Source organism: Coenobita brevimanus, chromosome 103 (assembly GCF_032717465.1).
Source record: "Coenobita brevimanus isolate Jiangsu-jjx chromosome 103, ASM3271746v2, whole genome shotgun sequence".
In the NCBI taxonomy this organism is placed as follows: Eukaryota; Metazoa; Arthropoda; class Malacostraca; order Decapoda; family Coenobitidae; genus Coenobita; species Coenobita brevimanus.
The window spans coordinates 1,347,116-1,413,253 of record NC_137056.1 but is presented as its reverse complement, the minus strand read 5'-3'; the positions used below and the strand labels follow the sequence as shown (position 1 = coordinate 1,413,253).

Sequence of the window (66,138 nt, the reverse complement as noted above, 5' to 3'; positions counted from 1 at the left end):
GAAAGAGAAGAGGGAGAAAAGGAGAGGGGAAACGAAGAATGTTTGTAGAAGAGGGGAAATGTATTGAATATGAAAAGGGAAGGTTTTTTAAAAGGAGGGTGGGAAGGGAAGGAAGCAGGAAGGAAAAGGAAGAAGGGAGGGGAAAGAGGGAGGAAAGGGTAGGAAATATGGATGGAAAAGAGATAGGGAAGAGGGAGGATGGAGGGGAGGGGGAGGGCGAAGTGGGGAGGTGAAAGGGGGAAAGGAGGAGGGGAGGGGAGAGGAGAGAAGGGGAGAAAAAGGGGAGTGGAAGGTCTAACGATTAAGGTTAGGGGAGGGGAAGGAAATAGGGGAGGGGAAGTGTATGAAATTGGTGGGGAACAGGAAGAGGGGAGAGGAAAAGGCGAAGGGGGAGAAAATTGAGAGGGAGAGGAGAAGGTGGGGAGAGGAAACAGGGGAGGTGAGTGAGGGGAGGGAGTAGAGGTGTTGAGGGGAAGGGAGGGATAGAGGTAAGAGAATATGGGGAAGGGGGAGAGGAAGGAGGAGGGGGAATAGATGGGGAAGGGAAGAGGAGGAAGAATGAAGAGGGGGAGGAAGAAACGAGAGGAGGAGAAGGAGGAGAGGTGAAATGAGGATGAAGGAGAGGAGGGGGAGGGAAAATGAAGGGAAGGGGGAGTGCAATGAATGTGGTGAGGGAAAAGAAAGTTTGGGGAGGAGAGAGAGGGGGAGGGAAAGAGTAAAGGGTTGGGGAGGGGAGAAAAGATGGAGGGGGGAAGGGGAGAAAGAGGGGAGAAGGGGGATATAGAACAGTAGCAGCCTCGTAGTGAATGACGTCGGTAGGGGTGAATGAATGTCTGCGCATGCGTATTGGCGCACCTCCACCCTCAATGAACTCTCCTCCATTCTCTTCCTTCCCTCCCATTTCTCTCCCTTTTTCCCTCTCTCCGTCCCTCCCATTCCTTCTTTCCGCTTCTGTCTACCTCCACTCGTGTTTTGGAGGTATTGGTGGAGGTAAGGAGGGACTTGGAGAGACAGAGAGTAGGTAGGAAAGGGAATTATGAATGGAGATGTGTGTGTATGTGTATGTGCGTGCGTATGTTTGTGCGTGTCGGGGTGGGAGAGTTGCCAAGTATAACTATTTGAATTATTCGCCTTTACTTTCCTTGTCATTTATTGCATTACTTTCTCTCTTATTATGCAAGACCTTGGGAACTATTACGTCTTATTCAATGTTTTCGCTATTTATTGCGTTGAACTTTCGTTGAAAAAGATTGAATTCCGTATTCATTCTTTTTATTTGTGTTTTGGAGTTTCTGGCAACTACGAACTCGGCACGGGATAAGAGCTACCAGACTGCGCCATAGCAAACATCTTCGTTTTTCGTATCCGCTATTTTCGCTTCTCCCGGGTTTCGTTCACCCATTCCCACCCACGAACACATTACGAAAATACGTGAATAAATCGTAGTGAAGGTCCAGGGGGTTGGCGGGGGGGTTTAAATGGGGGGTTTCGGTGTCATCTGTGAGGGTTAGGGGTTGCCAGATAGCGATAGTGGGGTGACCGCTGCCGACCGTCCCAAGGTTGAAAGATTGATTTCTATAAATTTGTTTTCGCCTATGGTTTTAATATGGATTTTTATCTCCCAGTGAATTTAGTTTGATATATTGTTTGTTTTAACTTGGGGGAGGAATTGGAAGAGGGAGGATACAAGAGAGAGGGGAGGGAGTGTGTGTGTATGTATGTCTGTGTCTGTGTATGTCCGTGTGTGTGTATCCTTGCCTCCAGCCCCTGCCAGTTCAGTTCGCTGCCTGCCTGCCTCGCCAACCACAGCCACCCCCCAGCTAACCATCCAGGGTGGCTCCAAATACACTCCTACCAACATCCCCCACCACCACCATTCCCCTCAGCTACCACCATCCACCACCACCATCCCGGCGAGAGAGAGACGTTAACCAACATTCGAGCGGCGGCTGCTACCACGATTCCTCCTCCTCCTCCACCTCCTGCTCCTCCGTCTCCTCCTCCTTCACCTCCGCTAGCTACCACCACTACCACCATCGGCCAGCCAGCCAGCCAGCCAACCAACATTTCGTCAGCTGCTACCACCATCGCTACCAACATTTGACCAGCTACTACCACCCCCCGTAGCTGTGGGATAAAGCTACTGATATCCGTGAAGCCTGCCCATGTACACAGCTACCAGCATCTCTACCACAACTACCACTGTCACACACCTGTCATCCACCCTCCACAACTACCACCATCAACAAGTGCAAGTGTATAAGTGAAACATTGTGAAAAAGTACAGTACTCTATAAAAAAAAAAAAAAGTGATATAAGTGCTCACCCCAAACTTAAAAAAAAAATTGAAATGATCTGAAAAATAACCACTGGTTGAAAAAAAAAAATTGTTTATTTCTTTTTGATATGAGGATAATGAAAAAAGGTGTATCTTGCTGGCGGTGTGATGGGTGGGGTGTAAGTGGGTGTAGGTGGGTGTAGCAGGGGTGCCGGGGAGTGTAGGTGGGTGTAGGTGGGTGTAGAGGACTGCTGGGGTTGGCTGGGATGAGGTGTGGGTGGGTGTGAGGGCGTGTAGTCGGTATAGGGCAGTGTGGGTGGGTGTAGGTGGGTGTGGAGGGTGTGTATTGGGATGTAATTGGGTGTAGGTGGGTGTGGAGGGCGTAACTTACCATGTAGGTGGGTGTAAGAGGATGTAAGCTTGGTATAGGGCAGTGTAGGTGGGTGTGAGAGCCTCAGTGGAGATGTGAAGGGGGTGTTGTTTTAGTACAGGGGTGTGTAGGTGGGTGTGGAGGGTGTGGATTGCAATGTAGGTGGGTGTAAGGAGGTGTAAGTCCAGTATAGGGGTGTATAGGTGGGTGTGGAGGCAGAAAATATGATGTAAAGATATGTAGTCTTGTACTAGGGCTGTGTAGGTGGGTGTAGGTGGGTGTGGAAGGCGTGAAATGGAATGTAGGTGGGTGAGAGGGAGTGTAGCCATAGCATAGGTGGGTGTACGCGGGTGTAGGTGGGTGTGGAAGGCGTGAAATGGGATGTAGGTGGGTGAGAGGAAGTGTAGCCATAGCATAAGTGTGTGTAGGTGGGTGTAGAATGCCATGTACGTGGGTATAGACACGTAGATTTGGCGTAGGTGAATGTAGATGGGTGAGGGATGACAACATGGGTGCGACGTTGGCATAGGTGGATGTAGGTGGGTGTTGAGGTGTAAGTGTGGGGTGTACGTGGGTCTGGAGTAAGAGTAGGTGGGTGAAGGAGGGAGAGGGAACCACCTACATGGGTTTCGTGGTGTATACGTGGGTGTAGGGAAGTGTAGGTGTGTGTGGGTGGGTGTGAGAGAGGGAAGGGGAGGGTTAGGTGGGAGTATTTAGGTGGTAGGTGTGTGGAGAGAAAAAAAAACAACTGACTACTACTACTACAGCTACCACTATCACTACAGTTACACCTGCCACAGCTACTATCATCACCAAAACAACCACAATCACCACTTCCACCACAACTACCACCACATCAACATCTTCATCACATTTATCACCACAATCACTGCTACCATCATCACAACCACCACATCACTACCATCATCACAAACACCACTACCACAACTACCAAAATCACCACTACAACCATCACAAGTCTCCAATTCCAATCAATGGATTATGCTCTACTACCACAACTACCAACACTCATTCACTCTCAAGGTAAATTGTGTCACACCTCAATTTACACACTAGGTCACCCAGAATGAATGAATGAGCTGGGTGAATGGATGAATGAATGAATGAGATGAATTGGGTGAATGAATGAATGAATGAGTAGGTGAATGGATGAATGAGATGAATTAGGTGAATGAATGAATGAGTGGGTGAATGGGTGAATGAACGAATGAGATGCATTGGGTGAATGAATGATTGAGTAGGTGAATGGATGAATGAGATAGATGAATTGGGTGAATGAATGAAGGAGTTAGGTGAATGGTTGAGTGAATGAGCTAGGTGCATGGATGAATGAATGAATGAATGAATGGGTAGGTAAGAAGTGCGCAGATGAATGAATGAATGAATGAATGTTAGTAGTGAGTGAAGGTGAGTGAATGAGTGAGTAATGTGAAGTTGAATGAATGGAGTGGATGAATGTAAGATGAATGAATGTGCATACAGTACGTTAGGATAGGAATGTGAAAGAGTTGAGTTAGATGATTGAATGAATGATGAATGGATTTAGTGAGAAGGGAGACGTCTGGATGTGGAGTGAAGGAATGAATGGGATGAATGAGATAGGAACATGAGTGAATTAAAAAAAATTGAGCTATGAATGGATGAGTAGGGTAGAATGAAAAATGAAAAGACCAGTAAAAGTGAATGAGAGGTGTAAGCGGAGTGAATAATGCTAGTGAATGAGATTGTACGGTCGTGTTGCCGTGAATGAAAGAATGAATGAGGAATAGTGAATGAGGCGGTAGTGTGACGTATACCTAAGAGTGAATGAACGGTATATATGTAATGAAAGAAATATTCGTGAAGTTAGTGTATGGCATTGAATAGTGAATGAATGAGAAATGTATAGTGTAGTGGTGAATAGTGTAGTAGTAGTGAATGGGAAGTGTGAGGGGGAAATCAGTGAATGAAGTAATGAATAGTAGTGGATGCTACAGTGAATGGGAAAGATAAATGAATGAAGCACCGAGGTTGTTTGGTAGTAGTGAATGAGATGTATAATGAATGTGTGTGTGTGTGAGAGAGAGAGAGAGAGAGAGAGAGATACAGGAGAGTGAGTGAAATGGTTCTTGCAAGGAATAAATGTAAAATGAATGAGAGGTTTGAGGTAGGTCAGGGTAGTGTGAGGCAGCTATGTTAGGAATGTGAAAGGCAAGGTTAGGCAGGAGGTGAGGCAAGGGGGAGAGGGATTAGCAGGGAGGAGGGTGGGGTTAGGCAGGATGGAGAGGGGTTAGGCAGAATGGAGAGGAGTTAGGCAGGGAGGAGAGTGGGGTTAGACAGAGGGCAGGCAGGGTTAGGAGGTAGGGGAAGGATGTAGAAGTAGGTTAGGTAGTGCTATGTTGGAATGTGCTAGACGAGGTAAGGGAGGGGGAGAGGCGAAGGTTAGGCAGGGGGAGAGGAGGAGGTTAGGCAGAGGGAGAAGCGGAGGTTAGGCAGGAGGGGAGGCAAAGGTTAGCAGTGGGAGAGGCGGAGGTTAGGCAGGGGGAGAGGAAGAGGTTAGACAAGGGGAGAGGCAGAGGTTAGGCGGGTGTGTTTAAACAGGGTAAGGTAGACAGAGGGTGAGGCAGGGAAGGGGGTGAGGTAGAAGTAGGTTAAACAGTGCTATGTTAGGAATGTACTAGACAAGGTTAGCCAGTGAGGTGAGGTAAGGGTGTGTAAGGGGTTAGGCAGAGTAAAGCGTTAATGTAAGGGTATGTTAGGGGTTAGGCAGAGGTTAGAAAGTGAGGTTAGGATGGTATGGGTTTGGTGAGACAGCTAAAGGTAAGGTCGTTTAAGTTGCCTGAGGGGTTGGCAGTGAGGTGAGGGGCTAGGAAGGGAGGTTAGGAGTGAGGTGAGGGGTTATGTAGAGAGGTTAGGCAGTCAGGGGATAGACGGGGATGTGAGATGTGTCGTGCCGAGGTGGTGTGAAGTGAAGTGAGTCCGGGAGAGGTGACGCAGGGTGAGATGATGTGAGGTTAGGTGTGATGAGGCTGTGTTAGATAGGGGTGTGAGGTGGAGAGGGGTGTGACAGAGAGGTGATGTGAGGTGAAGAAGGGTTAGACAAGGATGTGGGGTGAAGTGAGGCAGGGATGTGAGGTGGAGGTGAGGTGAGGTGAGGCAGGGATGTGAGGTGGAGAGGGGTGGGACAGAGTGGTGAGGTGAGGTGAAGAAGGGTTAGACAAGGATGTGGGGTGAAGTGAGGCAGGGATGTGAGGTGAGGTGAGGTAGGCTGGAGGCGCCCTGAGTCTGGCACTTGGCCAGTCCTTGCTGCTAATGCTACACGCTCGCTCTCTCCCTCTCTCCAGCCCTCCCTCATTCCCTCTCTCCAACCCTCCCTCCGACACCACAAACACCTCCAACACCACTACCACCTCCAGAGACCTCCATTATCATCATCATCATCATCATTGTTATCACCGCCATAACCTACACCACCAAAACCACAAACCTCACCACCCCACACTACCCCCACCACTTCTACCACCATACACCACTTCCATCATTACCACAGCCTCCATCACCACACTCCGTCGAGCACCTTCACCACACCACCACACAACAACCTCACACCACGCCTGCCACTACATAAGCCATCACAACCACCTCAGACACAGCCATCTACAACTCCCTTCCACCACAACTACCTTCCTGCCCAGTCTACCTCACAACCTCCACCACCTCCTCACCATCACCACCACCACCATCCACTGTTTCCCTCACAACCTCCACCACCTCACCATCATCTCCCTCACAGGCTTTATCAACACCAGGCCTATCTCCACCACAACCGTCATCATCATCATCATCACCACAAGCTTCTCCATCACGGCAGTACAGGAGTTACCATCACTACCATCTTCACTACCCTTATAACTACAGCTATAACCATCAGTACCACCACCACCACAGCCATCAGTACCACCACCATCACCACAACCACAATTCCTACCTCCATCTCCACTGCTACCATTCCTACCACCATCACCACAACCATCACTACCACTACCATCCTAACCACCACCATCCCAACCACCACCATCACCACAACCACAATTCCTACCTCCATCTCCACTACCACCATCGCCACCATAACCATTCTTCCAAATAGGGTAAGACCTGGGATATTAGCTTTGTAGAGTATACCATATTAATTGGTATGGCCTGGTATTATGGGTTTCAAGGTGGTATGATGTGGTATGGTGTGGCGTAGTGGTGAGAGTAGGGCTAAAAGGTGGAGTTAGAGTTGGTTGTGGTATGATTTGGTGTAGAGTGGTATAGTTGGTATGATGTATGACTACCTGGTATATTTTGGTGTATTTAAAGGTTAGTGGTTAAACGGCCTAGTATGCTGGTGTATTGGTATGATTATAAAGATATAGAGGATACCTTGAGCTGGTGTGGCATGGTGTAATCTGGTATGAGTGGTATTGGAAGCAGTATGGGGGAGTTATGTTGGTATGATTATCGATATTGATTGGTGTAAATGAAGAGGCTAGAAGCTGGTATGATGTGGTATTAACTGGTATTTGAGTTTACTAGGATATTTGGATAGCGTGGTATTATTTAAATGGGGTATTATAAGGCCTAAATCTTAAATAAATTGGTATTAACTGGTATTAGATCGGCTTGGGAATGGGTGGTATGATCGGGTATAATAAAGTGGTATTATTTTAAAGGTTCACTGGCTAAAAATCTGGTATATAGGTGGTATTAAAAAGCCTAGTTTGGTTAGAATTGGTATTAACTGGTATTATAGGAGTGGTTTGGGATAATTTGCTGGTATATTAAGTTACGGGAAGGCCAGGTGGTATACGGTATTATAGTGGTATATTTGAGCTGAAATGTATTAGTATGAACTGATATTGTCTGGTATAGTTAAAGGGATCATGGAGTTAGAATGGTATATTTAAGCTGGTGTGGTATTGGTATGAACTGGTATGAAGTCTAATTCCATGGAAGTGCCTAGGTGTGGTTTAGCTGGGTCTGGTATTGCTGGTGTTATAGGGCAGGTTTGGTGTAGTGATAATAGATAATTGTGGTATAAGGAGGATCAGTTGGTATACAGTGGTATTAAAGATGTTGAGCGGTGGCATAGGTAAAGGAAATTAAGTTGGAGTGGTATATCTGGCTTTGGTATTGGTATTAGTCGGGAATTGCCTGGTATTTCTATTGGATAAAGATCTGGTATTAACAGGGTATTAAAAGAATGATATACCTGTGTTCTGGTGTTATCAGCTGGTATTATTAGCTTGGTGTAGTAGGGGTGTTCTGAAAAGGGCAAAATCTGGTATTAGTATCAGGTGGTATGAGACTGGTATAATTGAAAGGTATATTAGGGAAGGGCGGAACCTGGTATGAATATTTTTGGTATTTTTATCCTGGTATATTTTCAGGGTGTACATTGCGGTATAGGAGCGAAGTGTGACCTGGTATTAATGGGGATAGACTGGTATAGCCTAACAGAGGTGGATAATAGGAAGCTGGTATGGCATGGTATTATTTAAAGTTTGGGCAGTGGTATTATTAAGCTGGGACGTGGTATTATTGGGTATAGCTAAAAGGTATATTCAGGTATAACAAGGGCAGTCTGGTATAATGAAAGGTATATTAGGATATTTAAGAGTCACTGGTATAACATGGTATTAAATGAACAGTGGTATATCTGGGCCTAAATCTGGTATTGGTATTAACATATTCAAAGTATATGCCTATAATGGGGTATATAGAAGGCCGACTGGTATAGCCTGGTATTGATATAAAGGGTACTGGTATAGAGCTAAATCTAGTATTGGTATTATTGGGGTATATTCAGGTATAGCTAAAAGTATCATTTAGGGGTATTAGGAAGCCAATCTGATATAGCAGTGGTATAGTTGGGCCTAAATTGGTATTGGTATTAGTGTAGTATCATATGACCTGGTATATCAAGAAATCACATCAGTATACTTAAGCGTCAGGTGGTATTAATGTAAAAAAAATCATCAAGTGGTATATTTGTGTGAAGTATACCACGCTACACCCACCTACACCACCTACACCGCCACCTACACCAGTATTAAGTGGGTGTGACGTCACTTGTACACCCAGACACTTGTTGTTTTAAGGGGAGTTTGGGGAGAGTAAACAAAAACAAAAAAAAAACAATTGAAAACGAGGATAAAGTTAATTGAAAACGGGAGTAAAGGTGAAAAAACTAATAGAAAACGGAAATAAAAACAAAACGTATAGTAAACGGGAGTAAAGGAGAAAAACTAATAGAAAACGAGGATTAAGTTAATAGAAAACGAGATTCAAGCCACTAGAAAACGGGAATAAAAAGAACTTAAAAAAAGAAACAAGAAATAAACACAACAATAAACAGAAAACGAAAGTAATAGTAGAGAAAACGAAAATAAATGAAATACAGAAAAACCAGAAAAATAAAGAAAACGAGAATAAATTTAAAACAGACAAAGAAAGGTGGAATATCTGGAAGGAAAATATTATGGAGAAATATTGAAAGAAAAAATAAACTGGGTAGAGAAAGAAAGTCATCTGAAAAACGAGTTGATTTTTTTAAAGTCAAAGTAACTGATACATATAAACTTTAAGAAAAATATTATAAAAAAATATATATTACTGGATCATAACGTGGAAATAGAAGAAGATAAACAGCTGCAATTAAGGGTGATAAGGAGATTTTAATTGAGAGAAAGATTGATAGTAAAACAGTGAATATTTATCAGTAATCGTGCAAAGAGTGAAGCGAAAACCAAGTGGAAACAGTAAGAAATTTTTCGGGGTTTTGGAAATTCGACCAAGGAAAGTGATTTTTTCTTTTTCTGTGAGTGAAGAATTACGAGGAAAACTTATAAACAGAAAAGGAGTAAAAATTCATATACTGTAAAGACCCATTAATCAGAAGATCGAGGAAGTTGAGGTGGTAGAGGTAAAGAAGGAGTAGTTAGTGGAAGAAATAGACTTAGAAGAGGAGACGAAGGAAGAAGAGGTAGTCAGTGGAAGCCAAGAAGGAGGACAAGAGGAGGGACAGGAGGAAAAGAAGAGGGTAGTGGTAGCAGGCGGAGGAAACTTTGAAGATCTAGAAGAAAGAGGAGAAGAAGAAGAAGAAGAGGGTAGATAAGTGTGGTAGTGTGTATGAGAACTGTGGATAAGAGTGGTGAGGGGGGAGGCAGGAGCAAGGGTGAGGGTGGTGGTGGTGGTGGGGGCGGTGGTGGTGGTGGTGGCAGTGGGGGCAACGCCAAGATGTTCTCACTCAGACCCTACACATCACTCAAAGACGACGACGACAATACAGGTGAGAACACAGGTAGTATTTAATTTAACGGCGACCACCCTTTTTACTACCGGTATATCTGTCACGACCAGACATTTGTATTGAGGTTAAGAGGCTTTTCGAAGTGGGGGGAGGGGGTTGGAAACAGTATTGATAAACAACTTTAGGGCAGGAAGACTTTCTGAAGTTGAATGATATGGTTTGATAACAGCAACAACTAGAGGGGCACTCACTGGAGCGCATCTATCCAAGAAAGGCAGCGTAATTTCCAAACCACTCTTCATAACGGGTTAGGTGTTCTCGGCAGTGATTAGGGTTTCACAAAAAATATTTTCCGGATCCAAAATCTATAATACGATCGGGATCGGTCCCAAAAGTTTATCGATTGTTCCCTGGGACATGGGCTACCTACCCACCAAATTTGGTCCGGATCTCATAGTTTTATAGTAATCCTGCTAACAGACAGACAAACAGGGATGAAAACATATTCTCCTTGTCGGAGAGAAGAGAAGAAAAGAAAAGGTTATCATCTGGATTCAGAAGGTAAAACATGAGATGACGAAGGCGACAAATAACATTGTTCCCACCGTTATTAAACACATGATGGAAAGCAGGAAGGGTCCCTCCAACACAACACCCGAGCCCACAGTTGGTCTGAGGACGAAACATTGGATTTTTGTCCTGTACACTTGGCTTTCAATCGATATATCTTAACATCGATTAACTGGTACGTCATCCTTGGCGGGGCCTCATTCCTTCCACCACGCTTGATTAAAATTGGATCGAAGCCTTGAGTTGGCTTCGGCCTGTGATCATGACGTATTGTTCTCATAAACAGTGTGTCATCCCTTTGGCTGGCCCTCAACCCTTCCACCAAGTTTGGGTAAAATCAGGTGAAAGCTTTATGTTCACGCACTCACGGTTAGCCATGCAATACAGCCACCGAGCTACGCGGACCAGGAAATAATAAATAATTTTGACTTGTGCCAAGTTGGTAACTGAATCATGTGTATTGTAATACACTCTGGATGCCTCCTGGCCTCACATTGTTTTGAAATGAATGGTTATAGATTTGTGGCTGAACACTTCTTCGCATACTCGGTGTCGGTAACCTGGGTCTGTATAAATGCAGTGCCTGGGAGTGGCTGGGGTGGTGGTGTGTTTGGGGTGGGTGTGGAGTGGGTGGGAGTGGCTGTGGTGTTGGGGATATTGTGCTAAGTGGAGGAGGAGGAAGCCTGCTGCCACTGGAACTACATGACTGACAGCCTCGTGTGTGTGTGTGTGTGTGTCCCTGTGGCCTCTGTTTATAGTCACGGTGTTCTTGTGTTGGTGGCCAGGGACGCCTTCTCGTGGCCGCATCGCTACACGGTCATACAAGCACCACCAGACTCACACCCTGCCTGTTCCCCGAAAGTAGGTTGGTGGGGTGCAAGAGAAGGGAAGTTTCAGCCTGCAGTCCACTGGGTTGACGTCCAGATAAGCCAGAGTCTGTAACAAGAACAATAATAACTCTCTCTCTCTCTCTCTCTCTCTCCCTCTGTCCCTCTCTCTCTCTCTCTCTCTCTCTCTCTCTCTCTCTCTCTCTCTCTCTCTCTCTCTCTCTCTCTCTCTCTCTCTCTCTCCTGTACATAAGGGCTAATGGGTTGATATATATTGCCCTCCTCAGCCTTGTGTGTTCATGGTACGGCTCAGTCTGCTGGTAAGGGAGCGGAGACATTTTTGGCTGGTTCGTGAAGTTACAAATCAGCCATGCAACCATCTATCTGTCTGTCTTTCTCTATATCTATCAACCTATCTATCTATCCATCCATTTATCTGTATAGCTATATGTCTATATGTACTATCTGTTTATTTATCTGTCTGTTCATCCATCTACATAAAATAACCCCCCCCCCCGCCCCCACCTCCCCCCCAAAATCACCATTCCCCCCCTTGTGAGACTGCAAGGGCGGTGATCGATAAGGAGTGGGAGTGAGCGAAAGGGAGGTGGAAGGGGCAGGCAGCTTTAGCATTAGTAGGTCACGGGAACGGGCTAGCTAACGCCTTGTCCAGAGAGAGAGAGAGAGAGAGAGAGAGAGATTTTTTCACCCACTATTTCCCCAATGTACAATCGCCCCTGCCTGTGCCCCGTCAGTACCCTGCTAATTGTACTACTGTTACATTGTACTAGTCGATAGCTACTACTCCACTCCAATAGCTGGGATGCCTGAGACGAAGGGCGGTTGTGTGAGTGGGCTGGGAGATCCGTAACACCAATCTTTAAGCGATCCATTCTTTATGTTACACTTCACTATCTTATGTTGATGCACACCTATGTCGATATTAGAGCCATATAAATAACTTAAAAGGCAATGTTAAGGTGTAATAGGCAGAATAAATCGCTTATGAAGAGGCGTTAGGGAACCCTGATAAGATCCCCAACCCATCTCCGCCCAGTTGATGGCCAAGGGTTGTCAGATTGAAGGGTTGATTTTGTTTCACCTTTTGCTGAGATTTTCGTCCTTTTGCAGCTTATTTCACGTAGCTCACTGTCAGAAATAATCAATAGCTGCATCCTTTCCATAGCACTTCTTCGTGACTAGCATCGCATTCCTAGTGTTAATCAGATGTTCCAAGTTAGAATTTAAGGTGGAGAGATGGCAGTTTTAGGCCAGAGAGAGAGAGAGAGAGAGAAAGACGTATTGAAATAATACAGAGCATCACAAAAAATTACTCCTGTAACCGTCCACACACCGGATGAATTAAAGGGGGTTACCATTGTATGTTCATGTGTACAAAGCAGCTCACGGTCACCTCATGTACTCAAAAACATGTACTGCGGTGAGGGAGGTAGGGTTGGTGTGCTGTTTTGGGTGGGGGTGGGGGTGAATGGAGGTGTGTATGTGCGTAGATTTCATTCATAAGGGAGCCGCGTGTTAATGAATGGGTGGTGTTGTGAATGAATGCTTGGGGATCAAATGCGTAAGATGTTGTTGTTTTATTAGTGTTATTGTTATTACTGTAATTATTTTCGTTTTTATTTTACTGCTGGTACTACTCTATATGTACTACTACTATATATGTACTGTTGTCACTAATCACTATTATTATTATTATTATTATTATTATTATTATTACCTCTCACATTGCGCAGCGAGCGGAGTGGTAATGGTTTTAGTTGTGAGGTTGGCTGGCTGACTTTGTGTGTGGGTAAACAAGATATCTCATGAACGGCTTGGGCTATCAACGTGAAACTTTCAGGGTATCAAGATATGGCCCAAATCTTGCACGAGCTCGAAAATGGGCAATCAGGGTCAAGGTCAAGGTCACCAAAATGGCTGCCAAAGGTCAACTAGTGAATTGAAATCAGGTGAATTGAGCAGGTGTAGGTGAAGTGAGCAGGTTAGATGAGCTGAGGAAAGGTGAGATGAAGTGAGATTAGGCGAAGTGAATTGAAGTGAGGGAAGGTGAAGAGTAGTGAAGATTTTGTGCTCAGGTGTAGTCAGTTTACCTCGTAGCAAGCAGTCACACCTGTCCTAATTAGTGCTTTATTTATGCACGGGGGAAAGGTAGTAGTGGGAGAGAGAGAGTACCGTATGTATTAAGACGCAAACCCTACCCGAACTGTGGTTGTGAATTTTGTATATAAACATTAATGTGTATGCATCACTGGATTTGTACTACGTTCACATGTGTACCTGCTGACCCGTGTGTGTGTGTGTGTGTGTGTGTGTGTGTGTGTGTGTGTGTGTGTGTGTGTGTGTGTGTGTGTGTGTAAGCCAGCGTCAGTGACCGCCAAATCGACGTGACAAAATGCATCCGAGTCTTAATGGTGGCCTGGGGGGAGGGGGGAGGTAGAAGGGGAGGGGAGGAGAAAGCAGGAGGGAGGTAGAAGGGGAGGGGAGGAGAAAGTAGGAGGGAGGGAGAGTGAAGGGAAGGAGAAGGGAAAAGTGTGGGAAGGGAGAGGAAATAGGGAGGGAGGGGAAGGCAAGAGGAGGGCTGAGAGAGTGTGGGGTGAAAAAGGGGAGGAGAGGGGGAGGAAAGTGAATAAAAAGGAAAGAAAGAGGATGGGAGGGGAGGGGAGGGGAAACAAAGAGAAGGGTGAGGGAGGGATGAGAAAGGGAGAGAGAGGAGGGAAACGATAAAAGTTCATTTAGCATACTTGAATGGGGGGGGGGGAAGGACGCCTGCGTGTGGTGGCACTGATATACTCCGGCAGCTCCACTGACTGGTTACACAAACGCCCCTCTGGGCTGCAGGAGAGAGAGAGAGAGAGAGAGAGAGAGAGAGAGAGAGGCGAAAAATGAGCATGTTTGTGATTGAAAGTGAGACGGTGTTGAAAGTGTGTGTGTGTGTGTGTGTGTGTGTGTGTGTGTGTGTGTGTGTGTGTGTGTGTGTGAGTGAGGTGAGACTGTGCGGATTAAGGTTGGTTGCATCCTCACTCATATGACCCATCACACACACACACACACACACACACACACACACACACACACACACACACACACACACACACACACACACACACACACACACACACACACACACACCACAACTTACAGAGCTGAAGAGATGAAGTTACGGTCTCTCTCTCTCTCTCTCTCTCTCTCTCTCTCTCTCTCTCTCTCTCTCTCTCTCTCTCGTGTGTGTGTGTGTGTGTGTGTGTAACGGTGTAGGTGAACCATTACCACACCACACCGTCCTCTCGAGTCACGCTCATGATAGTCGCTGTGGTACTTGTGGTAGTGATGGTGGTTGGTATGGTAGTGGAGATGGTAGTTGTGGTGGTTGTAATTGTGGTTGTAGATAAGGAGCGTTGGTTGTGGATTAAGTTGTGGATGTTCATTATGGTTCTTGTTGAAGTAGTGGTAGATTGTGGTAGTTGTGGTTGTAGGTGTATGAGGTTGTGAAAGGTGGTAGAAGAGGTGGTGATGGTAGTTGTGGTAGGTGGTGTGATTGTGGGTGAGGATGGGTGGCAGGGGAGGTGGTTGTGGAGTGTGTGTGTGTGTGTGTGTGTGTGTGTGTGTGTGTGTGTGTGTGTGTGTGTGTGTGTGTGTGTGTGTGGAGTGTGTGTGTGTGTGTGTGTGTGTGTGGAGTGTGTGTGTGTGTGTGTGTGTGTGTGTGTGTGAGAGAGAGAGAGAGAGAGAGGACCCCCTACTTCACCTTAATTACCTTGTTAAGCAACTGATTCCCTCCCTTCCCTTCCCTCCCCTTCCTCACCCCTCTCCCATCTCTCCCCTCCCTTCACCCTCCCCTCTCCTCCCTTCATCTCCCCCTCTCCTCCCTTCATCTCCCCCTCTCCTCCCCTTCCTTACCCCTTCCCCCTCCTCCCTTTCCATTCCCTTCCTTTCCCTTCTCATCCATAGGTGTATCTTCCCTTGTCTTTCCCTCTCTTCCCTTCCCTTCCCTAGTGTGTGTGTGTGTGTGTGTGTGTGTGTGTGTGTGTGTATGTATGTATGTGAATAATATGATTTGCTGTGACTTTAATCATACATATCATGAATCTCATACTAATGTAACCAGATTCCTACCTTCGCATCGCATTTAATTACTACTGCTCAGGTGTACAAGATGTTTTACCTGTTGACATGGCACCTGGACTTTTTTTTTTTGTGTGCGAGGAAGAAAGAACCAAAGGCCTATTGTGCGTCAGTGTACACTCAAAGAAACACCCATCTTCCCAGTTCGTAGGAAGATAATTGACAACAGGCGAAATACAATGACACTCCTTTTTCTGTACTATGTCTCTCTCTCTCTCTCTCTCTCTCTCTCTCTCTCTCTCTCTCTCTACCTTGAAGCCTAACCCCCTGACTCACCCCATCCCTCCCTCTCACTGCAGCCTCCCCTCCCTCCCCCCTCCTCCCTCTTCCTTCCTCAATGCCTCCTTCCTCCTCTTAACTCCTCCTTCCTCCCTGACTCACCACCCCTTTGACTCCTCTTCCTCCTAGGCCATAATAACACCTCAGCAAACTCACACATGTATTGTATTACCCACTGACTCATCATGTACTCACTCGGCACCGACTCTCTCTCTCTCTCTCTCTCTTTCTCTCTCTCTCTCTGTGCGTGTGTGTGTGTGTGTGTGTGTGTGTGAAATCATTGTTATGCATTATGCCTGTGTGTTATGCCTTTGGGAATTAAAAATCTTAACTATGATGGCTTGACAGGTTCGTAGCACCTCTTCCTTAGCGATTTAATTTCCGTATCACACCTGAACACTCTGCTACGTATACCGTGTTCATTCCGACATTGTATCGTGAGAGAGGACATTTAGGTTTAATGTACAAAATAAATCGCTCAGGAGGAGGTTTTACGGTGAGGTGTTATATACAGAATTAATCGCTTAGGAGGAGGTCATACGGTGAGGTTTAGTGTGCTGGATTAATCGCTTAGGAGGAAGTGTTACGGTGAGGTTTTAAGTGAATCCATCAGCCGGAAAATTTAAGAATTGGTGTTGATGTGGATTGATGTGTGGTTTGACATTGAGGGGGTTAAGTTGCTCTCTCTCTCTCTCTCTCTCTCTCTCTCTCTCTCTCTCTCTCTCTCTCTCACACACACTCACCTATCCATTCATATCTGTCTGTCTGTCTATCTATCCATCCTTATATATTTGTATATTTATGTCCATCCATCCATCCATCTATCTCTCTGTCTATCTATCTATCTATCTATCTATCTATCTATATCTATCAACTAACCAGGTAATAACACTAGTAAAAAATGTCCCTCACTAATACTACCCCTCATTATCCCAGGTAACAGTCCTAATTAAGTACTAATGACCTTCTTTCTTCCAGGTGAGTCAGTGGCCTGTCTGTGAGGTGATTTGGTGAGTAATTTAGGAGTGATTAGTGAGTTTGAGTTATTTTGTGAGTCATTAGTGAGTTTGTGAGTAATAAAGGAGAGTAATTTATGGCTGTGAGTAATTGTGTGAGTAATTAGGGTGTGTGTGAGTAATTTTGTGTTATTATTTTGTGATTTATTTTGCTTTGGGGCCAACCACTTCAGTCCAATGACGTGTGTGTGTGTGTGTGTGTGTGTGTGTGTGTGTGTGTGTGTGTGTGTGTGTGTGTGTGCCGCTAGATATGCACGCTCATGAGGCTTTAAAGTTAATCTCCCTCATCCTGTGTCAGATCACGTGGTAGCAGCCAAGATTAAGAGATATAAAGAGGCAGAGATTAGCGCCGGGGATAGCGATAACCCCAAGCACCTGACCCCTAACACCTCTTCCTTACCGATTTATTCTTGGATGCGGTTGGCTAATGTTTTGTACGTTACTTGTGCAGAGTATGGTGGTTTTCGAATGGGGTATGTGACACAGGACAGTAAGGTGTCATAAGCCAAATAAATCGCTCAGGAAAAGGTGTTAGGGAGCTTCCTTACCCGACGAGAGTGCCGGGTAGAAGACGTAGTGTGTGGGTGTGCTGAGGATTACGTAAGGCGAGAGTATGAGTGATTTATTTTAGCAGTGTCTCTCAGCTTTGGGAAATATTCGTGTGTGTGTGTGTGTCCCCAAGGTTTCATTAGTCCTGCGTCCCATACACCTCCACATGTCACCACTTCGGCGCTAACACCCACCGTCCGTATTGAATACGTGCTAGGGCTGTCTCATACAGGACTGGTGTACTGGTATTAGCGGGGGTATTTTTACTTGTCGGCGGGTCACTTATGAAATTCAGATCCTTAAACTGTTCCCTGCCCCAGCCGGGATTCGAACCTGGGTCCATTAAGACTGCAGGCCACCTCTCGTCCGATTCAGCCACCTCCTCCCCCGATGATAATAATAATGATAATAATAATAATAGCTGTAATAGTGGCAATGATACTGGTGAGAATTATTAACATGATAACTACTATGATAATAAAAAGTTTGAGAGAGAGGGTGAGGTATAAGAGAGAGGGATAAATGTACAAGAAGAGAGAGAGAGAGAGAGAGAGAGAGAGAGAGAGAGAGAGAGAGAGAGAGAGAGAGAGTGGGGGGGAAGGAGTGTAGGGTATGAAAAGAGAGTTAATGGGAGTTGAGGTATGAGGGAGGGGGGAGGGAAGGGAGGGAGATAGGGGAGGAACTTAGTTAATTCTGGCAGTGTGAGTGACCTCTTAGTGGGGAGAGGAGGGGGAGAAAGATAGGGGAGGAAGGGAGGGGTGAGGGGGAGAAAGATAGGGGAGGAAGGGAGGGGTGAGGGGGAGAAAGATAGGGGAGGAAGGGAGGGGTGAGGGGGAGAAAGGGAGGGGAGGAAGGGAGGGGTGAGGGGGAGATAGATAAAGGAGGAAGGGAAGGGTGAGGGAGAGAAAGACAGGGGAGGCAGGAAGGGGTGAGGGGGAGAAAGACAAGGGAGGGGTGAGGGGGAGGAATGGAGGGATGAGGGGGAGAAAGATAAGGGAGGAAAGGAAGGGAGGGGTGAGATGAAAAGAAAAGAGAGTGGGAGAGATAGGGAGGAGGTGAGGGGAAGAGAAGGGAGGGAGGGGGAGGAAGGAGAACGTAGAGGGGGGGGTGAAGAGAGAAAGAGAGGGGGTGGAAGAAGAGAAAGGGGGTGAAGGAAAAAAGAGAGTATGTGGCGAGTGTGTGGGAGTGAGGGGAGAAAGAGTGAGGGGAGTGAAAGGGAGGGAGTGAGGGGAGAGAAAGGGAGGGAGTGAGGGGAGAGAAAGGGAGGAAGTGAGAGGAGAGAGGGAGGGAGTGAGGGGAGAGAAAGAGAGGGAGTGAGGGGAGAGAGAGGGAGTGAGGGGAGAGAAAGAGAGGGAGTGAGGAGAGAGAGGGAGGGAGTGAGGGGAGTGAAAGGGAGGGAGTGAGGGGAGTGAAAGGGAGGGAGTGAGGGGAGAGAGGGAGGGAGTGAGGGGAGTGAAAGGGAGGGAGTGAGGGGAGTGAAAGGGAGGGAGTGAGGGGAGGGAAAGGGAGGGAGTGAGGGGAGAGAGGGAGGGAGTGAGGGGAGTGAAAGGGAGGGAGTGAGGGGAGAGAAAGGGAGGGAGTGAGGGGAGTGAAAGGGAGGGAGTGAGGGGAGAGAAAGGGAGGGAGTGAGGGGAGAGAAAGGGAGGGAGTGAGGGGAGAGAAAGGGAGGGAGTGCGGGGAGAGAAAGGGAGGGAGTGAGGGGAGAGAAAGGGAGGGAGTGAGGGGAGGGAAAGGGAGGGAGTGAGGGGGAAAAGATAGGGAGTGAGAGGAGAGGAGGAATGAGGTGAGAATTATGTAATAGATAGATAGATAGGTACGTAAATAGATAGGTAAGTAGATAGATAGGCATTGATAGATAGATAGAAGTAGATGAATGGAGGCATGGATGGATAGATAGTAATAGGGATTGGGTAGGCATAGGATAATGTAAGAATGAATATAGTGAGTGATGTATAAGGGAAGGGAAGTGAAAGACAGTGAATGGAATGAATATTGAAGGTGTTTGATGAATAACAATATAAGATGGCATGAGTGAATGGAGTGGAGTGTATTGGAATGAATGGCCTGAGTGAATGAATGTAAAATGAGCAAGTATGGATGCATGAGTGGATGAATAAAGTGAATGAGATATGAATGGCTGTGAGTGAATAAATAGGGTTAAAATTAGAGTGAATGAATGAATGGATGCATGAATGGCTGAATAAATGGATGAATGGATAGAAGTGTATGAGAGGGAATGAATGAGAAACCAATGCACTAGTGAATAAGATTGAATGATAGTAAAACGAGTGAATATTTTACAACGTATGGCTGAATAATGTATAAAGATGAGTTATACAATGAATGACAGTATAAGTGAATGAAAAAGAGATGAGTGAATGAATGGATGAATGGATAAGAGGATGTAGAATGGATACTAGCCTTCACATTCTCTCTCTCTCTCTCTCTCTCTCTCTCTCTCTCTTCATTGTCCTCAGTAATGTAGGTCAGAGTAGGTCAGGGAGAGAGAGAGAGAGAGAGTGAGGGGGGGGGAGGAAGAGAAAGAAAACAGATAAAAGGAATGAAGTGAAAGAATGACGAGGGAAGGAAAAAGAAGGGGAGAAAAGGGAGGGAGGAAGAGAGGAGGGAGATGGAGGAAAGGGAGGGAGTGAAGGATAGAGAGAGGGAGGGAAGGTAGGAAGAATAGAGGGAGGGTGGGAAGGATAGAGGGAGGGTGGGATGGATAGAGGGAGGGTGGGAAGGATAAGAGAGAGGGAGGGAGGGTGGGAAGGATAGAGGGAGGGTGGGAAGGATAGAGGGAGGGTGGGAAGGATAGAGAGAGGGTGGGATGGATAGAGGGAGGGAGGGAAGGATAGAGGGAGGGCGGGATGGATAGAGGGAGGGTGGGAGGGAGATGATAGAAAGGGGGGGAGGGTGATAAAGGTGAAGAAAGAGAGACGGAGGAACGGGAGGGAGAGAGAGAGAGAGAAGTGGAGGAGAGTTGGAGGAAAGAGAGAGGTGGAGGGAAGGAGGGAGGGAAGGGGAGGGAGTGCCAAGATGCCACGTCATTTCCGTGGCACATGAGGGAGAGGCACTGTCCCTCCCCCTCTCCTCCCTTCCCTCCCCTCCCCTCCCCTCACTTCCGCTCTCTCCCTCACCTTCCTTGTCAGTTCACATGCCATCCTTCTCTCCTTCATCCACCTCCTTTCTTCCTTCCTTCCCTCCCTCTTTCCTTCCGTCCTTCCACTCCTTGTAGTCTTTCTTTCCTCCCTTCCATATATTTTTCTTAACTACATTCCTTCCTTCCTTCCTTCTTTTCTACATTCCTTCCTTCCTTCCTTCCTTCTTTCCCACATTCCTTCCTTCCCTCCTTCCTTTTCTTTTTCATTCCTCTTTCCTTTTCTTCTTCCTCTTTCTTTTTTGTGTCCTTACCACCCTGTCATTTCCTTTCTTGTTTGTTTACATGTCAACCCTCCCTCCTTCTTCCTGTCCTTCCTTCCTTCCTTCCTGCGTTCTTTCCTTTCTTCCTTCCCTCCCTTCCTCCTTCCTTCCTTCCTTCGCTATAGTCTCAAGCCTAACACTCCAGCCTGCAGTGTGTTAGGGCGATATAACAGCAATAATGTAGATAAGTTATGTTAAAGGTAGCACTGCCCTCAAGTCACACACATACAGTGCATTATTTAACTTACTGTAGTGTACCTCTCTCTCTCTCTCTCTCTCTCATCATTATTATTATTATTGTTGTTGTTTTCTTAGGTAAATCTTTGAAGGGTTGGCTTGGGGGGGGGAAGTCTTAAGACGGAATTCTCGTCGGTTAAGGAAGCTCCCTAACACCTTTGCATAAGCGAATTAGTTTTTTAGTTGCACCTTACACTCCTTTTCCGAGTTACACAAACCCTTCCAGTAGCGCCATTCTCTGCATAAATAAAATACGAAAGGATATTAACCAGCCATAACCTAAAATAAATCGCTAAGGAAGAGGTGTTAGGGACCGTTCTTAACCAAAAAGAATATTTGTCTTAATGTTACCCTGTTGTTTCCTTGCCATTGAAGGCTCCTAGCACCTCTTCCTTAGCGATTTATTTTCCGTATTCCGCCTTCACATTTTGTTTTTCTTTATTTATTTTAATATTGACCTACTGTAGTTTGCATCAGTGTAGTAATTGAGGATATCCACCTGTAATGGGCAGGATAAGTCGCTGATGAAGTGGTGTTGGGAAATTATTAACCCACTAGTTGGACGATTACCCCTCTCTCTCTCTCTCTCTCTCTCTCTCTCTCTCTCTCTCTCTCTTCATTCATACGTCGTCTCAATCCTTTCCTTCCTCCCTCCATCCCCCACTTCTCTCCTTCCTCCCTCCTCCCTCTTCCTCTTCTCTTTCCCTCTATTCATTCTCTTCCTCTTCTTTATATTTCTTTTCCCCCTCCACACTTCTCTCCTCCTCCTCCTCCTCCTCCTCCCTCTGTCTTTACCGTTCTTCGTCCCCAACTCTCCCCTCCGCCTCCTTTCTCCCTCCCCCTTCTCCCTCCCCCTTCTCCCCCACCCTCTCCCTCTCCTGGTCTTCCTCTCTCCTCCTCTTCTCTCCCCTTCATCGTCTTCCCTTCCTATATTCTCCCCTCTTCCATTTCTTTTCCCTCCTTCCCTCCCTGCCTTTTGCTTTCACCGTTCATCGTCTTCTTCCCTCCCTCCCCACCTCTCCTCCCCTCCTCTCCCCTCCCCACTCCCCCTCTTCCTCCCCCTCTCCCCCTACCTGAGATGAGAGACATTCCTGACACACCCACATCTCTCCCCCCCCCTCTCTCTCTCTCTCTCTCCTTTCCGTTCTTCCTGTCTCCCCCTCCTCCTCCCTTCCCTTCCTTCTACATCTTCCCTCCCCACCTCCTCCCCTCTCTTCCTTCCCCACTTCATGATCTTCCTCCCCCTCTCTTTTTCCCCTCTTTCCTCCCCCTCCCCCTCTCCTTCCATTCTTCCTCTCTCCCCTCTTCCCCTCCCCATGGATTGGTGGGGGGTGAGGGGGTGGGGAGAGTCCATTGATTGCCTACTCTTCAAGCTCACCTACTGTTCTCTCTCTCTCTCTCTCGTATTGACTGGCCTTCATTCATTCATTCATTCATTCATTTCCTGCTACTTGCTTCCGCGTATGCATTTTCTCACTCTCTCACATTTCTCATTTATTCATCTCTCTCTCTCTCTCTCTCATCTGAATAATTAATGCTCTGTCTTCATTCATTTCTTATTCATTCATTCACTCATTTACTTCGGTCATTCATTCACCTTTGTATTTACTCTCTCTTTTTAGTTCGTTTGTCTGTTCGTGTTTTCAGTAATAATCTCTCTCTCTCTCTCTCTCTCTCTCTCTCTCTCTCTCTCTCTCTCTCTCTCTCTCTCTCATTCTCCCACTCACTCACTCACTCACTCACTCACTCTCTTTCTCTCTCTCTCTCTCTCTCTCTCTCTCTCTCTCTCTCTCTCTCTCTCTCTCTCTCTCTCTCTCTCTCTCTCTCTCTCTCTCTCTCTCTCTCACCCATTTACACCTAGTCACTCATTCATTCTCTCACTCGCTCACTTACATCTTCAGTCATTCATCTATATCTTCACTCACTCACTCACTCACTTTAGAGAGAGGACGAGGGGAAAGAAAAAGTTGAGAGGGAGGAGGTAGATGGGGAGATAGAGGAGGGAGAGAGAGAGAGAGAGAGAGGGACTGAATGGCTAAGCTAGTAAGTGAAAGAATGAATGAATGGGAGTGTGTGCGTGAGAGAGAGAGAGAGAGAGAGAGAGAGAGAGAGAATTAAGTCAAGGAATGGAGAGAAAAATGGAAGGAAGGAGAGAGGAAAGATGAATTATGATAATATGAGAGAGAGAGAGAGAGAGAGAGAGAGAGAGAGACGAACTGAAAGGAGGAAAGACGAAGGTAAAGCAGCGAGGGAAGGAAAAATGATGGAGGGAGGGAGGGAGGGAAGATGGTAAGATAGGGAGGGAGGGGGAGAGGGAGGGAGTGGATTTCCCTAAATAACATTGGCAGAGGTTGCATCCCTCCCCTCCCCATCTCCCCTTCTCCTCCCCATCTCCCCCTCCCCTCTCGTCTCCTTGCGTTACGGGGATAGGGGAGAGAAAAAGTAGGGGAGGGAAGGGGGAGAAGGGTAGTGGAAGAAAAAGTGGAGTAGGGAGGGGGGGGGAAGGGGAGGGAAGAGTAGAGTGAGAGGGAGGAAGAGAACGACGAGGGAAAACGAAGAGGGGGGAGAGGGGAAAGGGGGAGAATGAGTGGGAGGGTGAAACGATGTGGGATGATAGATAAAGGGGAGGGGGGAGAGAGGGAAGGGGAGGGAGGTGTTGGCTGGGATAAGAGGGGTTGGGGAAGTGGCACCCCCCCACCCAGCCTACGCCCACACCAACACGATACGCATTTCTGTCTTCGGTTATCGGGAGCGACGTAAATCATATGCACTCACCTCATCTCATTTCACTTCCACTGGAGCCAGCACTTTATAATTCTCACATCTCTTCGCTCATTCCCTTTTTTCATCACTATCTGAAGCCTAATCCAACTTAATCACCCCCAGTCCAACCTAACCTAACCCAATCTAACCTGTTTTTATTCTGACCTATCCTTTCATCCTCTTCTAACCTGTCCCAACCTCACATGCCTTCGCTTCAAGGCTGTCGTGTGTCATATTCTTAGCCAACCTTCCTTGGGATAGCCTTGTGTCTGTTTGTGATTCGTTGTTTGCCTGTGTGTGTGTGTGTGTGTGTGTGTGTGTGTGTGTGTGTGTGTGTGTGTGTGTGTGTGTGTGTGTGTGTGAGAGAGAGAGAGAGAGAGAGAGACAGACAGACAGACAGACAGAGTTTTGGTATATACACAGTAAATAGTGTGTGTGTGTGTGTGTGTGTGTGTGTGTGTGTGTGTGTGTGCTACTCCGCAGATATTAAGTCGAAGCACGTGTACCGGAAAGGCTTACACACACACACACACACACACACACACACACACACACACACACACACACACACACACACAGTCAGCATGTCAGTCTTCCATTTGCTGACTCGCTTCCGGTCCAGTGCAGCCAGCCGTCAACCCTGGGGGTGTGTGGGGGGGTAGTGATGATGAGGGTGGTGGTGGTGGTGGTGATGATGATGATGATTTTCGTGATGTAGGTGGCGGTAATGTTGGTAGTTGTGGTGGTAGTGGTAGGTGTGGTGATGGTTGTGGTAGCTATGATGGTAGTGGTGATGGTGGTGGTAGTTTTGAGGATGGTAGTTGTCGTTGTAGTGGTAGGGGTGATGATGATGGTGGTGTAGTTGTGATGATGGTAGTGTGGATGGTGAACGATTGAAAGAATTATTTATCCAAGTGAGCTGCTCGATCCCTAGCATCATGAGAACCTCCCTAGAACACCACGCGGTCATTCATCCCTTCACTACGATGGCGGATATTCATTCATTCATTCATTCATTATCAGTATAAAGACGTGTTTGTATATCCTCTCACTTCATTCATCAACCCCTTCAGTACAATTACGCTTTCATTCATTCATTCATAAAAATAGAGAGAGAGAGAGAGAGAGAGAGAGAGAGAGAGAGAATTAAATTTAACTCTGTGTAGAATTGCTTGGGTAAATTTTTAGACTGGACGAGACACGTTAAAATGAGGCTTACATTTGCTGGTTATATATGAGGAAGTTATATTCGTGTGTGTGTGTGTGTGTGTGTGTGTGTGTGAGAGAGAGAGAGAGAGAGAGGGAGAGAGAGAGGACACCGTTACCATCACCCCCCTCCACACACACACACACATTCCTCAACTCCCCCTCCCTTCCCTTCTCTTCCCCTCCCCCTTCCCCTCCCCTCCCCGTCCTCGGTCTTACTCTTAGGTGAAGGAGAGAGGAAAGGGTGAAGGAGGGGGAGGGGAGGGAGGGGAGGGGGAGAAAAATGGGAGGTATGAAGGGGTGGGAGTTACAAAGATACACAGACCTAACTACTATTACCTGGTGGTTGGGATGGGCGCCTTCCCCCGGTGGCACTGATATAGCGAGCGGGTCAACTGCCATGCCAAACAAGCGTCCCTCATGTCCCCCACGTATCCCCTGAAAGAATGATGGTGGACTGCAGGAAGGATACGTTCTCAGCCTGCAGTCCACTGGGTGTATGAGCAGAAAAGCTTGGGATTGTAACTACTGATACTGCTGCCACCACCACCACCACCACCACCACCACCACCACCACTACTACTACTACTACTACTCTTCCACCACCACCACCACGACTACTGCTGCTACGAGTACTACCACTGCTACTACTACTAGTACTTATAACTCAGAAAGGTTACAGACGAAGATGCGAGAGAGAGAGAGAGAGAGAGAGAGAGAGAGAGAGAGAGCTGGCATCCCATTCACTGGCGACCAACTAAACTTGCGTCTTTGGGGGGCCACTTTTTTGTACTCTCTCTCTCTCTCTCTCTCTCTCTCTCTCTCTCTCTCTCTCTCTCTCTCTCTCTCTCTCTCTCTCTCTCTCCCCCCACAGTTATTCCACCCACAGTGTACCAATCATCGCTTATATCTGTCATTGTCTGTTTATATATATATATCTACTCAGCTTCCCCTCTCTCTCTCTCTCTCTCTCTCTCTCTCTCTCGTTTGTCAAGAGTGTTTATGTTTAAATTGCTTGGCCTTGTGTGTGTGTGTGTGTGTGTGTGTGTGTGTGTGTGTGTATGTCTATATATACGCGTGTTTTGCGTCTGGCCTTTCTGTGTATATGACAGCGAGAGAGAGAGAGAGAGAGAGAGAGAGAGAGAGAGAGAGAGAGGGATTTTACTGAATATTTGACTTGAGGTTCGTATAATATTCGACGTAGAGATGTGAAATACTCAAATAAAGACTGATATTTCCAGCAGATATAAGTAAGCAAGACAGACGCAGAAAAAGCAAGTAAGAAAGAAAGGAGACGAAAGCAAGAAAGAAAAGAAGAAAGGAAGAAAAGAAAGCGAAGAAGACAGTGCAAAAGAAACGAGAGAGAAGCTTAGGAAATACAGTAAGGCAAAGAAAAGAATATTCAACGTAAAGAATATTCAGTTTAAAAGCAGAATATTCGACACATCCAAATATTCGACCTTAAAAGCCTAGTATTCGACGTTGTGGGGAGGGGGATATCGATTCGTGGTAGTGGAGATGCCTTGACCTTTTCCGATATTCCTCCCACGGTGAAGATTCGACCTGCTTTAGAATATTCAACGCCTTGGGGGGGGGGAATATTGAGTGGGAGAAATATTCGAGAGAGAGAGAGGTAATTTAGAGATGGGGAGGAATATTCGACTTCTTATTAGCCTCTCTACCTGTCGAGAATATTCCATCGTCGTAGGTGGAGTATTTGACCCTCAGGTAGAATATTTGGCGGCTGACTCAAGGGTGTGGCTTGGCAGAGGCCCGCCGGAAATGACGTGGTTGTGGTAGTTGTGGTAGGTTTGGTGGTTGAGGTTGCTGTGGTGGTTGTGGTAGTTGTGGTGGTTGTGGTAGGTGTGGTGGTTGTGGTAGTTGTGTTGATTGTGGTAGCTGTGGCGGTGATTGGTGGTTATGGTAGTTGTGGTGGTGGTTGTGGTAGTTGTGTTGTGGTGGTTGTGGTAGCTGTGGTCGTAGTAATAGTTGTGATAATTCAAATCTTTATCAAACCACATCATCTACCCTAGGTACAGTCGACGTCAAAAGTACTGTCGCGTCTCTTGTTCTTCCCAGTTTGAAAGTCAGCTTGGTGAATCCGCAGCAACTGAGACTTTTGACACTGATCTTAAAAAAAAAAAAAAAAAGTGATGCCTATTTAATATTGATGGAAGAAAAAGGAAAGGTGACAGTGCTTTTGGCGCTCCCTGTACAGTACTACAGTATATATTTGCTGTTGTTACATGATTTTGGTTTATTTGGGGAGACAGTTGCCGAAGATCCCCCCCCCTCTCTCTCTCTCTCTCTCTCTCTCTCTCTCTGGTATACTGAGCGAAATATATATAATTAGAATATAATGTCGCAGTGAAGGGAGTAACAGAACATACTCCTGTCATATACGTGGCTGTCCGCGTATATTCCTAGTAGTAGTGTTTGACGCCTTCACGTGGTGGCACTGATATACCCTGGTACATGGTTATACATACGTCCCTCACCTCCCTCCCTACCTCTCCCTTCCCTCGCTGTCACTCCTCTCCCTCCCTATCGCTCGAAAGAAGTATGGAGTGGAGGAGGGGGGTGGGGGAACTTCAGCCTGCAGTCCACGGAGTTTGAGAGGCTTTATAATTGTGGTTATGGCACTGGAAGGGTTGATATATAAAAAGCATACTCGTTATACCACATGGAGTATACTGGTGAGGGAGTATACTAGAGGGATGAAACTTGCCACCCCTTTGCGGACTCAGTATTGTGGTATTGTTTAATGTCTGGTGATTCTGAGGCTCTGAGGGAATGCACTTCTTCGTGACTAGTATTAGAAAGTGAGCAGAGTACAGGTGTAGATGGGTAACGGTGGTAATCGTGGGTGGTATTCTTTAACAAATTCGCAATCGATTTCCCGTCGTAACTTGCAGGAAAAACAAGAAACTATTATTATTTTCCCTTATCCACTGCTCCCCCTGCAGAAAAAAATCTTAGTTACGACGGAAAAATTATCGTGGGCTGCGTGTGTGCTTCTGGAAGGACATGGAAGGGAGAGTGTAATATATTTCTATGTTAGTATGTCTTTCTTCGTTTGTCTAGGTCATCCTGCGAAATAAAAGCGTGTTACAAGATGAATAACCCGCCACAGTCACAAAGGTCCAAGTTACAGAGATGAGCACCTAGGAAAAGCGCCCCATAGCACCTACCTGTAACACCACGCGGGATATTTAAACAGTGAATTTAAAGGGATATTGCTTCACAGTGTCTTTCCTATGTTACATCAGTGTGTGTTTGCCATCCTGACTACACATGACACTGGTCCCCTCACCTACCCCTGTGGTCACGCAGCACCCGTCTACCTACACACACACACACACACACACACACACACACACACACACACACACCGCTACAACTGTCACCACCACCACCACCACCACCACCACCGTCGTCATCATCATCATCATCATCATCATCATCATCATCATCATCATCTTTGATTCCCACTAAGAAGATTTATTTGCAAGGTCTTGACTGTTAAAACGTGTGTGTGTGTGTGTGTGTGTGTGTGTGTGTGCGTGTGTGTGATGCTAAAAGTGTGTTGTGTATGCTGGAAGGTGCTGGAAGGAAAGATAGGTAGATAGATAGATATAAATAGGTAGGTAAATAGATAGATATGTAGATAGATTAGCTAAATAGAAGGAAGGGAGTATTGGAGAGATTAACTAAATGCATTAATAAAGAAGGGAAATAAAATAAGGTAACTAAATAGACAGGTAAATGAAGGAAGGAAATACAAAATGAAGGAACGATGAATGTAAAGAATGAAGGAGGAAGGAGGAAGTGGTAAATAAGAGGAAGGAGAATGCGAAGTGAATAATGAATAAAGGAATGAGTGAAGGAAGGAAGGAAGGGGGAATGGAAGGGAAGGAGAAAATAGGAGAGGATTGATGGTAAAAAGGAAGACGTCGCAGGAAGAGGGAAGGAGGAAGGAGGAGGAGGAGGAGGGAAGGGGAACGTGAAAGAGGGAGGAAAGAGAGGAGGGAAGGACATGGAGGGAGAATGTGAAAAGGGAGAAGGAAGGAAGAAGAAAAGAGGCATGGAGGGAAAAGGAGGAAGGGAGGGAGGGGGGATGTGGGAGGGAGAGGTAAGAATGACGAAGGAAGGGAGGACGTGAAAATAGGAGGGGGAGGGAGAGAGGATGGAAAAGAGAGAGAGAGGAGGAATGAGAAGTGGAGGGAAAGGGGGGGAGGGGGAGGTTCATCACCTTGAGAAGGTCGGGCAGCCCGCTACTCCACCTCCCCTCCCCCCTCCCCCTCATCCTCCCCCTCCCCCTCATCCTCCCCCTGCCTATTACCTTGACCCCTCCCTCACCTCCCTCCACTCCCACTTTTTCTGTCTTCTCGCTTTTTCATTTCCTCTCTCTCTCTCTCTCTCTCTCTCTCTCTCTCTCTCTCTCTCTCTCTCTCTCTCTCTCTCTCTCTCATATAGATAGATAGATAGATAGATATAGATATGTGTGTGTGTGTGTGTGTGTGTGTGTGTGTGTGTGTGTTAGGTATATTGGGCTTTTATATTTCCTCTCTTCTCTTTGATTTCTTTCCCTCCTTCTATCATTCGTGTTTCGTCTCCTCCCTCCTTCTCTTATTTCATGCCTCCTTTCTCCTCCTCGCCTCCCTCCTACTCCTCTTCCTCTCCCCTCCTTCCTGTTCTCCTTCACAGCAATGAATGAGCCCCTCTGAAATAGTCCTTCCTTTGTATAACATCCCTCCTTCACCCTCCCTCCTTCCCTCCCTCCCTTCCTTCTTCCTTTCCTCCCTTCTTCTCCATCTCTCATTTCTTCCAATACGTCTTGCCTTTTTCCCTTCCCATTTTCTTCTTTCTGTCATTCCTTTCCTTCTTTCCTTCATCTTTCTTCCTGTCTCTTCTTTCCTCATTTACAGTTCTGTCTCTCCATTTTCCTTCCTTCCTTCTTTCCATCCATCCATCCATCCATCCATCCATCCTTCCTTCCTTTCTTCCATCCATCCATCCATCCATCTTTCCTTCCTTCCTTCCTTCCTTCCTTCCTTCCCTCCTTCCATCCATCCTTCCCTAACCCATTCTGTTATTTTCTTCATTCCAGTAATCTCTCTCTCTCTCTCTCTCTCTCTCTCTCTCTCTCTCTCTCTCTCTCTCTCTCTCTCTCTCTCTCTCTCTCTCTCTCACGTTTTGTTTTAAAGGGAGAAAATTAAAAGCCTTACCACTTCACCATTTTTTCCTCCCATTCCTTCCTCCCTCCCTCCCTCCCTCGCTCCTTCTCTCCCCCTTCTCTCCCTCCCTCCCTTGTCTTTTCTACCTCCTCCCTACCTTTAGAGAATGACTACCTCCCATTCTCTCTCTCTCTCTCTATTCCTTCCTTCCCTTCCCTTTCTCTTGCCTTACCTTCGTAGCTGCCTTCCCACTTAACCTACCTGTCTATAATCTGCCTACCTACTTACCTGCCTGTCTCTCTGCTTACCTACATACCTACCTTTCCATACCTACATGCCTGTCTGCATCTGTCTGTTTATCATCCTCCTTACCTACCTACTTACCTACCTACCTACCTACCTCCCCTTCTCTCCCCTTCCTACAGCCTCTTCTTTTTCTGCCTTACCCACCTCAAGTAACATCTCTCTCTCTTTGGATATCCCTGCCTTTCCCTGCCTCTCCCACTCCTGCCTCACCCTTTACTGTCTTTCCCTGCCTCACCCAGACCTGCCTTACTCTGCCTTTCCTTACTTCACTGCCCGTGCTGTCTCCCTGCCGTCTCCCTTTGCCTCACCTGATCTTGCCTCACCCTGCCTCACCTAAATGCTTTCCCTGCCTCACCCTGCCATGCTTGACCCCTGCCTCACCCATGCCTCTCCCATTCCTGTCTTTCCCTTGCTTTCCCCTACCTGCCTCACTCTGCCTCTCTCCCTGCCTAACCCCATCTAGTCCTGCCTTACTCATTCTGCCGCTCCCTGCCTCTCTACCTTTCCTCTCTGCCTTACCTGACCTTCCCACCCCCTTCCCTCTGCCTGCCTACCTCCATGTCTCTTCCTATTCCCCTTAGTCTGCCTCCCCTCTCTACCTACCTTCCCTGCCTACGTTTCTTTCTACCACCCATGCCTGCCTTCCTCCTGTCTACCCACCATTTTCTCGCATACCTGATCCTCTCTGCCTTTATGTACCTACTAATCTGCCTACTTCCTTACCTTCATCCTTACCGACCAGTCCACCTACCTACCTTCCTACCTACCACCTTTCCACTCACCTACCTACCTACCTACCACCTTTCCACTCACCTACCTACCTTCCTACCACCTTTCCACTCACCTACCTACCACCTTTCCACTCACATACCTTCCTACCTACCACCTTTCCACTCACCTACCTACCTACTACTTACCCACTCACTTGCCTACCTACCTACCTACCCACTCACTTGCCTACCTACCTACCTACCTGCATACCTACCTATTCACCCGTCCACCTACCTTGGTGCCTGCCTGCCTACCTTCCTGTCTGCCTGCCTGTACCGTCTTCTGCTGCCCTTCCCTTCCCTGCCTCTCCTGCCTCATCTCTTCATCTTCTCGCACCTCTGCCTGACCTTTGCCTACCCCTTGCCTCATGCTTGCACTTTATATTCATCCAAATCCCTGCCTACCTTCCTGCCTCACCCAGCCAACCCTGCCTCACTCTGCCCACCCCTTCATCACCCTATTACTCCTGCCTCAATGTGCCTGCCCCTGCCTCACTCTGCCTACCCCTGCATCACCCTACTACCCCTACCTGCTTCTGTTTACCCCCTCCTACCTTCCTACCTCTGTCTGTGCCAGCCCCTGCCTTCCTTCCTCTGTCTCCCTGCCTCACCCTGCCTGTGGTGTGGTGGGAGTACATTCCAGCGAGGACCGGCACTGTGAGACCCGCGGGCGTTCCATCCCTGCCTTACCCTGCCTCATCCTGCCTGCCTAACCCTGCCTCATTCTTCCTCCTTCACCCTGCCTCATTCTGCCTGCCTCACCCTGCCTGCTGTCTCCCTGCCTTACCCTGTCTTTTGGTTCCCTATCCCCTCTCTCTCCGTCCCCAGAGAGAGAGAAAGAGAGAGAGAGAAATGGTTGAGTAATAGGCTTAGTTGTGTGTGTGTGTGTGTAAGCATAAAACGCACATTTATGCAAATACATGTACTCTTTAGCACACACACACACACACACACACACACACACACACACACACACACACAAGGAGGGGGCAGTCATACATACATATACGTACACACAAAAAGACCAACATACACACAGAGCGGGACCTACAGACACACGCACACACAGTGGCCGGAAGTGGAACGAGGAGGGAGAGAATCAGCCCATTATACTCTCTCTCTCTCTCTCTCTCTCTCTCTCTCTCTGTTTATCTATATCTATCTATCTATCTATCCATATATCTCTGTCTCATGGAAAGAAAGAAATAATGAAGGAAGGAAGGAAGTAGAGAAGGAAGGCTGAGAAGTGGAGAGTCCTTCCTATAGCACTGCTTCGTGACTAGCATATTGTGAGAGATGGCAGTTATTATTGTGTTATAATTTAGTCTGGTGTGTGATGTATAGTTAATGTATTGATGTATAGTTAATGTATTGATGTATAGTTAATGTATTGATGTATAGTTAATGTATTGATGTATAGTTAATGTATTGATGTATAGTTAATGTATTGATGTATAGTTAATGTATTGATGTATAGTTAATGTATTGATGTATAGTTAATGTATTGATGTATAGTTAATGTATTGATGTATGGTTAATGTATTGATGTATAGTTAATGTATTCTTGGCGTTGGTTATGGAATGTGATCCGTTATTAATGCGTTGTTGTTGTTGTTGTTTCAGGCGTGGGTGTGGGCGTGGGCGTGAAGGTGGTGGTGGAGGCCGGGTGTGTTGATCACTCGAGCAGCAGCAGCAGCACCGGGGCCAGCAACCCCCACCACCCCCACCACCACCCCGCCACCACCAGGCCCGCCACCACCTCCCCCATCACCGGCGGCAGCGGCGGCGGCCCGGCCACGCTGAGTGGCGGCAGCGGCGGGTCATCCTGGGCCAGTGGCGGCGGCGGTGGCGGCAGCGGCACCAAGGCGTCGCCGCTCTCCCTGACGTCGCTGAAGGCGGCGTGGCGCAGCCTGACCGGCCTGGGCGGTGGCGCAACGCGGCTGCCGCACCTGGAGCGCACCGACGGCAGCCCCGCCGAGCCCCACGACTACCGCTACACCCACTTCCCCGGCAAGCGGCACAAGGAGACCGCCCTCGACCACACCCACATACACCTGACACCCGCCGCCCGCACCTACACCCACCCCCACCGCAGCCCCGTCCCGCCACCGCCCCGCGCCCACACGCCGCCCGAGGCCACCCTCACGCTCGCCAAGTGCCTTAGGAAACACCGGGAGCGGCAGCAGGCGCGCGCCCTCACGCGCAAGAGCAAGTCGGACAACGCCCTACAGACGGTGGGCGTGCGGCTGCAGTCCCACAGCGACCAGAACCTGCACAAGGTCTGGCTCACCGGTCCACCGCCCTCCACCAACTCCGTCTTCTCGGCCGTCCACCTGTGCGGCGGCACCGACACCTGCGTGAGGCGCGGTCCCCGCCACCACCACCACCGGTCGCGGTCCCTCGAGCGGCAGCAGGGCGCCCGAGTTCACCCGACACCGCCCCTGCCGCACACCAGGCACACTCGCTCCCTGGAGAGGAACCACAAGTTCCGTGTGGACCTGCGGCCGCTGGTGGACGACCCGCCGGCCCACCAGGCACCGCCCCCACCCACACTGACGCCCACACACCTGCCGTGGGCGCCGGATGCCACGGAGGGCGTGAGGGAGGGACAGCAGAGTCAGCAGGGGCAGGGGCAGGGGCAGCAGGGAGTGTGGCTGGGCGGGATGGAGGGCGGGCACGCGGGTGGAGGGGGCGGGTCCTTCATCAACAAGCCGGCCAGGGGTTGGCTCCACCCAGACCACCAGCTGGCTGACGAGGGCGTCTGCTACGGGGTCAGGGTAGGTCACACTAGTCCAGCGCAGTGTTTGGCTGGTATAGGCAAAATAAATCGCTAAGGAAGAGATGCTGTGAAGCCTTCTGTGGCACATATGTGTGTACTGTACCAGCATCACTCATTAGTTGCACCAGTGGACTGGCACCAGGGAGAGGTTTTCTGACACGTCTTCCTGAACATTTTTTTTTTTTTTTTCATATTGCCCCCCAATTATGCTTCTATATGTTATAAATATCCTTTTATATTTTGAGTATGAAGTATTTGTCAGGTAAATGCTGGTGCGGACACAGGGGGCCGTGTACATTGAAGGCCAGCGATCTCTTATTGCATGAAATCTGAAACAACCTGACCTGCTGGAGGATAAAAGAAATGACTTTATATAGAATCGCCTGAACAGTCTGTAAAAATATTATCAAAATGAATTTATTATACCCATGTGCGTGAAAGTGTGTGTGGGTATTGTAACAGGCATGGTGTGTGTGTGTGTGTGTGTGTGTGTGTGTGTGTGTGTGTGAGAGAGAGAGAGAGAGAGAGAGAGGTTAGAGGTTAGATATAGAGGTTCTAGTGAGGGACCCCTTCGTGTGGTGGCACTGATATAGCCCTGCTGCTCCACTGCCCAGGTATACAAACGTCCCTCCACTACTACTACTACTACCAAGCCGACTAAAATCGTCTCGTAGCAGGCAATAATGACTAACGTAACCATGTTGAAGGAGTTACGACTAAGCATGACAGAGTTACGTTCATGTCGTTCCTTCGTGTAGGTGAGGAACGTATGTGAGCGGCTGTGAAGGGAGGGAGGTGGAGAGGAGTGAACGTTGTGGTGAATGTGGTGGTGGTGGTGATGATTGTGATGGTGTTGGTGGTGGTGATTGTGATGGTGGTGGTGGTAATGATAGTGGTGGTGGTGGTGATTGTGATAGTGATGGTGGTGATGGCGGTGGTGATGATTGATGATGGTGGTGGTGGTGGTGATTGTGATGGTGATGGTGGTTGTGGTGGTGGTGGTGATTGTGATGGTGATGGTGGTTGTGGTGGTGGTGGTGATTGTGATGGTGATGGTGGTTGTGGTGGTGGTGATTGTGATGGTGGTGGTGGTGGTGGTGGTGATGATTGTGATGGTGGTGGTGGTGGTGGTGATGATTGTGATGGTGGTGGTGATTGTGATGGTGGTGGTGGTGGTGATGATGATGATGATGATGATAATGATGGTGGTGTTGGTGGTGATTATGATGGTGGTGGTGGTGGTGATTATGATGGTGGTGGTGGTGATGTTGATTTTGATGGTGGTGGTAGTGGTGGTGATTGCGATGGTGGTGATTGTGTTGATTGTGATGGTGGTGGTGATTGATGGTGTTGGTGTTGATGGTGGTGGTGATTGTGATGGTGGTGATTGTGGTGGTGATTGTGATGGTGGTGATGGTGATTGTGATGGTGGTGTTGATGGTGGTGGTGGTGGTAGTGGTGATTGTGATGGTGGTGGTGATTGTGGTGGTGGTGGTGGTTGTGATGGTGATAGTGATGGTGGTGGTGATGATAGTGGTGGTGATGATTGTCGTGGTGGTGGTGGTTGTGATGGTGATAGTGATTGTGGTGGTGGTGGTGGTGATTGTGGTGGTGGTGGTGATTGTGGTGGTGGTGGTGGTGATTGTGGTGGTGGTGGTGGTGGTGATTGTGGTGGTGGTGGTGGTGGTACAGTGTTTAATGAGGATGTCCTGACTGCCGCCCCTAGCTCCCTTCCTCACACACACACACACACACACACACACACACACACACACACACACTAATCTATATTCTCTAAAACTCATGTCCTTATTCACACACACACACACACACACACACACACACACACACACACACACACTAACCTATATTCTCTAAAACTCATGTCCTTACACACACACACACACACACACACACTAACCTATATTCTCTAAAACTCATGTCCTTACACACACACACACACACACACACACACACACACTAACCTATATTCTCTAAAACTCATGTCCTTACACACACACACACACACACACACACACACACACACACACACACTAATCTATATTCTCTAAAACTCATGTCCTTACACACACACACACACACACTAACCTATATTCTCTAAGACTCATGTCCTTATACAGCACTTCTTCGTGACTATTTTCTCAGCATAATCTCGTGTGCTACTTATTCGATATCAGTTTTAACTCTAGGGCTGGTACTCTCATTGGTTAAAACTCCTCTTCCTGAGCGATTTATTTTTCGATATGGCTGATTAATATCTTTTTGTACGTTATTTATGCAGAGTATGGCGATAATGGAAGGATTTATGTAGCAGAGAAGAGGACGGTGAAGTATGATAAAAATAAATCGCATAGGAAAAGGTGCTAGGGAGCTTCCTTAACGTTGAAGCCATGGACGCCGTTTTCTTTATTATTTTATTGGGAAACTAATTTATTTTTGGAGGGCAATCGATTACTTGGAAAAAACAAAAATAATCATACCTTTAGCAGAATGGGTAAATAATGAAAATCTACGTTGATGATAAGAATAAAGATAACGATAAAGTTAAAGTGGTGTATTGCTTATCGGGAAGGAAATATTGGCCCGTATTAGAAGTGGCGTGGGTGGTTTCGTTGCACCTCTTCCCTTGCTACTTATTCCGTGCATCAGTAACCTCTTGTGTGATTGATGCGTGTTATTAATGTCGATATTAAAGCGACATAGCATACTGGAGATTGATGAGGTGCAATAGATATAATAAATCGCTGAGAAAAAGTAGCTAAGACCCCTGCATTGCGACTATGTAATTATTATACCGCTGGCTGAGGTGGGACATTTAAAAATTACGAGAATTAGCTTTCTCTCTCTCTCTCTCTCTCGTGTGTATGTGGATTTAGATATTTGTGACTATGTATCTACTGACCTCCTCCTCCCCCTCACACTCTCTTCCACTCCCTCATTCTCCCCTCCCCATCTACCAAACTCTCCTTCCCTGCCTCACACACTCCTGCACCCCATTCCTCTCACTCCCCCTCCCCTCCCCTATCCTCATTCCATCCCCTCCCCTCCATTCCTCTTACATATTCCCCTTCCCTTCCCTCCTCTCCCACTCTCTGATCGTCTATCCATACTCTTCCCTCCCCCTCCCCTCTTCTTCTCCCTCTCCCTTTTACTTCTTATCCATAGCCTCCCTCTCCTCTCCTTTTCTCTCTCTCCCCTCTACTTTCCATCCCTTTCGCCTTCCCCCTTCTCTCTCCCCTCCCCTCCCCCTCCCCGTACAGAGGTAGGCTGTTGGGTGCCTCAATGACAGTTTGTATCCTGTCCTCTCCCCTCTCCCCTTCCCCTCCTACCAACCCCTTCCCCTCCTACCAACCCCTTCCCCTACCCTTTACTCCCCTCCCTCCCTTTCCCCTCCCCCTCCCTTCCCTCCTCTCCCCCTCCCCCTTCCCTCTCCTATTCCCATCCTTCTCTCCTCTCCTCTCCTCCTATACCCTTCCCCCTTTCCCTTCCCATTCCTTCCCTTCCCCCGTCCTTTCTCTCCTTCCCCAACTTCTTTCCCTCTTCCAACTCTCCCCCTCCCCCTTTTCCTTCTCTTTTTCTTTCTCCCCCTTCTCTTTTCTTCTCCCCTGTTTCTTCCTCCCCTTTACTCCATTTGTTCTGTCTTCCTCTTTCTCCTTCCACCCTCCCCCTCCACAATCCTTCCCTTGTCCCCCTTCTGTATTGTTTTTCAACTCCCCCTTTTCCTCCTCCTCCTCCTCCTCCTCCTCTCGTCTCCCTGTCCTTCCTCCTCCTCTCGTCTCCCTATCCTTCCTCCTCCTCCTCCATTTCTTGTGTTCCTTAGGTCTTATTTTTTTTCCCATTCTCCTCGTCTTGCTTCCGACGATGATGATGATGATTGATGATGATGGGAACGACGATGACAATGGTAACAACGATGATGGTGATGTCAGTGATGATGATGATGATGTTGATGCTGATGCTAAACTAGTGAATTGTTTTTCCCTTTGCAGTACATTGGTTGTTTGGAGGTAAACACGTCAATGAAGAGTCTCAACTTCGACACACGATCCCTTATTGCCAAGTAAGTAGCTGGTCCCTTGATTTATCTATCTATTTATCTATCTGTCTATTTCTGACTGCTGTAAAATTGCCCTCTCACCATCTTTTTATCTATCTACCGTCTACTTCTGCTTGCCCCAAAATTGCCCTCTCGCCATCTTTTTATCTATCTACTGTCTACTCCTACCTCCCCTAAAATTATTGCCCTCTCATCATCTTTAATGTTGAGGTGTAGCGAGAGAGTAACCCTGGAATACCATCCTAGTCATGAAGAAGTGTAATATGGTGCTGGTATAATGGTGTTACTTCTCCCTGACCAGTATGAGTTGTGGTATGATCAGTATGTGGTGTAGTATGAGATATGTGAGTGGTATAAGTTGATAAGTATGGAGTGTGTTATATGAATGAGTATAAGGTGTGGCTTCAGTGGTATGTGTGTGGTATGTGCAGGGTATGAGAAGTATGAGGTTAGTATGTGGATGGTATGACTTGTATGAGGTGCGGTAGGAGTGATATGATAAGTATGATGGTTGGTATATGAGTAATATGATCAGTATGAGGTGCAGTATTTTAGGGGAGTGTAATGCATAATAGTATGTGTGGTTTGTGAGTGGTATGGGATGTGGTATGTGAGTGGTATGATGAGTATGAGGTGTGGTATGAGTGGTGTGACTAGTATGAGGTGTGGTATGAGTGGTGTGACCAGTATGAGGTGTGATGTGTTAGTGGTATGATGAGTATGAGGTGTGGTATGAGTGGTGTGACTAGTATGAGGTGTGGTATGCGAGGTATGTGAGTGGTGTGAGTATCATGAGAGGGTCAGCGAGCAGAGGTAACCTGAGAAGAGGAGGAGGGAGGGAGGGTAGAAGGGGTAGGACCTGTACTGGCCCTACTGCTCTTTGGTATGTCAACCCCCTCCCCCTCCCCCTCCCCTGCCCACCTTTCTCTTCCCTTGCCCAGCCTTCTCACCTAGATAATCTGTACTCCATGCCTTTTCCTCAACCTTTTTTCATTTTTTATTCTTGTTGCATCACTTTTTAGTTTTTGTCTTTCCTTCCTTGCCCTGCCCTGCCCACCTACTTTTCCTGAACTCAATTCTCATTTCCTACGTTTTTCACTTCTTATTATCTCTGTCCAACCCCTCTGTGTATGCAAGTCATTACATCCTGCCTTTGCCTTGGTCATCCCTGTCCTACCATGCTTTGCCCTGTCCTGCCCGGCCCGGCCCTGCTCAGCCCAACCCAGGCCTCGTACTCATTCTGTCATCCCTTCCTTTCCCTGCTCCACTTTGTACTGCCCTGCCCAGCCCTTGCCTCCCCTTCCCACTTTGTAGTTCATTCCTTCCATTCCCCTCACTTCTCTTTTTCTTCTCTTCTCGTCTCTCATACATACACTGATGGTGTTGCATTTCTTTTTTATACCATATTTGAAAGGTAGTGTACTGTATGTGTGACTGGATTGGTCATGTTCAGATAATGTTTTTTTTTCTCTTATCACCTGGCTATTGACAGTGAACCCCATCCAGCTGGAGATTAAATGTTAATATTGGTTTGTATTTTATTCCTGCTACCATCAGAGAAATTTATCTAGGATGTAGCTAAGCAGTCTCACCCAGCTGAAGACACTGATCCATTAAATTCTGGTACTGTCAATTTCATATTTTATTCTTGTTACAGTCAGACTGTATCTTATTCTTGCTAGAATCAGACTTTTATTGAGAATGGGAGACTACTACAGTATATTAGCGTATGATAATCATGATCCCCTTGCTTTCTAGTAGTGATATATCATTTCAGTCTTTCTGCTGCCAGATAATTTGCTGTCATATTAATTTCAACTTCAGAGAGTTCTGTTGTGAAGGGGTTACAAGCAGTCTTCATTAACCCCCTTGGTGTGACGTTTTTCCAGAGATAAACAAAGCTGTTGAAGAATATCAGTAATAAATAGAGATTGCCACCTGACACAGCCACCATCAAGCAGCAGTTAGTCAGGTTATTTCAAAGCTCTGGCTAACCCCTTACATCCTCCATAAATATCTTTCCATGTACTTTATTTATTGATTTATTTTTTTTACGTACAGAGTTCCATTTTTTTCTGTTTTTCCTGCATCCTGGCATCTTCCTAATCCAGGTTCCACTCACCCGTATATTTTCTCTCCTTGTGCTGATTTATGTCTCTATGAATGTGAATTTCATTTTTACAGGGTCTTGATTTAACATAACTGTCTTTTGCTGAATGATTGTCTCCAACAGGAAAAAATTGATTGTAGCTTATAATTGTAATCTTAAAAAGCATTATTGCATCCAAGGACCCTAACCCACAAAATAAGTGAAGTGTAGTAGGAGGCATTGAGTTAATATATCCATCTTTCCCCAAAGTGTCATTTCTTTATGGGATATATTCTTCCTTGAATCAGTCCATAAAAGTTGCATATAACCCTATGAATTTTCTCCTTATGGTCCATTTTTGCCACTTCCTGCCATTCTGCCACACTGATGACCTCCAGACAGGGCAAGGACGGGTTTGTGGCCGTGTGGGAAAATGTGCAACTCGAGCCACGTCCCCTCTGTGCCTCATAACAACCCCACCCCAACACCAACCTGAAATTGTGGTCCTTAGCGTCATTCATTGGAGTCCTTGCTGTCACGTAACCAGCTGCCTTGGTCTTGTTTCCAATAGCATTTGAAGATGAATACTCTTCTCTTGAAGTTGTTTTAAGCATGGGCACAATCTAACCTCATGTTCAAATGCTGCATTAGTGGAAGTAAGGTTAGGGTGGTGATGAAGATTTTCCTTAAACCCTTGAATCTGGTTACATCTTTTTCAGTTAATTCTTACTTCTCAAGATGATTTTATTCACCTTACAAAAGACAGGTCAGTGTTGAGGGTTAGAAACAGCCTCTTTTAAATCCTTCAGAAACAGAGGTCATATCTAAGCAGAGTAAAATCATGTATTGGTTACAATGTTAAGGTATAAAAGATGTCAGTGTAGTGAAGGGGTTAATCTCTTTAGTACTATGTTGTCTTGTCTGTTTTATCATTGGTAGTAGAGGGATGGAGTATTTTAGCTTAGCAGGTGTGAAGGGGTCTGTCTTTTTATTCTGTTAAACCAGTTCTTTACTGTGATGCCTTTATTTAATCATTGCTTCTGTTGACAGAGAGTGCATCAGCAAAGTATGCGAGGCGGCAGGTTTGAAGACAGCGGACCGCAAACGCAAGGTAGTGAAGACGATCAGTCGCATCCTGGGGGAGCGGCCAGTAATGGAACATGCAGGCAGCAACGTCAACCTCACCATCACATCCACCGCACTCACACTGTCCATACTAGAGTCTGGGCAGGTGGTGGCCTCACACGACATGCCCAACATATCCTTTGCATCTGGTGGAGACCCTGTGAGTAGTTTGGCAAATGGCTTGAATGATTACGGTGTAGAGGATATATTTATTTAGAAATCTTGAGCACATTATGAGTTGTAATCATGTAAAGTATGGTAGTGTGAGATGTTTGTGCTATGTGGAAGTGTGTGATGTGTCATAGTAGTGTGAAGTGTGTGAGGGGTGAGTTGTAGCAGTCTAAACTGTGTGTGTGTGTGTGTGTGTGTGTGTGTGTGTGTGTGTGTGTGTGTGTGTGTGTCAGTGTCAATGTCAGTTTCAGTTTGAGGTGAGGCTGTGATGTAACAGTGTGGAGCTTGAGAGACAGGGTTCTATCTCCTACTGCCCTTTGATTTATCATCATGTTATGCCTGTAATAAAAATAATTAAAATCTCAGTTGCTGGTGTCACAGAAGCTTGCTGTCTGAACGGCATTCTCACCAGTATATTAAGCTTCATTGTGTATAAGAATCGGCTGTATTGTTCTCTCAGATACATTTCAGAAACATTGCAAACTACCACACACAACACAGATAAGTCACATAACCATTGTAACAGATAAAAATTTAATGGTAGTGGTGATGATGATGATAGATAGATAAACTGGTAGGTAGAGATGAAAAAGTGGTGAGGATGATGATGGATAAGAATGACATACTGAGCAAATGATGTTGATGATGATGATGATGATGGTGGTGGTTGTGGTGGAATAGAATTAGATAGATGGAGGTGAAAACAACTCTTTTTATGATAATGATGATGATGGTAACTGTGGCTTTAGAGTGACTGTGGCAGAGTGTGGTGTGTATGGGGGGGGGGAGGTACTGTGGTGAATGTGGTAGGCATAAATGGTAGGGCTTGAAAACCTGATGATGAGGATGATGGACATAGATAGAGATTAAAATTTTGTTATGATGTTGATGATGATGAAATGATAACTGTAGTGTAAGGGTTACTGTGGCAGAATATTGTATGTGTGTGGTGGTTCTGTGGTGAATGTGGTAGGCGTGTGTGGTAGGGCCAGAAAACCTGCTGTGTGAGAGAGAAATGCGGCAGAGTGAGGTTCGTGAGAGTGGGAATAGTTTGTGGTGGGGCGGTAGCTGGTAGAGTTGTGGCTTTGTTTCTGGGGGAGAGGTTGACTGTGATGATGATGATGATGATGTTGTTGATGATGATGATAGGTAAAAAGACAGATTGTAGTGAGACTCTGGATGGTGATGGTGATGATAGGTAAATGGATAGATTGAAATGAGAAAGTGGATAATGATGATAGCAAAGAGATCAGTTGAAGTAATTAGATGATGATGATGATTTTGGTTGGATGGGGAGAAAGAAAGGGGTACAAAAGCAGGCAATGATGGTGGATGGAAAGATAACATAGGTAGATGGATGCTGGTAGATACAGAGATGAGAAATTGGATGATGATGATGAGGATGAGGATTGTACTAGTTACAGCTTGGTTGGCACAGGTGGTAGTAATGGTAAACCTGAGCTGTTGGAGGAAAGTATCGTATTTGATTTAAGTCGTCTGAAAATGAGGAAGTTGAAGTAAAAAATAGAAAAAGAAAAGAAAAAAATATCAGATGTGTTAAATTTCTTTTCTCCCACATTTTCACCCTGTAAGGCTAACTCCATATCTGATCAAACAGGACACGCTAGACTTCATAGCGTATGTGGCGAAGGATGGGCGGTATGGCCGTGCATGTTTCGTGTTGGAATGTGGCGGTGGGCTGGCTCAGGACGTTATCACCACCATCGGGCAGGCCTTCGAGTTGCGCTTCAAGGAGTACCTCAAACGCACACCCTCAGTCCAGTACACCAGCCTCAAGTCAGATAAGTGAGTGACCTGCAAATTGGTTTGGTGGTTGGGGGAGTGACCTGGAAGTTGTGAGGAGTATTAGATGCAAGAATTCACATGGAGAAATATCTTCAGATGGTTTAACAATGTGGAGAGAATGGAGAATGAGAGGTTGACTAGGAAAGTGTATGTGAGTGAAGTGGAAGGAGAGAGGGAGTGGGGGAAACTGAGGATGAGATGAAGGAATGGGGTGGAGAGGTATATCAGTGAATGGGGGTGTGAGTAGGAGAGAGGGCAACTTGATGGTGGAAGATAGGGTAACGTGGAGATGATTCATTTGTGACTACTTCTTCATGGATTAATGCATCTAGATTCTGCTGGTTAGATAGCAAAGCAAGGTCACCAGAAATTGCTGGGACTTATTAGGGAGGGTCTCATACACACTCCCATAATTCAGATTCCAGCCTTGTCTGGTAAGAGAGTGACTCTGAAGTTTTGTGTAGAATTGTGGGTCATTGTTTATGGATCTGTGAAGGGCTGAGAGCTGAACCCCTGTGGGCTTCGGAGGTCTGTAGAATACCTTCCTTATCAGTTTATTTTCACATTTGGTCCTGGGGTGTCAGCTGGGGTAAAGATTCTGTGTGCTATTGGCAGGTTGAGATTCTGATTTTGTGGCACGTTCTGCCCTTAACTAACTTCATCTTCTTGTTTGTTACTGAGAAATAGAGTAGGATGACGACAGTGATAATGATGATGATCGTGATGATAATATTACCCAGTTGATGGTGATGATGACAGTAATAAGAGTGATGTATTTCCCCAAGCAATTATCTAACTCATCCTGGTTCTGCCAGGTCTGGGGTAAACGGTGAGGGTTGTGGTTGGGGCCGGGATGACCCTGAATACTACAATGACCTTCCGGGTAAAGTCCCCCCCGACCTGCCCCCGCCCCCGGTGCCGCCCCTGCCACAGTACTCGGCAGCAGACAGCAAGCGGCCGACACTCAGTATGGTCCCCTCGGCCACCTCTTCTGCTGTGCCATCTGCCACCGCCACAACAGGGCCACCAACTTCAGCCTCACCCATACCCTCACAGGCACCCGCACCTGGCAAGACCGTCATAAATGCACACCAGCCACTCACCAGTAAAGGTAACAGATTTTAGAAGCTGATCTGTGGAAAATTTGGGGGGTATTATGTCTTTTATTTTCATCATTCATTACTATACCTTACCCCATTGATGACTTCTGCTACTACTACAACTGCAACTACTATTAGCTTGAAGTCCCCACACCTCTAATGAATCTCAGTACTTGACCTCTATGACCTACCTTTGTGTGCCTTGTGTTTCAGTGTCTGACAACCTGATAGACCTGAGTTGTGAGGGTGCCAGTCCCGGCATCAGTTTCCCTGTCAGGAGCGAGCCAGAGTATGTCAACGATGCCGTCATAAAGCAGAAACAACTCCTTGACCAGAGAGACCCATTTGACATGCGTATGTACAACTTTGTATCTCCTCATGTGTGTATGTGTGTGTGTTTTTTTTTTGGGGGGGGAGGAGGGGGGGTGATTAAGACCTTTGTTTATAAAACTGTGTTGACATTTCAGATGAACCTTGAGCCACAAGGATGTACTGTGAGATGTCTGCATCTAATAATTCCCCTTCCTTACCCCTCAGAGCCATTCAGCATGCAGTTGTCTCAGCTGGGTGGTGCAGGTGCAGTGGGTGGCGCGACGGGTGGTGGAGGGGGTGGCGGTGGTGGTGGAGGGGGAGGTGGTGGTGGAGGGGGTCCATCAGCAGGGGTGGGTGTGGTGGGTGGAGGGGGGATGACAGTAGGCAAGCCCCTGCCACTCAACCAGCGCCTACAGCTCCAGAGGGAACCATGGTACCACGGACCCATCAGCAGGAAAGAGGCGGAGAGTTTGTTGTTACAGGTAGGGGACCGCATTTTTACTATTTTCTGGGGACTATCTTGACAAGAGTTTGTTGTTATTCTTTATTACATCAGGAGTATTTTTTTTTCCCATACTCTTTTTCACTTTAAATTGGCAAGAAAGTTGTTATAGGTACTGACACCATGATTCTATAAAGCATAACTTATACCCTTTCCACTTAACATTTTCAAGATAATTTGTTGTGGTCACATTTTTCCTACAGTACTCTCACCTCAACTTGGCCCAGATTTTCATACTTTTCGTATTTCTTTCACATACTTCAGTGGCATAAAAAGACAATGCCATGGCTCTACATCCTTGCCATGAGGGGAAGGAGGCAAGAGTTTGTTGTTACAGGTATTAACACAGTGATCACATTTCTACTAAAAATTTTTTGCTTCAGTACTTTAAATTGCCTCTTTCCTTCTTGAATTCCGAGTTGTAAGTATGGATTATTACCTTTTCTAGAATGTGGTACTAGTAACAAAGAAGTGCTATAGAAAGGATGTAGAGTTGTACACTGACTATCTAATTCAGCCTTTTTATTCATGTTACATGATGTCAGGTTTAGGGCTTTCACTCTAACCTGATAATGATCACAGCCCCTTTTTGGTCATTTGATTGCCAAGTACAGTATATTCAAAATAGAGGGTCAATAGTAACCAAGGAGACTCATGCACACCACATAACTATGGTTCATCAAATTCTGTGCAACCATAATGTAATATTCAGATTGTGGGATTGGTCCATTTCCATCCTGTAAAGACAGACTGACTTTAGTGCTGTATAATTGTGTGTTCAGGATGGAGACTTCCTGGTGCGTGAGAGTCAGGGTACGGCGGGTCAGTATGTGCTGACCGGCATGCAGAACAACACCAAGAAGCACCTCCTGTTGGTCGACCCTGAGGGCGTGGTGAGTACTGTGATGCACATCAGTTTTATGCAGGAAAGGGTACTGGAAAGGGATGACTTCACATGGTACTGCTGATATGACTGGGCAGTGGAGCTGTCCAAGTATACAGACATTCCTCACTCCCCTCCCAGTCTTCCAAAATGAGGTTGGTGGTCTGCAGAAGAGCACCTGTGGTCCACCAGGTTCAGACCCAAATATGCTTGTGTTGCAGCTACTGCTACTCCTTGCACATTGAAGTGCAGTAAAAAAAGGGCATTTTCAGCTTGTATTCATTCCACAAGGTTCACATCCAGATGAGCCTGAGACCACCACAGCGGCAACAAAAAGTGGTATGTGGTGTATAGTGATGTCATGTACAGTACCATATAGTAGTTAGGAAATTGATGATGATCAAAAAATGCTGGTAAAATTATCCTTGACATTAGTCATTAAGAGTATAGTAAATACTGTACAAGTTTTCCCACCTATCCTCACAGTCGTTGCGCTTAGGTAGGGAACTCTGCCAGCCACAAAATAATTAAAGGTTTGTAATCTAGGTGGCATAGGCAGCTTCCCAGCACCTCTTCTGTAGTGATTTATTTTGTGTATTATACTTAGACATTCATTTGTGTGTTATTTATATAATTTTAATATTGACATTGTTTGCGTTAGTAACTTACAAGAGGATATTAAGGTGTAATGTGTGGAATGAATCACTAAGAAAGATGTGTTACAGACTGTCCAAAACCACTTAGGTTATAGCCCTAAGTCCAAGCTGAGTCCTACACTGTTACAGAATCGTATGACGCATTCAAAATTCAATTTCACAACCGTTTCCAGGAGATGTTGGGAAGTTGTAACTGTAGCAGCTTTCTTTCCTGTTTGGTAATCTTTTCTTTCCTTCTTTTTTCCCATTACCAACAGTTGTTATGAAGTAGTTACTGTAATGGGATAATTTCGTATATGCTACTCTGTTTTCTTATGTCTGCCACCAGTTGGGAAGTTAATGTACTAGAGTATTTTATTTCTTGTACACTAATTATTTTTCTCATCCTCAGGTGCGGACCAAGTCTCGTACATTTGACAGTGTGAGTCACCTCATTATATTCCACCGAGACAACCAGCTGCCCATCGTGTCAGCCGAGTCTGCTCTCCTCCTTCGCAACCCGGTCCTTCGTCGACCCCGCTAGCTGCCTCACCCCTTCACCCCCACCATTCCCCAACCTTACCTTAACCACATCCCCACTGCACCATCACACCCCCATCATACCCTAACCTCACCCCTACCCCATCTTCTTGTCCACTCAAGCTGACCCCCACATCTGCCACGGCCACCGTGTTAACTTAGCATTGCCGTCCCCACAACCCACACTCCTACAACCAGTGACCTGCTCCATGACCCCCCCCCCCCCAACACAATGCCCTCTCCCACCAATCACCCTGTTTTCTGTAGTGTCGTAACAGTGTCCAAGAAACTGGTGACGTGAGGTGACATCCATGGGGTCCTAAAGGTTACCCCAAGACTCCTCACCCCCACTTGTCGACCGCACAAGTACCCCCAAACCTGTATATTTATAAGCGAGAGGAGAGTGACTTGGCTCAGACTGCCCATGGACACTTGAGTCTCTGGAAGTGAATAGGGTCTAGAGGCTATAGTGAAGGCCGGATTACCCGAAACTTGTATATTTATAAGCAAGAGGAGAGTGACAGGGCTTGGAAAGTTACGGAAGTATCCCAGACCTGTATATTTATAAGCAAGAGGAGAGTGACTCGGCTTGGACAGTTGCGTCTATGGAAGCTGGCTTAAGTGGAGAGGCCGATTGTGAAAACTGGACCAATCATGGAGTCCTGAAGTGATGAGGATGAGGATGAGGATAGTGATGTTTGGAAGTCCGTAATGTGGTTCTTTCCTGCCAACCACAGTATGTGCAGTCAGTGTTGGAAGGATCCTTTTCGTGTATATAATAGAATTGTTAAAATAACAGAAATATAACGGACAATTATCCTTTGAAAAAAGAAAAAAAGTACCATATCTATCATTTTTTTTCTCCAGTCAGAAGTGCAAAGATTATAGCTACATGGATTATTCTTAGATACACCATGTTGCCATTATGGTCCTTCTGAACTGTTGGGAAAAAATAAAATAAAATACAACTTGGATTATTTTCAGATATGCCACCTTGTTAGTTTGGTCCCTCAGAGCTTTTGGAGAAGAAAGAAAATAATACATGAATTGTTTTTAGCTCTGCCACTATCTAGTTTGGTCCATCTGAAGATATATTAATTTTTCAAAATGTTACTGGGATCCTGTTTTGAGAGTATGGTGTCATGGGATTCATTTGAGCTCTCGGCCATGTTTAGTCAGTCCATTTTTGGCAAGTGTGGTCATCCCTCCCTCACCCCATCTGCATGTGGGGAGAAGAGCCCAGGATGTTGATGATGATGATGATGGTGGTGGTGGACATCCCCAACCAACCCAATCCTGGTGGACATCCCCAACCAACCCAGTCCCCTGGGACAAAATAAGGAGCCAGTGTTTTGTGGGTTTTTGTGGCACATTGAGGAGATTGTGCACTCTGGAAGACTTCTGTACTGATGGAGAAGATTGTGTATGCACCAGGAAGATAGTGTGCACTGGAAGATTTGTGTTTGCACCAAGATTGTGTACACCAGAAAATATGTGTGCACCCCAAGATTGTGTATGGTACTTGGAAAAGACTGTGTGCACAGAGAAGACTGTATGTGCACTGAAGAGACTATGTGTGCACTGGAAGACTGTGTGTGCACTCGTGTGTATTCTGTGGCGGGTCAGCAACACTAATGCAAGTCTTATATTCCTCCTTATTTTATTTTTCCCCTTAGGTTGAGTAGCTCAGTCAGTAACCTTAGTCGGGTCATTAATGTTATATTGAGAGTATTTAGAGAGTGCCTGTTGAATGTTTAGCCATTGGTTGCAAAAGAGAAGTGAGGAAACATTGTGGATAAGTTTATGGGAGTAGGAGTGGGTCATTAGCATTTTTAGTGATTATTTGCAGAAAAAAGCAATGCAGCATTGCAAAGAAGTGTAAAATATTAACCATGGGTCATTTTAACCTCTCCAGCCAGTGATGTCTTCTTAAATATTTTCTTGCTATTACAAAGCAATTTTATTCAGCTTTTGAGAGACTTTTTCAACTAGAGGGGTTGGACATAGCCTTAACAGACCCAGTCACCAATAAAAGTATATCTTCAAGTTAAGTAAAATTGCCCATAAGTAGTAGCAAGATTAAAGTGGAAAAAAATACCCGGTGGAATGGAAGGGGGTAACTATGGTATTGTTTAACCAAGCTCATTTGCTTTTCTGTAAACCAATTCCCAGGCATTCAGCAGGCATTTTAACTCTTTGATCCTGAGGATGTCTTTTTCATTTTACATCTTGCCAGCTTCAGACAATTTTACCCCACTGAGGATTGAGTTTTGTACTGGATGGGTTAGATATAGCCATAATAAACCCTTAAAATACAAAAACGCCTTCCCTATGTGTAGTAAAATCATTAATGGCAAGAGAAACATGGAAAATGGTGTCCCCAGAATTCAGAGAGGTATGAGATGTGACTCATATTCGTGTCTGTCGGGAACACAAGATATTTATTATTATTATATTAGTTGTACGGTTGCACAGGTTTATGTATTTGTTCAGCGGTTGAGACTTTGTAGCGTAAATTAATATATTGTCGGGTGATTCACTGGTAGCCTGTGTTACTGTGGTTGAGACTCCTGTACGGACATAACAACCTTGGCCCTTTCAATCCAATGATGCTTTTTTTTTCTCTCTCTCCGGATGATTTTCCTCAGCCTGGGAGAATTTTTTTTTTCTTTTGCACAGCGCAAGTTCAGTATAGACTTGATTTTAGGATTCCCACGACTTAAATGGCGAGTGAATGGGATTGTGGCTCATTAAACTGGACAGGGTTTGGTTAGTTTTTTTTTTTTTTTTTTTTTTTTTTTTTTACCCTACCTTACCCCACCTTAAGGAAGCCTGGATGATGATTATGATGATGATGATGATGGTGGTGGTGGTGGTGGTGGTGGTGATGATGATGATGATGATGATGATGGCAGGTTAAATGTTGCCTTCATTTGCCCATTCACTACAAAATGTCACATGCAAAAGTAGGAAAAATGAGTCTTAGAAATACGTCATTGGGTTGAAGGGGTTAATCTTGAAATAGAGATCGGGAAGACGTGGACGGGCCTTCGTTTTTTATTATTATTACCAGTATATATGTATATATATTTTTTTAGTGGTGATTTATGGAACATGTGATTCAGAATGAGTACCGTTACAAGGATTGGCTGTTTTTTCTATGGATATTAGATCTGCCTGCATGCCACACTATCAAGAGCAGTCAGCAGCGGTCTAAAAAGCTAGACATGTTGATCTTTCATCTCTAGGAAATGTTGTCAAAAAATTTTGGACTCATATCGCTCTTCTTGATATCAGTTTTAAGATCAGGGTTGTTTGTCTTGATGCTCAGTTTTTGCCATCACAATTAACCCCTTCAGTACAAGACCACCTCTCCTAAGTTGAGGGGAAAAAAAGTAAATAAGAGATGCTATAATGTTAAGAAGGGGTTAATGGAGATAGTTTTTAATCCCATTGGAGAGGCTGTTTTTAATTATTTTGCCGCAAGGAAATTATTAATCCCTTCAGAGAGATTTTTTTATAACTGACTGTGAGGGAGGCTGACCCTGAGCTGAATAAAACATCTGGCTATAGCAAGAATAAATACAGGTTTTCTTTTAATAGGACTCCATTACCTTTAAACTCACCTGGCAGTATCATATGTGTTGTAGGGATGGCTGAGTCTGCTGATGTGGGTGTAGTGATGAGAGTCGGAAATCAATATATGGTGTAGGATAGATATTGATAATGCTGACTGATCTGTCCCCACAACATACGAGATGTCTGCTGGGGGATGGGGGGAGAAGAGGAGGGTTATACTGTACATGGACCAGTGTGTCTAATGGTGTTTTGGTACTGAAGGGGTTGGTGATGTGTTGTGTGTGTTGCTTTAGCATGTGGTGTTGGTGTGAGGGGATGATATACGCTTTAGGGGCTGACTTACACTGCTTGCTGGCCCAGGGGAGGCACAGGCCAGTCACTGGACACACTTGCCCCATGAGCAGTGTAGCCAGGACAAAAACACCCATTTAATACAAATCAGTGAAACCATCAATAAAGTCACACTCATTTAATACAGAATCATTGAAACCATTAACCAGTACAAAATCATTGAACTAACTAAAATCACTTTCACTTATTACTGTATAAAATCAGGCTTACCCATCTCATCCCATGGCACAGTTGTGACTAATACAGACGTGTGAAATCTACAGGAACAGCACACTAGTCGCGCCAATGTCAGTTGCGACAAAAATCTGTTTAGCAGACAGTCAAAAAGTCAGTGGACATAATAAGAGTGGTGCAAAAGTTACTTCAATAACAATGTATTTGTGAAGTTCAGGTAAGAAAAATTGGTCAAGTGAAATACCAGACAGTGAAGCATTGCATAGAGGGGGATACCAATACCAGAGGGTTAATACCAGACTGTTGGTGTTGTCTGCTGTGTTACTCCCAGGGCTGTGTTGTTCCATATGTTGAAGGCAGAATGTGTCTATGTTCACCAAATCCAAGATGTGTACAGTATTCTTGTGGGCCAAGGATCCCCTGCCATCTCCTCCATGTCAGTTTGTTTTTGCATATGACACATTAAAATTCTCTTGTATTGTAATTGCAATCCATGTTGAGATTACATAGACATGGAGGGCATATAAGGAAATAATATGAGGTTCTGAGATAAGTGAGGATGAACAAGCCAAAATCAAATATTGGCAAAATTAGGTTTGAATATTTGTGTATTTCAAACATGTGAGTTTGGACCCTTTGATGCGATGTTGATTTGTAGTAAGTTAAAGATGAACTAACCAAACCATTCCTTGCCATGAAATAGAACTGAATTAATTGAAAACTGATTTAAATATGTATTTGTGCATTGGTGGTGAGTTAGCCCTTGCATTTTCTCAGTGTCTCGTATAGTTTAACATGCAGAGTAAACTTCTGAGGGAGAGGTGTTAGGGAGCCTTGTTAGTTGTGGAGAATATGCCTTGAAGAGTCAGCGATGGTGGTCCAGGTGGAGAGGCTTACAATTTTCCTCACAATTGTTTTCCTCTCATAGCTAAACTCTTCCAGTCTGGTGACATTTTCCGTTTTATTATTACTATCTCAGGTGCACTAAATAACAGACAATAGTTTTTTTCTTGTACCTTAACTCAGCCAGTCTGGCTATGTGTTTTCTATTTTATTTATACTGTCTCTGTACGATTTTATTTTATTTTTTTTTGCGAATAGACTCCCTGGGGTTGAGGATGACAGATTACGTTTGTTATTACCACGTCGGAGGTTCATAAGTTGTAAATCTGTATTGTTGTTCTGTGCATCGTATGTGTGTATTATCTTTGTAACCAGTAAGGCTTTGGGAAATTGCTGTATCTTTCAAGCACTGTATGGGAAGCATGATTAAGCCAGTGGTTGGTGATGATTGTGATGGTGGTGGTGATGATAATGATGATGAGTGGATCATATTGAGAATCTGTCCCTTTTGAACAGTGGAAAGTTGAGTTAGGATGATGGTGATGATTTTAACGAGGAGGATGATAATGATGATTGTAATGGTGATGGTGATGATTTTTGTGATGGTGATGGTGGTGATTTTTGTGATGGTGATGGTGGTGATTTTAATGGTGATGGTGATTTTAATGATGATGGTGATGGCAGGGAGGAAGGCACCTGAATTTAAGGGGTTGTCATGGATGGTGGTGTCGGAACACCTTGTATGGTTCATGGTATCAGTGAACAGGTATCAGTGATGGGAGTGTCCTGCAGGTGTCCACAGGGTGTTCATATGATGGCGCTAACATGGTCTAGATGTGTACCGAGTAATGTCCTAAGTTATATGCTATGGGATGTCGTAAACTGTATATGTACCGAGGGATGGGATGCCTTTGTGTAGCATTGTTTCAGACGTGTATCAAATGGTGTCCAAAATTTTTTACAGTGCTACATGATGTCCTGAAGTGTGTATTGAGGGATGGGATGTATCAAATATGTCCTCCACAATGTCCTAAATACATACTGTACTATGGCATGTGTTAAACTGTGTAAAAGGGTTTACTGAGGAATGGGATGTGCTAAATATGTACTATGGGATGTCCTGAATTGTGTACAGAGGTATGTCTTAAATACATACTGCAGGATGTCCTAAATCATGTATCATACTGAGCAGTGGGATGTCCCTGTATTATATTGTACTTTGGACTGTCTTAAAAATTGTACTAATGGACATCTTAAATATGTAAGTACTGATGTCCTGAACCTTGTACTGTGGGACGATCTACATATGTACCGTGGGATGTCCTAATATGTGTAGTAAAAGGGGATATCCTAGTGTGTTTTACAGACTGGGTACAGTATATTCTTGATGTGTTTATAAGAAGGGGCCCTAAGTTACATAGTAAATAATAATGATGTCCCAACATGTTTACTACAGACTTGGTGATGTCCTCTGCCTGTGTCCTGCGTAAGAGATTGATGTCCTACTGGCCATCAGTGGGAAGTCAGTGTTTATCCTCGGATTTTCATAAGACGTGCCCACAGCAGGTCGTGATGTGATGGTCTAGTATCTTTAGGAGGCTTCATGGCACCTCTTCCTTGGGGATTTGTTTTGCACATTGCACCTTAGTACAGCCGTGTATTTTATTTACACACTCTCTCACCCACACACTTGACCCTGCATGTCATCCACAAACTTGGCCCTGCACATCATCCACAAACTTGGCCCTGCATGTCAGTTGGCCTTTGGATCCGTAAAACATGGCATCATTGTGTTAAGTAGAGCAGCCTGCCCATATCTGGTTTATGTAAGTCAGCTGCTACAGTGCATACCATGTTTACATGTATCAAATCCACTCTTCATTTATAAAGTCTATCTGCTCCCTATCTTCTGAAAGGGGGAAGGTGGCCTGCAGGCTCATCTGAGTGTGGGTTCATATTCAGATGCACCTGGTGTCAGAACATAATAGCAACAACAGCAACAGGATAAATTTTACAACTAATAAACATGATATTAATGTGTCATAATTTGAAATAAATTAGTAAGGAAGAAGTGCCAGGGAGCCTCTTTAGGTTCACGAGCCCACAACCCCGGACGTCATAGGGGCACAATGGGGTAACTGCATCTCGAGCATCCCCACAGTATTCAGAAAGTCGTAAACAGTTTTGTCCTCAGTATCGTAACAGATGGCCACTGGGGCACCTACTGGCATCTTAGGGAGGTTTCGTTATTAAAGTGATGTTCATGGTGTTCATAAAATTACAGGTTTTACTGATTCATTGGTCAGTCTTAGGAAGGTATTGTTTTTAAAGTTATGTTCAGAATGTAAAATTAAAAGGTTTCAGAATTCGTTGGTCTGTTTTCATGTTAGCTTATGAGGCTGTGGGGCATCTCTTCCTTATCAGTTTATTTCTGAGTGTGGTCAAAACATGTTCAATGGGGTTGCCTTTATATATATATATATTTTTTTCCCCAGTGACACCTTCAGCTAGTTACGAAACGCTGTGGTGACAAATGCAGTAGGCTGTACACAACATCCAACTTGCTAGTACATTCCAAAACAGTCTTTATCAGTTTTAAATTTATTGTATACTTTACTATTATACTGATGGAAGATGTGCTGATATTTAAAAGATGTAGGTAATGTGTTTGAAAATATGAAGATGTAGAATGCAAAAGAGATCACAACGTAAACTATATAGAAAGCCTCCCTAGCCAACTGGAATGAAACCATGTGTCCTTTGGGTGTCCTGCTGGCTTTGTGATATCTTGAGTGATGCCTCAACCCCCATCACTACGAGAGATTCCCTGACCAAAGTAAAATTACTTGGGTAGCAAGAACAAGCGGGAAATAATGTGAGATGTTGTAGTGTTGGGGTTGGTTATTTCTTTGTATAACCCCTTCACTACAAGAGGCCTGCTCAAAACTGGTGACATAGGCTAGATTTTCTTTTGCCACCTTTGGACAGTTTTGCTATGATTTGGAGAGACCATTTGTAGTGACCTGGTTTCAGACATTCTTTATTTACTCATTCATAACATGATCTGTATCCCTCAGCTGAAGAAAATCATCAGGTAGTAGCAAGAATAGTCTCAGAAGTAAATCATTTGCCTGAAGGAGTTAATGAAATAAGCAAGAAATTGTACTGAAGGGGTTATGGAGACTTGAGGGAAGGTGATATAGAAGTATCCATTAAGAATCCTCGTTTGAGATTCTTACACTGTGTCCAAAAAATACCTGGTAGTTATTAATGGAGATGGAAAAGCCAGGGTACCACCTCATTATAAGCTAAGTCTTCTAATCACGCAGTTGTTTCATGGATTATTTAGAGCATTCATTAAAATCACATCTTTTATTTATTCTTGCTACCATCAAACGATTTCACTCAGAGCATGGGAGACATCTCTTGGCAAAGTGAGTGAAGGAAATTAACCTCCAATCCCTCAGCTGACCATGTTTCCCCTAACCCAAGTGAAATTGATCTGGTTGTAGCAAGATGAAAGCAAAAGATGTAATTGTACATTACAGGTGTCATAAGATGCCCCTAAGGTACCCCAGATGGTGTCATGTGGTGTCATATGTCAAGTTTTAAGATCAGTAAGCTTATATTTGTCTCCTTTGGTGATGTAGAAGGACATAAAAAGGGGAACATAAAATAGTGACTAGCTGTATTGCTGTTCTTTGATGATGATAAGGAGGAGGAGGAGGAGGAGGAGGAAATGTGTAATGTTTCAAGAATCTTATACAGTGGTGAAAATGTTGATGATGGTGAATGTGTAATACTGTATTTCATGAATTCTATGTTGATGATGGTTATGTTGGTGGTGATGGTGATGATGATGATGAACTCTCTAAATGTCCTGTACAGTAGGTGTCCCGCTGGCCCACCGAGAGCAATAGGATTTCTTAACAGTAGCACCAGAAGTTATCGTTACTCGTAGCTTGACTGTTTAAACCAAAGACGTGGTGTAGGTTATGTAGTTCCGGGAGAGAGATGTAGCGTCGTGTTCTGCCTGGCCTTGGAGACTGTGTAGTAACTGTTTCCTGGCGATTTATTTTCCACATTGGACTACGGTATCGTCTTGTGTGTTGTTGATGCAAACTGTATCGATGTTCGGATGTTAAAAATAATGCAAGAGGAAATGTTAGGGTATATATGGAAAACAAATCACTAAGAAAGAGCTGCTATGAAGCCTCCCATGCCACCTAGAATACGGACCATAATGTAAGCCAGAAAAAAAAAAAAATCTCCCACTTCACATTTTTAACCCCTTGAATTAGGGTGACGTAAGTAGGATGTAAAACAAGGGGATGAGTCCACCCCAGTGCCCCTCGTTTTACACACTGCTTTCCTGAGAGAAGACTCAGGTGGCATGGGCTCACTTTCGGCTGGGATGTTAAAGTTATTGACTGCCTCGGCGATGTTGGCCTGTACTGGAATCTTTACATCTTTCTCATGTTGGGGACCTAACCTTGATGTTATAACTGAACAGATCCTGGTTCGTTAAGTAGAAGGTGAAGTTGTAGTTCCACGTACCTTTCTCTGTTGGCAACCACAGGGTGCAGTAGATGTGTTTGTGGCAGTTGTTCATGTTTGAAGAGAAGTACTTATATCACAGGTTATATCTTCATAATGTTGTGCACAAAATTAACTACTGTATACCAAAGAAAAAAGTGTGTTGGAAGAGCTTGCTCACCCCACCCCCCCATCCTGCCTCCCACCCTTTCCCTCCACTCCCCACCTAGCTTGCTCACCTTCTTTCTCTCTCTTACACCAGTTGCTGTGGTTGTCAGAAGTACCCCACATGTGTCCAGTACCAGGAGTTTTTATTGCTCACTAGTGATGTGCTGCAAACTCAAAAAGCTGATATATTGCCTCCCAAGTGCACCCTTACCTCTGCGAGTGCATTGCCCACCAAGTATGCTCCTGGGCCTATTACTTTAGCTATGAAACTGGAAATTGTGAAACCAGACAGCATGTATACTACTTTACAAGTAAGTTTACAGTACTTTATTCATGCTATTTCCTCCTTCCCTTTGCTTCCGTAACCATAATTATGCATTATTATAGGACATATGGTAGTATTATTGGTGTGCTCAAGATGTTTGTAATCTTTATTCTTCCATAAAATCATCTGGACCTGGATTGGTGGGGGATCAGTTAACCTAACACTATTTTTCCCATAAATTATGTACTCCATTGTACAAGTTGTAGGTGTTCAGGCAGTCCTTCATTAACGTTTTCCACTCGTATAATGGAACCCGCCGGTCTTGGACAAACATCTACTTTGGGAGTTGGCCCACAATTGGAATTAGTAAAAGAGTGGTTGTATTTTGGTTGGAGACAGTGACTTTTGAGGGTGCGAATGTAGACGTTGGGATCAGTGTTGTTGCGCATTAGACTGGTGTGAGATAGATTGGACAACGATGGAGGGTGCAGTTAGGATCCAGTACAACATGAAACGGTGGCCAAACTTCCACGGTCTGTACTGTGCTACATCATCTTCAACTTGATGCTGAGCATCAGTAAGTACATCAAGGATCTCATCTCGGGAATGACTGGAGTGTGCATTGCAGTGGCAGTTCCATGCTGCACTACAGTTCAAAGGATCATCAGCATTAGCCTTTCAACAAGATTACAGAATGTTAAGCAATGTATCTGGAGCCGCAAGGAAATTGGCATCCCATTGTCCTGCACAAGAAGGAAGTGGATTATTCCTGCATTCCTGTGACCATGATGAATATAAAGACTCACCAGGAATCTTTTGTTTGGTCCCGAAGGGCGTATGTCCAGAACACAATGTACAACACTTCCAAGCTGTGCAAGAACCCCAAAGCCTCACCATCAACCAAGGCTAAAGCTCAGTTTAGCATCTGCTATGGCAACCACATCTACCACGCCTGAACTTGTCGTCGGAGAAAGGTACATGGAGTACTTACTGAAACAGGATCTGCTCAATCATAACATCAAGATATGTGTCCAACTTGAGAAAGATGTAAAGATTCCTGTACAGGCCAACATCACTGAGGCAGTCAATAACTTTCACATCCCTGCCCAAAGTGGGCTTGTGCCGCCTGAACCTTCTCTCAGGAAAGTAATATGTAAACTAGGGGATGAGCCCAGCCTGGGGAGGGATGGACTCAAACCTTTGTTTTACATACTACTGATGTTCATTTTGCATTTATTAATGTTGCTGCCAGACAGTTTTATTCAGTTAAGGAGAGACTTTTCAAATTGGAGGGGTCTTACTTAATCCCTTCACTAATAAAGGCCTCTTCCATGCTGGAAAAAACATTATGGTACCAGCAAGAATAAAATACAGACTGTCATCTGGTTGAAGGGGTTAATAATAACAATAATAATAATAATAAATAGTAATAATAATTAATAATAAATAATTAATAATCTGTGCAACATTGCCGCTGGAGTTCTATTTTTCAACAGATATTTTTGCTACATGAGATATGACTTGTGTCGAGGATGACAAACCTGCCTTGTAGCTCGTAGTAGAAGTGACCTATCTTGCCCTTAGTTTTTGCGCTGTATTATATGTTGTTTTGGTTCGGTCCAAATCAGAATTACACACGGCCATGACTTTCACCCTTCCACATCAGCCCCTTACGTCCTAATTCTAACCTCCATCACCTATAACTCTGGTCCACACTTAATTAGATTTATAGTTACACATGGAGTAAGAGGGAGGGATTATGGGCAGGTGTGAATGAGTGTGCCATGGTGGAGTTTAATTCAAATTTGAAATGAACTATACTATAGGGAATGTCTTTGTGTGGGCTTGGTGGTCCCAGGCACCGTTTTTCCTTGGTGTTTTATTTTACATTCGAGACACTTCATGCAAGAATGATAAACCCTCTAAAATGGAACTATTATTCATGATTATTCTCTTGTGTGCTATTTGTATCCTTTTGTCTTAGTTTTTATAAAGAACATATGGGAGAATAATAATGTGACGCAGAAATAGTCAAACTTCCTTAATCGGTGTTTTCAGTACAGTATTGTGTTTTTCTTGACTGTGGTCTTAATACTGTATATATACAGTATACAGTTATATATATTATAATGCAGTACTGCACTTTCAGTATCAAGGGTAAAATAGCATTGATTTTAGTTAGGCTATGAGAAAATCAAGAAAGTTCAGAGGAAGCACCAGAAATAGTCTGGTTAGGAGAAGGTGTTGTGGAGCTGCCCAGACCCATGCAAAGACAACCCATTATGTAACTCAGTCAATATTGTATTCATATTTTACGTGTACATATGTGACCCAGGTATATTATTAATTACTGTTCTGTGTGCCAAAACTTTATTAAATAATGTTATTCTTTTCCTCCCATTGGCATCTTGATAATCAAAATAGGATCTTTATTATTATTAGTTTTCTTGCGACTTGGCCGACATGGGAAGTAATCTATAAATCGACACACGAGTGAATGAATATAAATCACTGTAACTTTGTATTAATAACGGAATAAAATATCATCTATCACACAACCACTATACTTTATCCAAAGTGTCTCCATAAATTGGTGGTAGGTGGTGCTGACCATCATCCACTCACTTGATGCTGTGCTGCCTACTTCATCCTTCACCTTTATCATTCTCTTTCAGTGTCCGCTCTCCTCTCTTCCTATTTCTCCCATCTTTCATGTCACTTATTGCGTTTTTTCCTTTTCAGGTGGCATTACATCAAATGACAAGTCAAATGGTTTCATGTAAGCCAGGAAACCATTTACAGCTGAGAGTGGTAACCATGAAACTAACCCATATGTGTTCCCTCCATGTCTTACATGTGGGTTGGCGGAGGGTTAGTGCCCCTTCCTGTAAAACAACTAACTCAAAGACAAACAGCTACCCCTTACGGGATTGTGGTGTTTAGCTATAGATTGAGAGTCTGCATAAATTATTTGATAGGACCATATTGAATTACGTGGAAAGGCAGACACACAATTGAAGATGTTAAGAAGAATTGTGGTGTTGATGTGGATGTGCTGGAAAGTGTGACAAAAAGTATCGTAGATCTTACGATCCATACCAAGGAGTACCATGGGATGGCTTGGTCATGTAGAGAGAACGGAGAATGAGAGATTGCCATGGAGAGTGTATTTGAGTGAGTATTAATGGGGAGACTGAGGATGAGGTTCAGAGACTGGGTGCGAGGGTAGGCTCTATGAATAAGGGTGGGGTGAGAAGGAGAGTGGGCAAACTGATGGCAGAGGACAGGGTAACTTGGTGTTTTATTTTGAGCCAACTCCTGTGGGATTAAGAGATGTAGTTTTAGGCAGATCAAAAGACAGGTAGGTAGATAGATAGCCTGTATGGAGGTTCTGTAACATTTTAGGTCATTTTCTGTTTCTTCTGGCATTTGGTTGCTAAAATTCCCCAGTTAGAGTGCTGGCCTTGCATATTCGGTCTCTTAAGAGGTGACTGGTGGCTGATATTCATGTAATAGTGCCAAGGGGGGTTGAACTGGTCGTCTACCCCTAAATGTATTGGACTGTGGTAGCCAAGCCTTGGACCTCAGCATCTTAAAAGGACATGAAATTAGCTTACTTCTGAACATCCCCTTTTTTTTTCTTTTTTTTTCCCAGTCCTACGCACCTCATCTTTTATTAGGAATTATGGTGATGGATGATGATGTCTGTTACCCACTCCATTTATTAGCATTAATAGGGTTATGATAATTCCTGGATCCTGCTGCTGCTGCTGGTGATGGATTCTGGATCCAGCCGTCCCATTTATTTATTTGTGTGATAACAGATTCATGATAATTTGTGGATCGTACAAATGATGATGAGCAGATTAAGACACGAGAAGCTGGATGATAATGAAAATGCTTTATGTTGATAATGGCATGGCAGGAAGGGTTATTGTAGGCATTGGGCCAGCGAATCTCATTTTGAACTCCCCGCCACAACGAGGGAAACGGGACCTATTCATCCATGTATCAGTATATTACTCATTTTGCATTCTGAGTGGTTAGTGGCTTCCAGAACACTGCCAGAGGCGCTGATGATTTTGGAATAATTAAGCTAAGGAGTAAGTTAGTCATCTCTAACAATTCCATGATGGGAGGTCTTACGTCAATAAATCAATCTTCTAGCACAGTTTTCTGATGAAGGCAGAAATGAAACTGTTAGTTAAGAATTTCCCCTCACATGTGATGCATTAAGGAAAAGATTTAGTGTATCGTTGAGAACCAAGTACTGAAGGTTTTTACATATTATTGTATCCTGGAGTGAGATTGTCCTCGTGGTTGTTTACTTGTGTCAGCTGAGCCAGGGGATGGTCGGTCATCGATTGTGGAAGCAAATGGCGAACTTCTTTTTGTCCCCTTGAGAGGTGAGTCACTACGCAGTTATCACAAGTAATAAAGTATCCCATAAATGTAGTATGAAGTGTGGTAGGAGGGTAGGACGTAGTGGCTTATGTAGGATGGGTGGGAAGTGAATTATTGGGTTGTGGTTTATGGTTTCAAATAATCGCAACCGTTATTCGTTGCCTGATGCCCTTTTTTGTTTTTAGTGATTCACCTGAACCTGTGTATTTAAGAGACTGTTAATTTGTGTTGGTGGTGCTTATTCCAATAGGCATGTCACCACGCCCACCCTTCATGTCATTCTTTGTCAATGTACCAAGATGGAGGTAAGGTTAAACAAAGCATGGAATGATTGAGTAACATTCAGCTTCCTGTTATACTGTTTACCAGCTAGTAGTTTACCATATTTTTCACAACAGTTAATTAAGCAATCGTAGCTTTATTATAACTACTGTACTTGTAACATAACCTGATGTGGTATTGGTAATTCTTGAAAGTAGGCTGCGTGCATTAATTAGTGATTTTTTTTTTTTTTTTTTTTTCAAGGCAAGTAGCTTGATTTCAGCGATTATTATGAAAAGTAGCCTCTATCTATCTATTTATTGCCAGGTGTCATAATCCCGTTAGGGGTGACCATTTGACTTTATTTGCTTATGGGGAGGGGCACTAACCCTCCACCAACCCACTTGTTGACACGTAGGGAACACGTATGGTTTGGTTATATGGTTACCACCAAGCGTTGTAAATGGTTTCTTTGCTTACAGGAAACCGTTTGGTTTGTCACTCATGTAAAGCCACCTGCAAATGAAAGAAAAGCAATAAGAAGTGACAAGAAAGATGGGAGAAGTAGGAAGAGAGGAGGGCAGGCACAGAAGAATAATGACAAAGGCTAAGGAAGAAGTAGGCAGCACTACATCAAGTGAGTGGATGATGGTCGCCACCACCTACTAAGTAGCCTCAATAATCGAATTATTTTGTCTTTGCAAAAGTCAAGAGGCTTTGAAAACTACCATAGGGAAATGTGAAAGTAAAATACAACCTAAAGGAATAAAGTACTGTAGTTGCTAAATAAACGTAATATTGAAAAATATACAAACACTGCAAGAGAGCTCCCATTAACAAAATGATGAAAATTTTATGACGGATTATCTTTCATAATTGTAAATTCATTTATGACCCCCCAGATTCTGCAGGGATGCTGTATTAATGTAACTAAACATTGTACAGTATAATTCATTCATGGCTACGAAATTATTGGAAAATGACGTTACTCAAGAGTGTGAAGTTAGGATTGTTGATGTCGGTTGTGTGTCCTGCAGAGGGCATTGGGTCAATTCGGACCCGAAACTCATTCACCCCAAATCGTTCAGGTTAGTTAGCTTTAGTTGGATTAGGTTCGGTTGTGTTAGGTTAGGGTAGGTCATATTAGGCTAGGTTAGTAGGGACAAATGATCACGGTAGTTACGGATTGACTATGGAACCGAATCAGCATGAAAGTCTGACATGGCAGGTGGCCGCTGGCCATGGGTTGTATATAAAACTGGTGGATTTATACTGTAATTGATATCTTCAAAAATTATGCATTTCTGCAACTTTTTAAAGTCAGTGATAATTATGTTTTAGTATATGGAATTGAGAAAACATACAAATTTAAATTTTATATATAGGAGCTGTCTTGCAGTTTCACCAAATATTCAAGACTCTGAGCTGGTTTTGACTAAACTTAGCATGCATGGAGTTTGGATTTTTTCAATATAAAGAAATGGAAGGATTTGAAATATGAACCAACATTTGATCAGAGTTGGTTTTGTTTTCTGTATTTATGGAATTAAGGAAATACTGATATGTGTATGGCCCAGGCAATCCTTAAATGACTTTTTATACTTAACTATATTTGTGTATTTAAGATGGTGGGTGGTGGCAACCATCATCCACTTACTCGATGTAGTGCTGGCTACTTCTTCCTTCACCTTTATCATTCTTTTTTTGTGGCTGTCCTCTTCTCTTCCTATTTCTCCCATTTTTCCTGTCACATTTTATTACCCTTCTTTCCTTTTCAGGTGGCTTTACATTGAGTGACAAATCAAACTGTTTCCTGTAAGGCAAGAAACTATTTACAGCTGAGAGTGGTAACCATAAAACAAACCTATTTATATTCCCTGCATGTCAACATGTGAGTTGGTGGAGGGTTAGTACCCCTCCCTGTAAAACAACTAACTCAAAGACAAACAGCCACCCCTCAAGGGATTGTGGTGTCTGGCTGTAGATAGATAGAGATTTATTTATTTTAAGGTTTTATCAGTTGAAGAAAGATTGCCTGTTAATGTTATATGCTACTTCAGAAGTTGATTTGTAGGTTTCCTCAGTTTACAGAAGCATTTGCACATTAGAAGTTTTGGTACAGTATTTTAAACCTTGTCTGTTACTGATCACAATGACTGCTTATATGAGCCTCCTGTTGTAAATTTTAGGTCTTTGGAGTTAATTTTGGCATTCTTTGGAAGTTGGAGAATTGGGGAGGGGGGGGGGGAATCACCCAGACCAAACTATACTAAGGAAATTACATAGTACAGCATCCTCTAAAAATGCTAACCTAGCATCATTCAAGTGTAGGGAAAAAGAAGATAAAATGCTTAACTATCATTACCTGACAGTGAAAGAAAGAAAAAGAAAAACAGTATCCTTCAAGCTTCACCTTGCCAGCCTTTGAATCTTATCTTGGTCCACTTATCACTTATTGTTAATATCAGATGAAATGGACTTCATGTTTGAGCCATATTGTAATATTGTTTTTACTCATCACTTGGTGCAAAATTGCCATCTTGCCATATTGAATGCTGAGTTGTAACAAGAAATCAACACTAGATTATGGTGCTAGTCACAAAGCAGTGGTGTGGAAAGTATGTACAGCCATATCATTGTCTTCATCTGCCATTGAGCTACACAAAATAAATTGCCAAAGGATGACAGTCTGGTCCCAAGTTAATGTATCCTGGCCTTTGGTTCTTTCCTTCTTGCATTAAAAAGAGAGAGAGAGAGGGGTATAAAATTAAAATTAATCATTAAGGAAGAGGCTGTACAAAGTCTCTTGTGATGCTTAGAATACACCAGTTTGTCTCTGTGCTGTTGAGGTGCACTAACATTTTTCTTCAGTCCTTGTGGTACGGTATACAGTAGGTGTTTGTTAACATTATTTTATGAATCACTGGATAAATCATGTAAACTCCTTCAAGCTACCACCAGTTGTTTACATTAATGTTTATGGACCATTGACCATGTTAACAGCTACATCCTTTCACCTGATGCCAGCTCTCTCTCTGTCACCCCCTATCCTGGAGGTCTCCATGCAGGAGTTCACCTCATATAATTATGGGATAGGGAAAGAGATGAGGGACATTTGTATACCGTAACTGGAGAGCAGAATCTCCCAGTTATATTGGTGCCACTGCATGAAGGCATCTGTCTCCAGTACCACAGGGCTTGTCCTTGACTGAATGAGAACAGGCTGTGAGGGTGGTGACCTCAGGCAGGAGACATAGATAGATGCATAATTATTGCTGAAGTGCAGTTGTAAGGCCAAGGACTGCTGGCCTGTTTGTTTGTGAAAACTTGGCTGGCTGCCAAGTGGGTTGATGGTGGGGGGATTTGTGGCTGGGTGGCAGGTAGTATGTGTGTGTAGCACAGAAAAATGACAGGTGTGTATAAATATTATCCAGTGTGTTCTGGTATATTATGATTCTCACTCTATCATTAGGTGGAAAAAATAAATAAATAAATAAAAAATAGGTCAGGATGGTGATGGTGATGGTATATACTAACTATACAGGTATTAACCTACATAGTATCAAAAGTATTTTACAGTAGGACAGTTTACAGTCTAGTGTCTAAAATGTTGTATCTATAGTATCTTATCTGGACAGCATTGTAATCTAGAACAGAGTCCAGTATTGTGAGGAGCTGAGGAAACTAGTTAATGTGTATCAGTCAGCATCATTATCATGACCTCCAGAAAATGGGGTGCAGTAGGATCAAGAAATAAAGAAAAAAGCATGAAAGTTGGGACACTACAGATTGCATACCCAGTGAAATGAACCACACAGTTATATGGTATACTGTACAGTATTCTATGTGGTGTTTAATTAATCTGGAAAGTGAAGTATTCATTCCAAGATTTAAAAATATTTCATATATTATTTTGTGCAGACAGATCTGTAGTTTAAACAGCAATGCAGTAATGAAAGAATGTACTGTAGTTTATATTGAATAGGAATTTTAGGAATAAAACATGCGCACTGAAAGTAACAGCTTAAAAAAAATGTTTGTTTGCAGTGTGAGAGGAAGTGAGTGAGAATTATGACAGGGTGTGGGGGGGATTGTGCCATATGCCGCCCACTCAGCGTTGGCACACACCCACCTCCACAAATATACCGCGTACCGCTTATGGGAACCACCGCCTTTACCTCAGTTTAACCATCCAGTGTTATCCTCTGTGTTCGGTGTTGCTTTTCACTCCAGGTATACTCCACCAGTGAAAGTTTAGCGATAGAATAGAATGCCTTTTTTTAACATAGGTATTTTTGTTTTTACCTTTTTTCTATTGTGTTACAGTATTTAGAT

At 44.8% G+C, this 66,138-nt stretch overlaps 1 protein-coding gene across 1 annotated transcript; it reads left to right on the top strand.

The window, feature by feature from the left end:
* The first annotated feature begins 9,929 nt into the window (after positions 1-9,929).
* Positions 9,930-47,226, top strand: Shc (SHC-adaptor protein). The gene is made up of 13 exons (XM_080284773.1): positions 9,930-9,981; positions 17,073-17,264; positions 25,457-25,546; positions 28,344-28,379; positions 32,955-33,979; positions 37,992-38,062; positions 41,199-41,433; positions 43,063-43,250; positions 44,066-44,361; positions 44,564-44,704; positions 44,888-45,144; positions 45,947-46,057; positions 47,095-47,226. Exons 1-13 carry the CDS (start codon positions 9,930-9,932, stop codon positions 47,224-47,226), a joined length of 2,826 nt encoding a protein of 941 aa, XP_080140899.1.
* Positions 47,227-66,138: the final 18,912 nt, after the last annotated feature.

What these genes read in the sequence shown, in the direction of transcription:
- Shc (XM_080284773.1), top strand. Translation starts at nt 9,930, where the DNA reads ATGTTCTCACTCAGACCCTACACATCACTCAAAGACGACGACGACAAT. An exon ending in CACCACCACCACCACCACCA is followed by an intron (nt 28,380 to 32,954) that starts CCGTCGTCATCA and finishes CCACCAGGCCCG; the next exon opens with CCACCACCTCCCCCATCACC. An exon ending in CCAGCCACTCACCAGTAAAG is followed by an intron (nt 44,362 to 44,563) that starts GTAACAGATTTT and finishes CTTGTGTTTCAG; the next exon opens with TGTCTGACAACCTGATAGAC.